At 35.2% G+C, this 72089-nt stretch overlaps 1 long non-coding RNA gene across 2 annotated transcripts; it reads right to left on the bottom strand.

The window, feature by feature from the left end:
• Positions 1 to 29598: 29598 nt before the first annotated feature.
• Positions 29599 to 50961, bottom strand: LOC141491373 (uncharacterized). Of its 2 annotated transcripts, none has more exons than XR_012469579.1 (3): positions 50260 to 50784; positions 38321 to 38444; positions 29599 to 32157 (listed from the first exon to the last, which is right to left on the bottom strand). It is a non-coding gene; the product is annotated as an uncharacterized LOC141491373 (long non-coding RNA). The 2 variants fall into 2 exon arrangements; XR_012469578.1 differs by lacking the exon at positions 50260 to 50784 and adding an exon at positions 50794 to 50961 and having other exon boundaries at positions 29600 to 32157.
• Positions 50962 to 72089: the final 21128 nt, after the last annotated feature.

Genomic DNA, 72089 nt, shown 5'->3' on the forward strand with positions numbered 1-72089 from the left:
GATTCCCATTTTACAGATGACAAAACAGAGGTTAAATGATTTTTCTAAGGTCATTCAATAGTAAATACTTTAGACTAGATTTGAACTTCACTTTCTCTGAATACAGACTAAATGCTCTAACCAATTCTATTCAATAAATTAAGGATTTCCTGTTCTAGAAATAAATATAGACACCTTCATCTAGCTTTCTAAAATCCTTCATAACTTGGCCCCAATCTGTCTTTTCAGCTTTTATTTTACATAGCTTTCTATTGTTCACAATATGGTCCAGCTAACCTGACCAGCTTACTGTTTTTCATACACAGTACTCCTTGTACTTGTTCTGTGCTTTGCAATGATTTTCTCCTAATCCTGGAATACAATTCATCCTCAACTCTACTCTTAGTCTCCTTTGAGAAAAATTTTAATGTGAAATTTTGTTACCTCCTAAATTATTTTTGATTCTATTCTGTATAAATTTATATATGTTTGTTGTTTTCCCTTAGCTAATTTGTAAGCCATCTGAAGGAACTTTTGTCTTCATATTCCCAATGCCCAGGATAGTGCTATAGCAGATGTTTAATAAATCCTTATTAGCCTCTCTGTATATCCTCCTCTAGGCTCTCTTGGTTCTTTTTCTATAAAGATTTCTTCTCAGTTAATTTTTTTTTTTTTGGATCACCCTTTTCCTGCTCAGTCACTATCACAAGTTCTTGAAATTCCTTAAATTGTTCATTTATTTTTCTTGATTTGTTTACTCCCTCTTTTATAATCTATTTTTTCCTGCCCAGTCAAATAAGTGACTCAAAATTTTATCCTTTTTTCCCCTCCTATCTCTTATTTTAAATAAATGTTCTTGCTTACAATTTTCTAGATGATTTCATCCTTATTATTTCTCTTTTATTCTAATTTATTTTCTGATTTCTAGTGTGCACATTTACAATCTACATATAGAGTATACTTTTACTTTTTCCTTCATCATTCTCTCCATTTTCCTCATGAAGGCAGTACTCATGCAAATTACCATTTTGATATTATCTTTACTACTATCCTTAATCCCTATTTCTTCTTGCCTCATTCTTAAAATATTGATTAATGAAGGAAGCAATAGTGAATTGTAAACATTGCTATAAAATAGGAATTGCAATTTTAAGAAGGCCTCATCCTACCTTCCTCCTCTTAACATAATTAGTATCAATTTCTAAGTACTGTGACTATCACTGTTTCTTTCTACAATTCTGGGTGTTAGTTGGGAACCCATATATACCTATTCCTGGATGCTAATTTATAGAGGTGTGCAACTCATTTATCAGAAGAGCTGGTTTCCTACATAGGATGCATGTGAAAGGCTGTTTTATTTGGGACATAGCCTATGTATGCCCATATAGGTCTGCCTAGATAATAGCTTAGAGGGAAGCAAGACTTGATAATTCTAGACTCCTACTTCTCACCTTTCTCCAAGGGAGACCTTGATTTCTGTCAGAATGGGTAGTAGGCGGTTAGAAACAGAGGCTTGCCACTGCTCTCTCAGAGAGAGGAGTTAGGATAAAAATATATTTTTCTGTTCCCTTTAAATATTATTAGCTTAGGGAATATAATTTTCAGATTCGTTTTCTGATTCAATCTAAATTCTTTATTGCTATTATTTAATGAGGAAGGAAGGTCCCAAGTTCTATAGCTAAGGCTTTGACTCCCCTCCCCACCAAATAGCAGTTCCAAAATGAATTGCACATAACAAATATCAGTCAAGCCTATTTAGCTAAGTTAATAGTAAAACAGCAATCAGAGAAAGTATAAATATAGGAATATATGTCAGATAATAAGAATGAATGAGCAAAAGCTCCAGTTCATTATGAATGAGATATTCTAGTTAAACTAATAAGAGGTTCAGATCTTATCAATAAGGTCAATTCCTTGAAGTGTCTAATTTAGGGATCTGATTGAGAATTCAAGCTCTCATCTCATGTCAGTTTCTTTCTCCAAGTTGAAAGCCAAAAGAACATAGAATAGAATCTTTCCTCTCATGCTCTCAGGTGAAAGGAAAAAAAAATTTGCAGGTAGTCAGAAAGAATTTAAAACCTAAGGAATATACAATTAGAATCATATGTTTATCAGTCAGTACTATAAAGTTGCAAAGAATTTGTAGTATGATATTCCATTTTGCAAAGACTATAGGTGTTTCAAACAAGAATAACTTTATAAGTAAAACTGAATATAATGCTATAAGGAAAAGATAGACCTTTAATGAAATATAGATGAATTCTAAGCATTCCTGATGAAAGAAGAGAACTGTGGAGAAACCTTAAAGTTCAAGCAAAGAATGAAGAAAAATATAAGAGGCTAAACATGAATGAATAGCAATAAAAGACTGAATTGTTTAAATTCAAGTATGGGGAGAAGATATACATGTCCCCTCTGGACATATCAACATAGAAGTAGTCTAATTAGACAAGATCTGAGAATGGTTGTGTTATGTCTTAATGATCTTAAGAAAAGAATGAAAAGAGAAGGGAAGAGAGGAGACAGAGACAGAGAGGAAAAGTAATATTAGGGGAAATTATCTCACATTATCAGGATACATAAGTAGACATCTATAAAAATGAAGAGGTACAAGGAAATGTCTGGCACTTAAACATCACTCTCATTTGAAATGAGCAAAAGAAAGAATAATGCACATACAGTTAGATACAGAAATAGAGTTCACTCAACAGAGAAGAGAAAGGGGAGAATAGAGTAGAGGAAAACTCTTTTAAAATATGCAAAAATATTTATAATTTTTTGAACCGGAAAAGAATGGGAATCTGAAGTATACTTAATAAATTGAGGAATGGATGAATAAGTTACAGCATATAAATATGATGGAATATATTGTACTCAATTCTAATCTGTGAAATGACCTAGGATTTCAGAGGACTAATGATGGAATATGCTAACCACCTTTTTTTTAATGGAGAGGTAAAGGACTGGTAATGAAGAATGAAACACATACTTATTTGGATAGGACCAATGTGGAAATTTGTTTTGATTGTATATATTTATAATAGTTTTTGTTTATCTTATGTTCTCAACTGAGGGTTGGGTGAGGGGAAGGTGAGAAGAGAGTGAGAAGGCAGATCTTGGCCAATAGGAGAAGAGGAGGAGGAGGAGGAAGAGGAAGAGGAAATGATGATGATGAGCTACAGGTCTGCAATTTTGCCTGTTTTCACTAGTGCTGGTTTTTGATTTGCTAGAGTATTGGGAAGTTCTCTGATACTTGATTGGATTTTTAACATACAAGGTTAATATTGGTTAACACCACCAATACAAGTGGTGTTTCTTTCTTATCTTGTAATCTAGTTATTCAACTGATATACAATTCCTCTTTCTGAGGTTTTAAATGTATCAATGCTTGCTGAAAACTATCATCTTGATGGTCTTCAGAAAAGGTAATTTTCAAAACCAAAAATATTTTTAATAATTACTTGAAAAAATTTAACTTCATTATTAAAGAGACATGAATGAAGACAACTTGGAAGCATTATCTTGGTATCAGTCAATTTGTGCCTTCTTATTTCAGAAACCGGAGTCTGTTTTTTTTTTCCAAAAGTAGATTACTGTAGTTATTTACTACTGTTTCTTTTATTTCTAATCTATTCCACTGATCCTTATCCTATTTCTTAGCCAGTATCAAATAATTTTGATGATTTCTGCATTAAAATCTAGTTTATAGTATCACTATAAAATATATATTACCATATAAAATAAAGTATGAACACAGGCTACCTTTCTTTGCATTTTTTCATTAATTCCCTTGAAATTCTTGATCTTTTGTTCTTCCAGATGAATTTTATTATTTAGTTTGTTCTATAAAATAATTTATTGGTAGTTTGATTGATATGGCACTGGATAAGTAGATTGGTTTAGGTAGAATTGTCATTTTTATTATATTAATTTGGTTTACCATGAGCAATTGATAATTTTTCCTATTGTTTAGATATGATTTTACTTGTATGAAAATTTTTTTGTAATTGTATTCATATAGTTTCTGAGTTTGTCTTGGCAGGTACTTTTTAATCATTTTCATAGCAGTATTATAATAATTGCCAAAAATTGAAACAAATTAAGTTTAATAATATGGGAATAATTGAATTCTGCTATATGATTGTAATAGAATGGTTTTTGCAATCCATTTAAGGCTCTCAGTTATGCAGAATACAAAGTTATCTAGAAAGTCCTTTAAGAAATAATATCAAAGAAGAAGAGTATATATACATGTGTATATATGTGTGTGTGTGTTTTGTGTGTGTGTGTGTGTGTGTGTGTGTGTATGTGAAAACATTAGCTATGATAAGTGAGAATGAATGGACAATTAAGGAATCTAAATAGGGACTTAGAAAAGTAATGGGTATTGAAAAGTTATGATACTTCATGTTGACATTAATTTAAGCATAGTTACCAAGCAAGTTTTGCTATTTGCAATGATGTTCAATTATTTAATAAAATATTTAAATAATTTTTATAAATGATTTGAACCTATTTATAGCTACACATTCTCTTCTTCCCCCTATAACCTTGACATCACACAAACTATATAGGAGATACACTTGCCATGAAGGAAACTGATGAAAGAATTGAAGCATTAGGATTTCACTCCTTGTGTCATTTTCTACATATTTTATTTTGAGCAAAAAAAAGATAAGTTATGCCTGAAAGATTCCCATTAGTTCTTTCAGATAAAACTAAAAACTTTTTTACATAATGCTTACCATGTGCCAAGTACTGGACTAAACACTTTGCAATTATCTCATTTTATGTTCAAAAGAACCTGGGGGAGGGGAGTAGGTATCTCCACCTTACATTTGAAGAAACTTAGGGAAACAGAGGTTTTCCCCAATATCTCCTATAAAATGTGAGGCTGAATTTGAACTCGTCTTACTCCAGGCTCAGCACTACTAAAAGAATCTTTAAAAACATCCCTTCCCCACCCTCCATCCATAATAGAGGGGAATATACATTATTATATTGTCTTTCATTCCTCTTGTACATGGGATAACTTAATCTCCTCCCCCCCCTCGACTTCTTTCAGTGCTCTTCCCTTTGGGTTTTTTTTGAGGATTTCATTCCATCAAAATCACCTTATATGACATCTCCTGTCTACATATGCTCCTTCTAATTGTTTTTATAGTAATCAAGGGCAAAGAATTACAAACATTATCTTTCCACTTAGAAATATTAACAATTTAACCTTAATGAATTTATGTTTTTTTCATCTTTATTTTCCCCTCCTATTTCCCTTGAGTCTTTTATTTGGAGGTCAACACATTTATTTGAGTCTGATTTCTTAATTAAACGTTTTTAAGTCCTTTATTTCCTTAAATTTCCGTTCCCCCCAGAAATATTTTATTCAGTTTTAGTGGGAAAGTGGTTCTTTATTGTAATCCTAACTCCTTTGCCTTCTGGTACATTATATTGTAAGCCCTGTTATTTAATATAGAAGCTTCCAAATCCTCTGTAATCCTGAACATCCCAATTGTTTCTTTTTTGCCTGCTTGAAATACTTTATCTTGAATCTATGAGCTCTGTAATTTGGTTATGATGTTTCTTGAAGTTTTCATTTGGGAATCTCAGGTGGTGATCAGTGGATTACTTCAATTTTTATTTCACCTCTTGATTTTAAAATTATAAGGCAGTTTTCTTTGAAAATTTCCCTATCACCAGAGTAACTTTAATAACTTTTTGGCTCTTGCTCATTTTTTCAGCCCCCCCCCCGCTATTATTTGTTTACTGTCTTTATATGAATTTTGGGCCCTGCATCTTCATTAACTCAAGCCTTTTATGCTGGGATCTTGGACTTACTGCTGGCCATCACTGGGTTTTGACATTTAATTACTTGCTTTTACCTGGTTTTTCCTTCTGGCTTGTACTGGGACAGGGTGGGGGGGGAGGGGGCTAGGGAATGGGATCTCCCTGTTGATCTTTCCTGGTATCTTCCCTGGGTATGAAGTTTAGCTAATGGCTGCTCCATAGGGAACTGCTTGATTGCTATGGTAACAGTCTTTCGGGTGTTGGGCCTTGGAGGAATAATTTTGCTTCTGATCTGTGGGAAGGTTGAGGTCCTGATGCTGGCTTGCTAAGGTACAGATTCTCTCTGCTGTTAGCCCTGGGGTAGGCTTTCACTATTGATCAGCAATGGGGGTCAAGGCCCTCCTGGTGACTTGTGCTGGGAGGAGGGTCATTGCTGTGGGGCCACACAAAGTGCTCGTTTGTTAGGGGGCTGCTGCGTTGGCAGGAGAGTGGGGCCTCACTGGTGAATTGGTCCAGTCTTGAATCCCAGCTCCAGATGCTCTTCTGCTCTATGACTGGCAATGATTTTGCCTTTCTCCCCTTCTACCCTAGTGAGATAACCTTTTTCTACTTTGCTGGTAAGTTTCTTAACTTCTCCTAGATCAATTCTGGAGTAGTTTTCTATTTGTTTGGAGGGGAAGTGGGGAGGGTTTCAGAGGGTTTCTTCCTCACTCCACTATCTTGGCACCAAAACTAATTCTATGCCTTTTCCTGGCTATCCTCTATGCCTGAAATACTCTGTCTTTTCAATTCTACCCCTGGGACTCACAAAATTATTTTGGTGATTCAAATCTTCTGCTAGATGATTTTCCTGCCACCTCTGTCCTAGTCTACCCAACTCATTGCCTTTTCTCTGATGCTAACTTCCATTGGTACTGCTTTTATCTCATATGTGTAATTATTCATATGTCTCCCATATTAAAATGTGAGATCTTTGAAGGTGAGGACAATATTTTTTTTCCTTCTTTGTATCCTCCAGATCTTAGTACAGTTTCTTGCACATGATAAGCAGTGTGAAAGAGACTTCACAAAATGAGGAGGGGGGGTCTCATTGACTTTTGACCTATTGGAAATATGTTAAGTTTTCCAGAGTTAGTTCTAATCAGGGACAAATATTACCAGAGGTTTGGTCTTAAGAAAGAGTAAAGCAGAGGAGATAGAGTCAAGTTGGTGGAGTAAAGAGGGACTTGTCCAAATTTTCTCTCAACCCTCTCCTTTAAATGTTGACTCTAAATCAATTCTAGAGTGGCAGAAGTCACAAAAAGATGAAATGAATGAATTTTCCAGACTAAGACAATTTAGAAGGTCAGCAGTAAAGGTCTGTTGCTCCAGGGTGAGAGAGGAACACAGACTAGTGCAGGTTGAGCCAGCTCAACCCTGGTCCTAGCAAACCTGGAGCAGACCTGGCGAGGCTGAATCAAGGTCAGTAGAGGTATTTTCCTAAACTTTCATCCCTAGAGGTATTTTCCTAAACTTTCATCCCATAGATGCTGAATACAACTTAGAAGGTCAGCAAGAAAGGCCTGTCACAACTGGGTGAAAGTGGAGTGAAGTTCAACACAGGGCCAACCAATGCAGAACCAGCTCCAGCAAACTAGGAGCAGACCTTGGGAGCCACTGAATCAGCAGAGGCAGCAGCTTTTTGCAGAATTCTTAGCCCACAGAAAGTAAGGGGGTTGAACAAATGGCCAGAAGGAGATTATAGGGGTCTCTTTGCTAGCACTGAGTCAAAACTCATACTCAGATCTGGGTCACATTCTCTGTGGCAGTCCCAGGTGAGGAGGAGCAAGAGCATACCAGAACTAGGGGTTGCAGGGGAGTAGGGATCCTCCTCACAGTTCCAGGGTAGAAAAGAATGCTTGTGGTCACCCACAGACCAGAGTACAGACCAAGAGAGAAGAAACTATCTCTCCTTATCAAGACAATAAATTTCAGTAGACTGATGACCAGAAGCCGAGGGAAAAGAGTGAAGGCTAAAATAACCTGGGAATCAAAACCAGCCAAGCAAGGAGGCTCAATGAGTGTTGCTCAAGGGATCCTTTTTGGTGTTCATGTGGTGAATCCAGAATATCTCTGCTGTTCTAGCAACTACGGGGCTGGTTCAAACTGATTCATACCAGCCCCAAATTGACAGAGTTTGCACAAACAGCCTTCTTCCCTTAGCTTCCTTATTGTAAAATTATATAAACTATTCTCTAAATATAAGACTATATAAACTCTAAATATAAAACTATATAAACTATTCTCTAAATCCCAAATCTTTAGAGTAACAGACTGTTCTCCGTATGTGTGCTGTACTTATCCAATAAAATGCTTCTGACCTTGCATTTGAACTGTACCTTCTTTCACTCTATTCAGGCAGATGCTGTGCCTCAATTAATCCAAAGTAAACTTGAGAAATACTGTGTAGGAACTTAAGGTGGTCCAGGAACATATCTCTAGGTTACTTTGTTGGATCTATATTCCAGTTTTCTTTGATCTCTAAGCTAGTCTCTCTACTGACCTCCAATCCTCCAATCTTTCATCTCCAACTGCTTTCAGATATCTCAAACTAGATATTCAGTGACATCACATGAACTCATTTCCCCCTAAACCCTCGACTTCCTGATTCCATAGAAGGAAACACTATTCTGCCAATTCCTCAAGATCACAATCTAGGTGTCATTCTAGTGTAAACATTGCTCTCTCCTATGAGAGAGCTACCATTCTAATGCAGTTTCTCCTTACTTCAGCTTCAAATCTCTTTTCTAGTTCAGTCTAACCTTCATTCACTCAATAAACTCCAGTGTCTTCCTATTGCCCTTAGGAGCAAATGGGGTAGCTAAGTGGCACAGGAGATAGTACACTGGTCTTGGTGACAGGAGGACTAGAGTTTTAATCTGGCCTCAGATACTTGACTCTTATTAGCTGTATGATCTTGGGCAAGTTACTTAACCTGGATTGCCTGTCATCCAGGGCCATCTCTAGTCATCCTGACTCAAATCTGGCCACTGGACCCAGATGGCTCTGGAGGAGGAAGAAAGGCTGGTGATTTAACACAGTACTACCTCACTCAAATTCAATTCATGAGCTTGTCATGGCATTACCTCCCTGATGTCATGGTCTTCTTTTGAAAAGTAAAGGACAAATATTATTATTAGGAGCAAATACAAAATGCTGTTTGCACTCAAAGCCCTTTATAACTTAGCCTTCTCCTATCTTAAACTTTTTATGGCCTTTTTATATATTCTTCTAAACAAGGACACTGGCCTTCTGCCTATTCCATCAATTGGACACCCCCATCTCTTGTCTCCAGCCATGTTCTCTGGCTGTCCCTTATTTTTGAAATTTTTTCACTTCTCTGCTCTAACTACTGGCCTCCCTGACTTTCTTTAGGTACCAAATATGACCTCAATTCCACTCTTTCTTAATTCCAGTGCCTTTCCTCTATTCCTGTTTATCCTGAATGCAGATTGATTTGTATATATTTGTTTGCATGTTGTCTCCCCCACTAAATTGTTTGGGAAGGTACTATATTTTTGCTTCTTTTTGTATACCAATGCTTAGCACAGTGCTGGCAAATGAAAAACCCACATTAAGCAATAAAGCTTTATCTTCTTTTTCTTATCTTCTCCTCTATACCTTGATATTTCATCCCAATTGGCTAATTGATTCCCAAAAGAACTAAACTCCAGGGCATTGGGAAAGGAATTCTTGTTACTGCCACCTAACCTTGACTGGTTCTTCCCCATGGCACACCTCTTCTTGTCCTCTCTTCCTCTTGAGGGCCTCATAGTTGTCTTGCCATAAGAAATTCAAACAATTTCTTATTCCTGGTTCAGGGATTTCCATCATCTAGAAGTTCACCAGATCTTGCTGCCTTAATGAGGCTCCCCAGTCTTACTTAACCTAGGTCTGTACACACAAACTTATGTGACTGTTCTCTTAGCAGAAGTGGCAGGGTAGCTGCTGTTCATTTGACTTGAAGCTCCAGAATTTTGTTTTTGTTCTCCAGTTTGTTCCTCTCTTTGGGCCTTTCTGGTTGAGGGATGGCGTCTCACCAAAAATGAGTCTCCAGTCACCAAGGAAAAAAGGGCTCTGTGGGCACCTGCCCTGTTACAGTGTTGTTTCTTCTTAAACAGAATAATCAGAAGACCTGGACCTGAGAACAAAAAGGAGTTTATTTGCTCTTCTCAAGAAGAGGGAACAAGCTTTGTAACATGAGTTATAGCTCTAGGAGTGCAGAGGCATGCAAGCCCCTTTTATTGTAGTCCCTAACACAGTCCCAATCCCCTGGCCTGCTACCTATTGGCTGGGCTCACAATCTTTTGTAAGTATCTAGCCAATTGGTGCAAAGCATTTTCAAGCCCTATTCACATAATTATTCAGATTCACTTTTACCTTATCAAAGAGAGATAATTTGTTTTACCTTATCAGTTCTGTATCCTTCCATATGTGGAAGCACAGTGCTGTGTAATCTTTACCATCTGACCTTAGGGAAGTGAAAACTGTAACTCTTGCTGAGGTGGCTTTTGGAAAAAAGGAAGACTCATTGAAACCACGAGGGAGGCTTCACTTAGCTATAGTCCTACCCATTACGAAAGAGGTAGTGTTCAAGTAGAGGTGAAGAGTGAGGTGAACTGCAGGTCTAGGGTCAACCTATTTCAAATTATGGAAAAGGATATAGAAGATAGGATAGTTGAAAGAGTTGTGAAAAATTGGAGGAGGTAAAGTTTGGCTGGATCATTGGGAATGCCAAGGCAAGTAACATGTAATAAACCTGCAAAATTTTTTAAATGTCAAGCAAAGAAGGTTGTTTTTAGTTGATTAACTTGGGGAATGATGTGATCAGATCATGCTAGAAAAATGACGTAGGTATATCTGCCTAGTTTTGATCTGAGCCAAGTGTAATAGGGACAAATTACTTTTAAGAACTATTCTCTAATCCAGTTTTAGAATCACAGAAGCCCAGGAAGCAATTGCTTACTGGAAATCACTCTAGGACATCATTAGACTCTCCTGGGGGTTGAACCTTGATGCAGGAATTTTATTAGGAAGTTCAGACATGTGAAAAAAAAGTAGGGGAGAGATGTTAGAGTGGAAAAAAACAGATGAGGAATGGAATGGAAAGGAAAGATAGCTGGGAGAGTAAGGAGAAATTAGTGCCCTGAAAACAGGACACTTTAAACTATTATTATTTTTCCATTACTCAATTCTAGAAAATCAACAAAACAAAAAATTAAGCCCTGATTTGTAGTGTTTGCCTATTTAAAAGGTCTAAGTGCTTACACTGAAAATTTAGTCATCAGCTTTCAGGAGCCACCAGCAGCCTTTTTTACCTCGGTGTAGATTCAAGAATACTTGGATGTTCCTGAGTTACATTCAGATTGACAACTGACATACAGTCTAAGAGACAGAAAAAAGGAGCATAGAGTATCCTGTCAGAGTGCCAATGATCCCAGAGCTAAGTTGAAAAGTTATCAGCAGATTTGAGTTTTGTTCAGAGAGGATGACAGAAGAGACAGGCTAGAGAAGGACTGACACTTCTTTATCCAATCTGCCTGTGCACTTAGAAACAGTTTCTCTATATCTTGGTAAGCTTGCTCTAGGAAATTTCCCTCCCATTCAGTACCTCAGGATGTGTAAGGAGTTTTACCTATTTGTGTATGAGAGGTAGAAAATGACTCTTATTACATGAACCCCTTTCAAAATTGAAATAAATCCATTATCAGTACAGGGTGGTTCTTGTATTAGATGGGAATGGGGGACATAATATACATAATTGATTACCCCTAGAAGCACACCAGGGAAAAGAGCAAGAGGCTTCAAGTTGGTGTCAGATGTGGTAAAAGAATGTGAAATTAGTGTCTCCAAAGATCAGATAGTTCCTCAAGATGGTATTGTTGGCATAGCCTGGAGGCAACGATCAAGAAGAAATGATTTTTAAAGATTCAGTCTATGTAATGTGACTTGAAAAACAAAAAAAAATTAAGTGATTGACAGAAATCAATCTAGTAAGTTTGACTTAAAACCCTTTTCATCATTTTAAAGTTAATGGTGGAGTAAATGGATATATCTGTACTGGGGGGACTTAAACTGAGGGGAAGAGAAAAGATAAGGTTAAAGGAAGGAATTGTGTTGATGAATATGGAATATGGAACCCAAAGCTTGATCTTCAAAAAAGGAAAGGGTTCTTTATTTAGGTTCTGACACAGGTAAATATATTGACATAGAAACATGATAACTAAACAGGACTAGCAGGGCAGAGATTATTTAGATTCTGTTAAAGGCTTTTCAAGAAGCTGCTTAAGAATTTCCACTACCAGATGACAAAAAGTATTTTGAAAGAATCAGTTTGATTCAAAAATATATCTCAATCCATACTAATCAATTTCATGCTAGTAATTACTTGATTTTACAAAATGATATTTCAAACAAGATATTAAAATGTTACTTCAGTATTTTCTTGGTAAAATCATGAATCTGTGAATTCACCCATATCTTCCAGATCCTAAGTCTAAAATAAAACTCTGTTTTCTATATCCTGCCAACTCTCTTCTAAGAAGTCACATTATATTTGATTTTCTGAGAATTTGAATTGGTCCCATTCTTGAGACCTTCAGTCTTAGTGAAAATGTATTTGTACTTGGATCTGTATTATTTTTTATAAATGACTTACTATCAAATATGAAATTCTATTTTTCTTGCCTACATGCTTTTGAAATTATCTACATTGCTAATAATGATGGAATATACTAGAGGATGATTTCATCTTTATGATGAAAACCAGAACTATTCCCCTAATAGAAACCTGAGTGAAGGAGAATTCTGGAAGATCTAAAGATCTCAAGAAATATCTTTCTTCCAGAGGAAATAGATGCATTCTAGTATGTATTTATCTAAAATGATGAATTTATTTGATTGGGCTGGTCCATCATAGAATAAGCAGAACTGCTTTCATTAGTGGCAGAGCTTAACCAAAGGTCAGTGCATTTACTTAGGTAGCAAAATTGAACATTATTCAAGCAGGTGATAATTGGAGAAAGTTTTTTTCAATACTGTGCAAATTTTTTTTTGCATGGTTAGGAAAGAGACAAAATAGAAATTAGCTAGCTGGTCCTATCTCTGCTCTCTTTTAATATGATTAAAAAAGCAGAGTGTTTATAAAATGGAAAAGGGAAATAACAATTTTGGGATATTAGATTCAAACAGCATCATTCAGCTTCCAGAACTACTAGATGAAATAGACTTTGCAAATCACAGATGCCAATAAGACTAATTTATGAGAACAGAAGTTTGTATGGGAATATAAAAATACTAATATCTTCTGATATCTTATTGTGCATATTGACATTTGCATGTAGGTTATTTTAATGATTATCTTTTTAAATAATCATATTTTTATGAATTTTAATTTTTTTCAATTAGTCTATATTTTTTTCCTATCTCCCCAACTAAAAAAAAATGCTTAAAATAAATATATAGAAACAATCAAAATAAATGCTCACACTGATCATATCCAAAAATATAGATCCCATTCTGGAATCCATCCAATGGGTAGCATCTCTTGGAATCCACCTCTGTAAAAGGCTTCATCCTATTTCTTCATGAGTCTTCTGGAATCTGAATTAATCACTGCATTGGCCTATGTTCTTAAGACACTTAAAGTTGGTATTTACAGTGTTATTCACATTTCATACATTTAATTTCTTGGTCATTCTCTCTTCACTTGTAATCAATTCATATATTTTCCAGGTTGTCTGAAACCAGCCCTTTCATCATTCCATATAGCACAATAATATTCTGTCATAGTTTATAATTTCCCCAATTGTTTCCAATTCTTTGTAACCACAGTTACTTAGAATAATTTGTACATATGGATTCTGCTTTTTTAAAAAATATATTTTTAGTCTATTGATCTTGTAGAAGCATTGAATGAAAGTAAATGCATCATTTAGTGAATTCAGTGAATTTTGGGCATAATTCCAAAATGTTTTCCAGAATAGCAGGACCAATTCATGACACAGTACATTAATGTACCTGTTTTCTCATAGCCTCTCCAGCATTTGCCATATTCCTTTTTTGGTCAGTTCAGAGGACTGTGAGTTAGAATCCCAAAGTAGCTTTAATTTTCTACTTTTCTAATTATTTGGAGCATTTTTAAAAATAAGGTCACTGATAGCTTAATTTTTCTTTTTACAAAACTGCATTTATTATCCCTTGGTCATTTATCTATGGGGAAATGTCTCTCATTTTTATAAATTTCAAGCAGTTCCATATTCATCTTAGATATATGGCCATTATTGGAGAAGCTTACTATGATTATTTTCTTATAATTTACTTGTCTTTTTCTAATTCTAAGTATATACTTATGAAAAATATTTTAAATTTTACATGTTCAAAAAGTGTCCATTTTGTTTTCTATAATCCTTTGTTATGGATTTAGTCATGAACCTTTTCCTTAGATCTGAAAGATCATTTCTTCCTTGCTTTACTAATTTGCTTATGATGTTAACTTTTATGACCACAGCATGCATTCACTTGGAATATATCTTAGTATATGGTATAAGAAGTTAGTCTATACTTATTTTCTGACAGATTGATTTATAGTTTTTATCAGTTACTGAATTCTAATTCTAGGAAATATAGTCTTTGGAGAATACTCTACTGTATTCATTTTTTCTGTATGTTGTATACCTAATTTGATAGACCTCTCAACTTTTTAACTAGTACCAAGTTATTCTGATGATTATTACTTTGTAGTACAGATTAAGATCTTGCACTAAAACAGTTCTCTTTCAATACTTCTCTCAAGTTTCTTGAGATGAATTTTGTTTTCACTAGTTATGGTTTTCTCCTAGATCTTTTTGTTAGATCAGTTGGTTTAGATATTCTATATTTTCAATGTTTTCTTCCATTTTTTCAATATTTGACTTTGTTTTAATTTTGCTGTTGTGGTCTTATGGAGTTATTAACTTGTGTATGACTACTTTTTAATTATACTTATTTGGCTAAAGTTTTGTACCTCTTGAACTAAGCTTTTAATTTTCCTTTCATATCTTTTCCCTAGTTCTTTCATTTCTTTTCTATTTCTTTCCTCAAAAATATATTAAAAAATTTTTAGGGGCAGCTAGGTGGCACAGTGGATAGAGTACTGGCCCTAGAGTCAGGAGTTCCTACCCAACCTCAGACACTTAATAATTACCTAGCTGTGTGACCTTGGGCAAGCCGCTTAACCCCTCACTGCCTTAAAAATAAAGAATATATTAAAAAAAATTTTAATCCTTTTTTTAAACTTTTGCTTCATTTCTTCAAGAATTCTAGTCAAGCTTGTGGTGAAGTTGTGGGGTTATGTAATTATTGTTTTTGAGACTTTGTTGATACTGATGGAGTTATTTTCTCCTAGATTCTCCTTATAATGAGAATCTTTTTTGTTTACTCATTTTTTTCCAACCTTAATTTTTGAATTGTGTTAGGACTGAGGTCTCTGCACTTCTGTAAAAAGGTTGTAGCCTTGTTTAGTCCTGATCTGTATTCTTCGGTATGAGGTTGCAATATTCTCTAGTTATTGAGTATAATGTTTTTTAAAGATCTTATTTACTTGCACACTTTGGCCATATCCATTAAAATTTTGTCTCAATCTCTGAGCCCATAACTTCTCTTTCAAGAAGTGGCTAGCATATTTAATTACAAGTCCTTGAAAAATTATAGCTTGTCATTATGTTAAGATTTCTTAAGACTCTTAAAATTGTTTGTCATTATAATATTGTTATCTTTAAAGTACAGCTCTGAGTTTTGAGCTCTGCTAGCTTTTATCCCTTGTTTGGGTATGAGTGACACAACTACAAATTTATCCATAGTTAAAGCTCTAATAGATATTTTCTCAGTCTTAGTCAGCTAGCTGGAAGGTTCTGCAGGTGCAGAACAGCAGAAATTTATCACTTTTTCTGCTTATTTTGTTGTAGTTGTTTTGTATGCAGCAGTGACTGGCTGACTCCCAACACCTAAGAGCCAGGTTTATTACATTTTATACCTTCCCTAGGGTTTTTGAGGAGTGTTTAATCTTTGCCGCTGGTTCATGATAATGGTATAAAGTATTAATCACATCAAGTTCCAAGTCCAAAGCCTCCCTGGGCTTTTGTTCTGATATCTTGGCTTCTTAGTATTTCCTTCTGTGCTGGCTGCAACATACAATTTGGAATCCTAATTTCAAAATCCCCATGGTTTGAGTTCTTCAGTCCAAGATTACATACCTTGCAACTAAAATTCAAAAGGGCAAATGAAACAAAGAAAAATTCCTAAGCGTTTTTTTTTCAGGGCCAGATAATCCAAAAGGGAAAGGGGAAAGTGTCCCTTCTCTCATGCAACCATACCTAGGCTTGGATATTTGCCCATACTGAAGTTGTAAGATCTTTATCCAGAGAACAACATCTGCTTTTAAATCCATCAATTTAAAGATTTAGCCTATTCTAAACATAAAGTTAGTAAAAAGAAAAAAAGAGGCTGCTTCCATCCACTAATTTAGATGAACAAGGGATGTCTTCTCTCAGAAGGTGCTTCATCTTTCCACATGTTGCCTCATCTTGGGTGATCTGGGTATGTGCTAAAGTTCTATTACACATAGTCATTACCTTGGTTCTGTTTACTCCACTCTCCAGTATCAAGTCTTCATTCATAGTGAATGAAGTCTTAAGCACAGTCTTAGCATTCATCTCAGAATTAATTCATATTCATTGTATTTTAACGCATAAATTCTGATATTCCATTGCATTAATGAACTATAATGTTTAACCATTCATTAGTTAAGACACTTTATTTCCATCTTTTTGTTACTATATTTAAAAACAAGGATTACAGAATCATTTTGTTTATTTCAAAGATTTGTTACCTTACCCTTAACAACAGAAGCTAGTATAGAAATGAATGAAGAAACTTTTTCTACCAGTACCTGTTGTGGCTTGCTTCCTTGGGACTCACAGCTGTGACCTCCCTCCCGGAGGGGAGCTGAGAATAAGGAGTCAAGCCACTACTGCCTTATGCCTCCAGCTCAATTTTATTACTGCTTAGCTATTACATATATACTGTTAGGTCTTCCGGGATAGAACAAAGGATAATGAGGGAATGGGGGTGCAAGTGGGGTATGTTCAGCATCTTGCATTACAAGATAAGGGGGTATGTTAGGGGGGAGGTGATAAAACAGCTGTGTCTAGTGCCCTTGGTCTGTGGGGTGGAATGTCCAGCTCCCAAGGACTCCGGCACACCTTATCTTAAAGGGCGGCATGCCAGCTCCTGAGACTGTCCAGGTGGTGGTTTACTTGGAAATGATTTGTGTCATGGCTATTAGAATAGCCTGTGTACCCACAAATACCAATTTCTGAAACTGATAAGTCTTGTAGAAGTGTTGAGTATGCTGAGAAATTAGATTTTTTTAACATTAATATTATTAACAAAAACATACCTCTCACTTCCCATACCCACCACCAGTTGAAAACTAATGGAAAATTAAACACTTTCAACAAATTGCTAAGCAAAACAAATCCCTTTTGTTGTTCAATTCTAGTAAAATTCTGTTTTAAACTGTACTCTGAATCTATAATTTTTCTGTCAGGAGGTAGGAGCATATTTAATTGCATGTCATAGCTTTTCATTGTTTTATTCAGATTTCTTAAGACTCAAGTTGCTTATATTTATAATACTATGGTTATTACATAAATTGATCTCCTGATTTAGCTCACACCCTTAATGATAATGATTAATAATAATAATAATGTAAAATTACATGGGTGGCGGAGCCAAGATGGAGGCATGAAGGCAGCATTTCCTGGGAACTCCTTCCCCCCAAAACTCCAAAAGCTGTCAAATTATGACTCTAGTCAAAATTTAGAGGGACAGAACCCACAGAAAGACTGAGTAATACATTTTGCCAGTCCAAGATAACTTAGAAGTTCCCATGGGAAAGGTGTGTTTCACCAGGACCAGGACTTGGGGGAAAAAACCCTGGCTGCAGCCCAGCCCAGCCCAGCCTAGAGATCACTGTGAACAGCTTGAAGGGGCGGTGAGAGAACTCTGCTACACCAGAATGAGTGAGGAATAAGAAGCGCTGGCCACAGAACCTGCAGTGAGAATCAGGAAACCAGCCTACACCTCCAGAACACAGCCCACAGATGGTAAAGGGGTCAGGGAGACTGCAGAAATCTCTCTGCTCTCCCTGGGGCAGGACTCTGCTGTTTACTGACACTCAGATCCAGTTTGCAGTTTGGCCTTCCAAAATAAGATAGCAGGGACTCTCCTCGAAGCTCCAGGGCAGAGGGGAATGCCTATGCTCATCTACATATCAAAGCACAGGCAAGAGAGCATAAAATTTTGGAGGAATAAAGGTCCCATTGGGGTGTCCCAAAAAAACCCCAAAGCCTTGGAAGTGTTGTAAATTAGTCTTGGGCTGAGGAAATGAGTAAACAACAGAAAAAGAATCTGACCATAGAAAATTACTTCAGTACCATGGAAGATCAAAACACATACTCAGATGACAACAAAATCGAAGCTTCCATATCCAAAAACCTCCAAGAAAAATAGAAAATGGGCTCATAGTATGGATGAGCTCAAAAAAGACTTCGAATAATAATTTATATAAGATCTGAGGGGATTTATATATCATCTTCTTACATTGGATTGTAAAGCATCTTATTTTAGTTTCTTATGATTGCTCTCTTTTATGTTTGGATTTTTAAGTTTCTGTGCATCTCTAGTTTTTTCATCAAGAAGTTTCTAAGGTTTCTATTTTACTAAAGATCCATTTTTTTTCCATGCGAGAGGATTATGCTGTTTTGCTGGGTAAGCTTTCTTGATTGTAAGATTATATATATATCTTTTGCTTTTCTACACTGGTCACTGCTAATATTTGTGTTATTCAGTGTCTTGCATAGTAAGAATTTAATAAATGTTGAATTTAATTAAATTATATTGAGGCAGACTGATTACCATAGTCTTATCACAGTTAAAATATATGCAGTCTTTTCAGATTCAACTTGAGTTGTGACAATATCTGCAATAAAGACAAACTGAGGTATAGAGCTCCAAGCATGGTCAATTTATTAGTCTTGCTAGCAGATACTAATAAATTGGATCCAAGACCTTACTGATCAAGGTTGCAGAGGACATTTGGAGCAACTCTTTTAGAGCATTTACAGAGTGACTATGTATTTCATTCTCAATTGGTTAGTGTTGCTTACATCAATTCCTCACCAGGTGGATAACATCCACTGACTAACATACTTTACTGTGGGCAAACATTCTAAGGCTAGAAGGATTCTTCTCCCACCATGGCCACAAAAGCTCATGAATCTCTGTGATGAGACTTTAACTCATAGGAAAAAAAAAAACTATTACAAACTTTATTGATAATAATGCCATCAAGCCTGAATTTGATTGACAATTCTCAATAGTTAATCTTGATATATCAATTTTCAAATTTCACAATAGGCAACTGAAGTTACCGGCTTGGGAGCTCAAACTCACATAATGAGGGACCAACTAATATTTAGTGAATCGATCCTTAATACATTTTAAGTTTACTAAACCTTATTAAAATAATACAAAATAAAGCAGGGAATAAATTTTCAATTCCCCAGGGTACATGTATACAATTGGTAGTGTATCTGTAATTTTATTATGTGGAAATTTTACATTGAGGCAGTTTGTAATTCAACTATAACTTGGAGTTTTGGTTGGCCATACAGAGAGATTGTGACTTACTCAAAGACAGCTATTAAGTATCATATGTGATAAGTGAATCCAAATAATTCTGATTCCAGGTCCAAGATTATACATTTCATCATGCTGCTTTCTTTTATGATGTATGCAAGTACCTATGGAATAGAAATAACATTCCACTCATTAGATCTTAGTTGTATGAATGTCATTTTGAATGTCATTTGCCCTGGAATTCAGTATTGATACCCTGAACAAATGCTGACATGTGAGTGATAACTTCTTCAACCTACTTTTGGTCTGATCATGACTATCATATCTGTTTGATTCTTGTTTTATGGAGAAGCTACTATTTGGGGGCCACAGTAGCAGCAGTTGAAGTTCTGGAGGCAGGAAGACTTGAGTTCTAGTCTGGTCCCAGACACTCACTAGCTGTGTGACTCTGAGTAAGTTACACTCTGCTTCAATTTCCTCAACTGTTAAAGGGATAATAATTGCATCTATATCACTTGGTTGTGGGAAGGATCAAGTGTCTATGATGCCTATAAAACACAAAACAGAGACTGACAGATGCTTAAAAATGCTGATTCCTTCCTTTCTTAGTGCTGTATCTAGGACCAACATAGGGCAAATGGGTCTATCTCTTGATAAATATATTTTTGTTACATTGAGACTCCCTAATAAAAGAGTAGCAGGGAGAAAAGAGGCTGTTTCTCAATCCTATCCATTTCTTTAAAAGATTAAATCCCTCTGAAACCCTACAACTAATGCTCTCCTCAAACTTAGCATCTGCTTCTTTCATATCTGGCTACTAGAAAGCAAAGCTTGTGTAGCAAGTTCCTCAATTTCCCTATACACTTGGGTATAGAAAGACTGAAAATTGTACATGGTGTCAGTGGATGAAAATGATGGTTAACAAAATTATAATTCTCTCTGAAAGGAGAGACTTAACTACTAATGACATTATCTCTATTGGGTGTTGGAGCAGGGCATTAGGTGACCCTGTTCAGTGAGGACTGTCACTTTCAGTGAATAGGGTTTGCTGCTCTCCTATCTCTTGGGTCCAGCTGTTCTCCAATTTCATCTGTGGCTCCTAGAAGTGGTAGCATGTACAGTGGTCATCCTCTGGTAAAACCCTCTGGGAAGACAGACTAAACTAGGTTGAGAGTAGCTAACATCTCAAACCCATCAATGGGTTAGGATGATACCTAGCACAAGTATGTGAAGACTTCCCTGGAAAGAATGGGTGAAGGAGAAAAATTTGTTCCAAGGATCATGAAAGCGACTGAAGGAGGTAATATAGGAGAGCTTACAGTGTGGTCTCACGTAGAAGACACCAAGGTCATATACCCTCATCCCTTGTCATCACCAGTCATCCTGATTTTTGTCTGGCCCCTGGACTTCAATGACTTTGGAAGAGAAAGTGAGGTTGCCAATACTGGCACAATTCTGTCTCACTTAAATTCAACTCATGGCTTATTAAGTCAAGACATCATTGATCATGATATCATTGAACAACAAGAAACCAACCCTGAAGATAGATGGATAGATGGAAACCACTGAGGCCAATATTGCAATTTGAATAAGGAGGTCTTTAAATTTGAGCTTTAAAATGATAAACAATTTCCCATCTATTTTGATCCCTACATTTGGTAACAAAGAACTCACCAAAAAATTATATGGTACCACACATCCATATGAGAAAGGATAGAGTATCTAAGACTGATATGTCCAAATAAGTTTTATGAAAGAATGGAGAACAGCTGATTTGAAGTTTCAGGAGGGTTGAGGATGGGAGAGAATAGGACTGCAGATCTGCTAAATGATGTGTCCAATTGGTGGTGGTGGTAGTATGTCAGGGTCAAGTTGGCTTCCCAGAATTTTATTTTTATATAGTAAGACACTTATCTCTTACATGGATTAGATATACCCTTTATTTGGGGGTTCTAGGTTGGTGATTTATGGGGACCATATATTATCTTTACTTCCACATCTACACTTTGTAATCTTTGCATAAAGAAATTGGTTCAAATAGATGAAAATATGGGATTTTACTGTTTTTCAGTCTATTCAAGGGTGTTTTATTTTTTAAATTTCTATTTAGGTGCTCACTTCGGCAGCACATATATTAAATTTCTATTTAGTTTTTTTATATTTTAATTCAACTAAATTGAATTATTTCAACTACACAAAAAGATAGTTTTCGATGGTATTTTTGTAAGATTATGAGTTCATTTTCCCTCCCTCTTTTCCTCCTCTCTCCCCTTGACAGTGAGTAAACCGATCTAGGTTAAACATATTTCCATTTCAGGTTGGGAAAGATGAATCAGAACAAAAGAACAAAAAACCAGGAGAGGGTAAAGCATAAAACAAATTTTTAAATGAAAAATAGTATGCTCTGGTCTGCATTCAGATTTCATTACTTTCTCCAGGTGTGGATGGTATTTTCCATCACAAGTTCTTTTAGAATTGTCTTGATTATTGTACTGCTGAGAGTTAAATCCATATTTCATCATTACAGAGTGTGCAACGTTAAAGGCATTGTGATCTCAAATGCTCTTAGATCATTTGGGAGATAGTTTTTTCACTGGCATTCAATATATGAATGCTAACTTACAATCTATAGGGGAGAAATGACAAATTCCAGTACACAGAGATCCTAACAAGAAAGAAAAGGCTTTGCAGTATATTTTATATATGTCTTTTTTTTTTTAGTCAGGATGTTGGTGGAAAATATTTCTCAGGTGCAGAAACCAAAAGATCAAGGAAGGCAGAAATTAGACCACATAGAAACTTCCTTTTCTCCTGTGAGAAGAGCACAGAGATATGTAACCAAATTAGCTTGCTATATTTGGTATCAATGAAGGTAAAAACAAAAATTCTCATGCAACCAAAGGGTGTATATAATTATGAGAAATTGTCACCTTGTCTAGCTTGTTGATCCATTTGAGGAGTGATCTGCCTCGGTAACGTTTTTCTATTTCCCAGACTTTTCCTGCCTTGATGTTTTTTCAAACAGGTGAATTTAATCACTCTCCATTTTTTCCCCTCTATTTCACTGGAATTGAGTTCTATTGCTTACTCTGGGGTGTTTCTAACTCTACAGACTTTGTTGACTTACTTAATATACTTTTCTAATTTTGTCTCCAAATAAAGTTTATTTTTATCGATTCTGAGTGTTTGCTTTAAAGGATTATAAAATATTGAAGCACATATTGGAATGAACAAAATGAAAATTGTGAGTTCAACTACCCTAATCATAACTGAGACTTTGTTAAGCTCTCTGGAAAAATAAGAAAGGTTTTTTTGTACATATACTCCAGTAAGCATTTCACTATACATTTCTCAGAGGAAGAATGGTGTTATAAAATTCTGAGATGTTAATATATTTGTACTCTTCATAAGAAAGGTCATAGAAACTATGAAAAGACACAATGAAGTGAAGCATTGTGATTTTTGTTTAAGGGATTCTTAAAAAGAGCAATAACAACCACAGCTTTGAAGTATGGGAAATATACATTACTCCAAATATGTATTCTGATGTTTCCTATGTATGTTTCTCTTAAATTGCACACTTCCTCACATGTATCTTCCCTAGTTTGGATTTTTATACAGCAATTCTTGGAATTAAATATATGCTTTTATTAAGATCAAATTTTATGCAAAGAATGGTCTTTTCAAATGCTGTTTAAATTCTTTTCCTTTAAACAAAGTATGCCATCTGCCTAATGGAATTAAAATAGTGGGGGAGTGTATAAAATATGAATTGGAAAGGATTCTGTTGGACAGCTATGTGGTACAGTGGAGTCAGGACCCAAGTTCAAATATGGCCTCAGACACTTGATACTAGCTGTGTGATTTTGGGTAAGTCAACCCCATTGCATTGCAAATAACAAAAAAAAAGTAAAGGATTCTGCCCCTCAAAATACCTAGAACCTGGGGAAAGCTAACTGGGAGCTATTTTAACATTTCAGGGTTAATCTATTTATTTTATTAGCTATACCTAAATCTTGAATAGCCATTTTCCAAAAAATATATTAAAATAAAGAAGATAGTGGAGAATCTGATACTTTGGCAAAGTAGAAAGGAGGTGCTTGTCAAAGAGAAAGGTTAACTGTCTTAAGAAATCACTTTCTGGGGTTTGGTTAAGGCTCATGTAGGAAAAAGATTACTTTCATTAAGAACTCATCATTCCTGATCTGAAGAAAGGAAGAGAATCTGAAAGCCCTTCTCAGTCTGGGGAACTCTCAAATCTCTACACATTTTGGAGGTTCTTTTTCTTTCAATTTGGTGCCCAGTGAATAGTGTTGGGCCTAAAGTTAGGAAAATGAGTTCAAATCTAGCCTTGGATACTTCCTGTGTAATACTAGGCAAATCATTTAACCTCTTTATGTCTCATCCTCAACTATAAAATGAAGCTAATAATAGCACCTACCTTGCACAGTGATTGTGAGGATCAAATAATTTTTAAAAATGTTTAGCATAATTCCTGGCCCATTGTAGGCACTATGCTTATTCCCTTGCCGTCTTTTCTACCTTTGGCAAGTCTTATAGCTTAGACACCTCAGTAAAGATTTGGATTGAATTTTTATCTGGCACCCATTAACAGATCATTAAGGAGGTAGCTAGGCAGCACAGTGGATAGAGGACTGGCCCTGGAGTCAGGAGTACTTGAGTTCAAAACTGGCCTCAGACACTTAATTACCTAGCTGTGTAGCCTTGGGCAACACCCCCCCCCCAAAAAAATCATTAAGCCTTTATTATTAGGCACCATGCTAAGTATTGGGACTACAAAAACAAAAGTTTATTCCTACTAATATAGTAGATCTGAATAGATTAGAAAGAATGCAGCACTGTTTACAAAAGAAACACCCCCCAACACCCTTTAAACATAATATTCACATATATGAAGGACTCAAAATTTGATTCAGAAAAACTATAAAGGGTAGGAATAGCAATCATAATTTCAGATAAGTTACTATATATATGTATATACCTACTGAAAGTTTGAGCTTTTTTAAAGGCTCATAGAATGTAGGAATAAATGAAGTCCAAGTTAGATGATATTTAAATGGCATCCCCTCTGCTTTCCAGTTGAGTTTCAGTGTTTTAGTTAGATCATCAGTGGAGCTGGTAATACTACTGGCAATAAGTACTAAATACTAAATACGAAGTACTAAAGTATTAAAGGCATGGCACTAGCAGACAGTCAGTGAACAGATTTTGGATGCAGAGAAGTCAAGGAGTGTCAGGCAATCCAGGCAATAGTACTGGGGAAAAAAGAATGAAATTAAGAACTTTTTATTAAATAATCATTGGTTTTCAGAAGGGATTCTACATCCAGTCTTCATGGATGCAAGATAACGAAAGTTCTTCAAGGTTTAGTTGAAGAAAAATATTTGGAATCACAGGGATTCCTGCAGATCTATAGTTGTTTGCCTTCTTCAATGACAAAATTGTTTGAAAGACCCAAATAAACTTAGTTATTTAATACCTTCCACATATAAACCAAATGGCATTCAAACTTACATCACAATATTCTTATAGAGCTTTTCTGAACACCTCAGATCAATATGGGGATGATTTTTAACACAAGATCAGATTCCTCCTAGCATTCTTTCCATCCTATTTCTAGAGGGCACCCTATGCTGCACCATCAAGGCATGAAGACTCTCAAGGCTTCCATTTCCCTCCATTCCACCCCACCTCCCATTCCTGGCCAATTCTTATCTTCTCAATTTTAGCCTTCCAATATCTTAAATTTACCCCTCTTTCACTTACCCTGCAGAAGACTAATGTAATTAACCTTTTAATGGATTGCCTCTATCCAGTCCAAGCAGCAACAAGTTCCAAATTACTTTCAAAGGGAAATAAACATTTATTTTTTTGTCTTGTTGCCTCTGTCGCATTTAATCTTTTCTCCCTACTTCACCCTAGAAAACTGAAACCATTATTCCTACATTCGATGAGCCTTCAACTGTTACTCTATTTGCTTCAGCATAAAAGGGCTGGTCCTTGATCTCATTCCCTAGTCTTTTCTAGGAGCTGGCCCATTGGCTCAACTTACCTCCCTGATTTTCTTCTCTTTATCCATCTTCTTTATTGCCTTATAAACACATTCAGATTTCCTTTCTCTTTAAAAAATTCCTTAGTTTCATAATCAAACTTGCAGAAAAACACTATCTTCCTTGCTTCTTTCTCACTTTAAATCTGGTGGTCATTTTCCTATTCTCATCCTCTTTCAATGTGACATTCTTGAGCTTTTTTGGGTTCTATTTATTTTTTTTATTTTTATTAAAGATATTATTTGAGTTTTACAATTTTCCCCCAATCTTGCCTCCCTCCCCCCACCCCCACCCCACAGATAGCACTCCATCAGTCTTTACTTTGTTTCCATGTTGTACCTTGATCCAAATTGGGTGTGATGAGAGAGAAATCATATCCTTAAAGAGAACAGAATTCTCAGAGGTAACAAGGTCAGACAAGTTGTCTGTTTTTTTTTTTTCCAAATTAAAGGGAATAGTCCTTGTACTTTGTTCAAACTCCAGAGCTCCTTATCTGGATACAGATGGTACTCTCCTTTGCTGACAGTCCAAAATTGTTCCCAATTGCACTGATGGAATGAGCAAGTACTTCAAGGCTGAACATCACTCCCATGTTGCTGTTAGGGTGTACAGTGTTTTTCTGGTTCTGCTCATCTCACTGAGCATCAGATCATGCAAATCCCCCCTTTCCATAGATCTGACAGGTAGACTAGTCCTTGATCTTCTAATTTGCTTATAGTATTGTTTTTTATGTCTAAGTCCTGTAACCATTTGGATCTTATCTTGGTAAAGGGTGTGAGGTTTTGGTTTAATCTAAGTTTCTTCCATACTAACTTCCAATTATCACAGCAGTTTTTATCAAAGAGGGAATTTTTATCCCAATGGCCAGACTCTTTGGGTTTATCAAACAGCAGATTACTATAATCCTCTACTGCTTTTACAACTAGTTTATTCCACTGGTCCACCACTCTATTTCTTAGCCAATACCACACAGTGTTGATGACTGATGCTTTATAATATAATTTTAGATCGGGTAGTGCTAAGCCACCTTTGTTTGCATTTTTTTTCATTAAGCTCCTGGCAATTCTTGACTTTTTATTTCTCCATATGAATTTACTTACAATTTTTTCTAACTCATTAAAGTAATTTTTTGGAATTTTGATTGGTAGGGCACTAAACAGATAGCTTAGTTTTGGTAGAATTGTCATTTTTATTATATTAGCTCTCCCTATCCATGAGCAGTTGATATTTGCCCAATTATTTAAATCTGATTTAATTTGTGTGAGAAATATTTTATAATTATTTTCAAAAAGATTCTATGTCTGTCTTGGCAAATAGACTCCCAAATATTTTACACTGTCTGAGGTTACTTTGAATGGGATTTCTCTTTCTACCTCTTCCTGTTGTTTCTTGCTAGACATATATAGAAAAGTTGAGGATTTATGAGGGTTTATTTTATAACCTGCAACTTTGCTAAAATTGCTCAGTTTCCAGTAGTTTTTTAGATGATTTCTTGGGATTCTCTAGGCAAACCATCATGTCATCTGTGAAGAGTGAGAGTTTTGTCTCTTCCTTACCAATTCTAATTCCTTCAATTTCTTTTTCTTCTCTAATTGCTGATGTTAACATTTCTAATACAATATTGAATAGTAGTGGTGATAATTGGCACCCTTGTTTGACCCCTGATCTTACTGGGAATGCCTCTAGACTCTCCCCATTGAATATAATGCTTGTTGATGGTTTCAGATAGATACTGCTAATTATTTTAAGGAACAGTCCATTTATTCCTACACTCTCTAGTGTTTTTAATAGGAATGGATGCTGTATTTTGTCAAAAGCTTTTACAGCATCTATTGATATGGTCATATGATTTCTGATAGGTTTGTTGTTGATATAATTGAGTATACTAACAGTTTTCCTAATATTGAACCATCCCTGCATTCCTGGAATAAATCCTACTTGATCATAATGTATTATCCTAGTGATGACTTGTTGTAGTTGTTTTGCTAAGATTTTATTTAGGATTTTTGCATCTATATTCATCAGGGAAATAGGTCTATAATTTTCTTTCTCTGTTTTAACTCTTCCTGGTTTAGGTAACAGTACCATATTGGTTTCATAGAAAGAGTTAGGCAGAGTTCCATCTTTCCCTATTTTTCCAAAGAGTTTATATGGGATTGGAACCAATTGTTCCTTAAGTGTTTGGTAGAATTCGCTTGTGAATCCATCAGGCCCTGGAGATTTTTTTAGGGAGTTCAATAATGGCTTGTTGAATTTCTTTTTCTGAGATAGGGTTGTTTAGGTATTTAATCTCCTCTTCATTTAACCTGGGCAACTTATATTTTTGTAAATATTCATTCATTTCACTTAGATTATCAAATTTATTGGCATACAGTTGGGCAAAATAATTTCGAATTATTACTTTAATTTCCTCCTCATTGGTGGTGAGTTTACCTTTTTCATTTATAATACTAGCAATTTGGTTTTCTTCTCTTTTTTTAAATCAAATTGACCAGAGGTTTAGCAATTTTATTGGTTTTTTTCATAATACCAACTTTTGGTTTTATTTATTAATTCAATAGTTTTTTTGCTTTTGATTTTTTTAATTTCTCCTTTGATTTTTAGAATTTCTGATTTGGTATTTGATTGGGGATTTTTGACATATTCTTTCTCTAATTTTTTTAGTTGCATGTTTAGTTCACTGATTTCCTCTTTCTCCAATTTATTCATATAAGCATTTAGAGCTATCCCGTGAGAGTTGCTTTGAATGAATCCCATAGGTTTGGCTTCTATTTATTCTACTTGACTTCAGCCTTTTAAAAGAATTACCATGCATGTCCTATTACCTTTGTGTACATTAAGCTGTCTTGGGCTCTTCTCTTTATAGGCAGTAATATTGTCGGCTCATATATTATCTCTATATAAATTTAGATAGACCCAAGTTTATCTATATATCCAGAATAACCCCATAGTTCATTTTTCAAAGAAAAAACTTCTAAATTCCTGTTTCACATTTAAAACTGTTCAGCCTCCAATCTTTCTTTCCAATATAAATATTATTCTTTCTCACATTTCTCAATCACAGATAGGCCTACTTGCTGTTCCCCAAAATATCCCATCTCTGTCTTTATATATGCCTCATGCCCAGGACACTCCCATCTCACCTCTAGAGCTATTTCAGATTTCAGTTTTAGTGACTTTTTTGGATTCCTCTAGTTCTTTAGGGATCTTAGACCTCTTCCCCACATAAACACATATGCAACTTTTGTTTTGTGCAGCAGCTGGGTCTTAGTCTATATACATGTGGCTTCCTTTAAGTAAACTATAAACATTCTGTGGCTATTTTCTGTGAGGTCTTAGGGATTAGTACAATGTCTGGTACACTGTAGACATTTAATAAATGTTTGAGTTGAAATGGAAAATCCTCTAGATCTCTAAAAATTGTCCCATATTTCTGCAGCTCTGACACTATTTTTAATTACCCCCCTTCATTTCTATTCTCTGCTCTCCCAAAAACCTATCCCATACAACAAAGAAAACAAAAAAATTAGCATGCTCAATGGGCAAACCCTCTGCATCTGGCAACTTATGCTACCCTTAATAGTGTTTTACCAAGAGCAGAAACAAGCTGAAATGCAATTAGTTTGTACTTCAGATGTTTTCATAATTGAAGTCAATGTTATCTTTATTCCCTTCTAACATCACTCATAGCATTCATATACAATCCATTCCATCATCCCCTAATTGATGATTATCACAAAAACTGTTGCTTTATTATGACCTTTCTTTGCTACTGACCTCCTAAGGCCATAGGGTTAGAAGTGGGATTTTTGCATCAAAGGATTTGAACACTTAGTGACTTCTCTCATTTCAAATCATTTTACAAAATGAATGGCTCAAATACTCGGTCTCTCTACATAATCCCTCCAGCAATCTTTTTAATTTCTCTTTTCCAATTTGGCAGGAAGTGAAACCTCAGTGTTTCAATTTGCAGACTGTTCCACTCTCCCTGACCTCCCCCCTCCCCCACCCCATTATATTCTCATTTCCTAGAATTCCTGGATTTCAAGGCTCAGTCATATGCATACCTGCAGGAGATGAAGTCTACCCCAATACTTTCAGTTGCTGATACATTCCACGACCTGCTTTCCTCCCTACCCCACCTCATCCCTCAAAAATAAAAATTATTCTGCACATACTTGGTCCATAGATTTATATTTACTTATCTTTGTACAAATTATTTCCTTCTTCCTCCACCCTCAATTGAATATTGCTTCCTTGAAAAGAGGGACTATCTTGTTTTTGTCTTTGTATCTCCAATGTCTGGTACAAAGTAGGTACTTAAAAGTCCTATCCTGGGCATTCCAGTATGGCAGTCTTGCCTTAGTAGGTAGGACTGGATAAATTTGTGGCCCACTAGCTAGGGCTGAGTTGAGGTAATAGAAGTGAGAAATCCAGGAAAATGCCCTGCAACTGGATAGTTTATTGCAATTTGACAGGAATGTAACCTTTTGGCTTGTTCAGTAGTGACACAGGGTCACCTCTGTAAGTATGATTAAAAGGAAGTGTGGCCTTGGCTAGTGGATAGTGATCCAGGGCTCTCAGAGGCTTGCCTCAAGAGATCCAGATCTAGTGATACTGTTTACCAATCATACAGATGTGGCGGAGTTGTGGTCCTCAAAATTTTGGAGATGGTGATGTCTACCAGCCTAGTCTCATAAATGATGGGTCCAAAATATTTAGGCCCAAATGGCACTGCTGCCTTTGGTTGTAGGATCTAGTAAAATCACAATCCAGTAATGTAGATTTATCAAAGGAATTTATTTCTGGCTCATGCCCAATTGGACTTTGGGCTGGAGATGTAGGACAAGTTCAACATCTTGACAGGCCCTTCTGGAGAATTCTAGTTGGGTAGTTTGGGAAGAATCGAAGTATGGCCTGAAGTTCAGAATGCCACATAGCTTAACTCTATTGGTATACAGTTTAACTCTATTGGTCTACACCTAGTGAAGCTGTGGTCTAGGGTTTCAGAACCAATAAAACAAGTTTGATCTAGGCCTAGAAAGTAGGGTCTAGTTTTTTCCTCTGATAGATAAAAGTACCTGGATTTTAGAACCCATTGCAGTTTCTGTTTTGTGGCTTTTGCTGAATCAAGGTATATTGGCAAAGATCCATAGTACAACCTCTGGCTTGTTCTAGAGAGGCAGTTTACATATGGCTTTTAGTTTTTGTTTTGTGATTGTTTAGAGGATCTTTGTCCTGGAAGGGAGAAGTGCAGGCTTAGTGTGACTTTTATCTTTCTGACAGTCCAGAAGTATCCAGAGTTTTATCAATAGTTCCTGCCATCTGGTCAGGGCACATGAAGGGTTTAGAACAAGCTTTGACCCAGTGCCCCAAGATAGGTGAAGGAAAATTTTATTCTGGCGAAGAGTTTGAAGTCTAGTGATGGTTGAACTATTGTCCCAACCTGGTCTTTCAATACAAAATAATGGTATAACTGTGGCTGTAAAATAGTGTTTGGGGCATGGTGAAAATACAATTATGGCCTTGGTGCTGTGATTAGGATGTGATGAAAATACAGTCAAGTAACTTTACTGGTGATCAGGACATTCTAACAGTGAAACTGCTGCCTTAGGATAGAGGTCAGAATTTGTTCTTCAGGTTTGAAGGTCAACCCCATTAGTCCATGTCAATTATTCTCAAAGCAAGGACTCTGAATAGCAGTCAAGGTACAACTGTAGTCCTGTTCCAGATAGTTAAAGACACAGAAAGACAAAGGAAGTATCACATAAACTGCATACATGGGAGAGACAAGTGAGACAAAAGGCAACTATGGGGTACTAAAGACAAAGGAAGTATCACATAAACTGCATACATGGGAGAGACAAGTGAGACAAAAGGCAACTATGGGGTACTGGGGATGCTGGACTTGGAGTCAGGAAGACCTGAGTTCCATGCCTCCTCATGACTTGTTATTTGCGTGTCCTTGAGAAAGTCACTTAATCTTTCTCAGTCTCAAATGAGATGTTTTGTGTAAAGTGACTGACAAGGCTTAAAGCACTATATAAATGCTAGCTATTACTATTAAATAAGGATGTACAAAGGGGGGTTTAGAAGGGATTGTAAATAATAATGAAGTACATTTTTACAGCACTTAATTTCAAAATGCTTCAAGTGTGTTACTTGTTTATTATTATTCCCATACAAGAGTTATTATCCTCATTTGACAGATGAGGATTGAAACTTTACCAAAAGCTTCTCGACAACAACCTTGTAAGGCAAGCAGAACAAATATTACAAATAGAGAAGGTTCAAAATGGTTAACTGACTCACCTAAAGTCATACCCATGACTAGTAAGTGTAGAAGGCAGGCAGAACTCAGATCTATAAAAATGAGATTCAAAAAAAAGCAAAGTCAAGGGTTTTCCCATGGGCCCCAGAGATAGGAAGGACAAAGTCTTAGACCATTCTTTCTACTCATCACTAGTTTTGAGGGTCAGGTGGTTGAAAATCCACAAAATTGGTGGGTTCACAAAGCGAGATGTGATAGAGGCCTATGAAAACAGAAGTTCCCACCTCCTGGAAATATGTTTTTTCTTCTCATTCCCCGACCTGAAGAATATGTCTAAGGAGGAAAAAAAACACATATGAATACATATTATTCATGCAATCACATATACAAACAGATAAACAGACATATCAATAGATATTAATAAAGACATGTGAAGATCTTTTGCAAAAATGATTCTCCCCAAACCTTGCTTTTCTCAAAGGAAGTCCTCTTCTGAGATCCAACTGCCACTGCCTATGCTACTCTGCCTAAGGTACCTCCTCTTTTGGATTTCTCCTTCCTATTCTCCCTATACTATGTCAGTGCAAATATATCTTTGTCTTATATATACCTCCACACAATGGGGAAAAAATAAGTAAAGTGGGCCACTGATCTTTAAAGATAATAAGGATAAGAATTAGCATTCATATAGTGCAAAAGGTTTACAAAGCACTCTACAATTAAAATAGATAAACAGATGATTGTACAGAATAATTTTACATATATACCTATACATATATACATGCATACATATCTGTGTCTAATGGTAGCCTTCTCCGTGGTAGGAGGCAGGGGAGGGGGAAGAAATAAAAAATTACATAATGACTTTGCTGTATATATTGGAAAGGAATAGTAAACTATACACTGTCTCATCTGATCCTCACAAACACTCTGGGAGGCAGGTACTATTCTTATCTCCATTTTACAGGTGAGGAAACTGAGCCTGGGAGAGGTTAACTGATTCTTCCAGGATTGCACAGCTAGTAAGTGTATGAGACCACATTTGAACTGGAAACCTCAAGACTCTATTCACTTGGCCACCAACTGCCTCAGTTTCAGTTATGATTTTCTACATTCCACCTCTTCTGGTGGAATTAAAACTTACTCCAAAACAGAAAAGAAAATAAACTTACTTACATTACTCATAAGCAAATGAGAAAAGAATAGCATTGTCCTTCCAGAAGTGTTATAGCAGAAATTAAAGGCTTAAATGAAAGGAATGGAGATCTAAACTGGAATTGCAAATATTATTCAATAATTTGAAATGGGGTGGCTAGGTGGCATAGTGGATAGAGCACCGGCCCTGGAGTCAGGAGTATCTGAGTTCAAATCCAGCCTCAGACACTTAATAATTGCCTAGCTGTGTGATCTTGGGCAAGTCACTTAACCTTATTGCCCTGCCAAAAAAAAAATAATTTGAAATGAAGTTTTCTTAGACAAGGCTGTCTTTTCTGACTCCTTAAATCACAAATTGCCGAAGACTAAAAGACTGTTCAAGTCCTAGAAATCTCTTCCTGTACCAAGTGTTTTTCACATATATTCATGATTTTAACTCAGATGACCAGTTTTAAGATCCACTATTTTATGAAATGGGAATTGGATTAAACTGGGAACATTCTGACATTCCAGGATAAGAATTATCTATCCTGGGGCTGATTATAAAGGTGGGGGAAAGGGTGGGGCTTTATTAGAAAACTGAATACAAACAGGTTGAACTTGTAGATATTCAATTCCCTGGACTTCTAATCAACTGTGTCCCCCTTTATGTACATTAACACAAAGAGTGTTTATATTTTTCTCCATAAACACAAAATGAATTTATGTCATATTTGAGGTTCTACCTACTATACAGTAAACCTTACGAAGATAACTACTGTGTACTTCATTATTATATCTGTTATAGCACCTGGCACAGTATAATACACACAAGTGTGTAAGCCAAGGGTTATTTTTGGATCAGTGAGTGAACTAAATAAATATAGAAATGTTTCTCTTAACCAAATCACTAGTATCAAAAATGAAAAAGGTGAACTCACCACCAATGAGGGGAAATTAAAGTAGTAATTTGTAACTATTTTGCCCAATTGATGCCAATAAATTTGATAATCTAAGTGAAATGGATGAATATTTACAAAAATGTAAATTGCCCAGGTTAAAGGAAGAGGAAATAAAAAAACTAAATAACCCTACCTCAGAAAAAGAAATTCAACAAGCCATCAATGAACTCCTTAAGAAAAAAATCTCCAGGGCCAGATGGATTCACAAGTGAATTCTTTTTTAAAAGTTTTTTTTATTTATTTAAGGCAATGGAGGAGTTTAGTGACTTGCCCAAGGTCACACAGCTAGGTAATTATTAAGTGTCTGAGGCTGGATTTGAACTCCTCCTGGCTCCAGGGCCAGTGCTCTATCCACTGTGCTACCTAGCTACCCCCTCACAAGTGAATTCTATCAAACATTCAAGGAAAAATTGTTTCCAATTCTATAAAAACTTTTTAGAAAAATACGTGAAGATGGAACTCTGCCTAATTCCTTCTATTGACACCAATATGTTGCTGATCTAAACCAGGAAGAGTCAAAACAGAGAGAGAAAATTATAGCCTGATATCCCCAATGAATAAGGATGCAAAAATCTTAAATAAAATATTAACAAAATGATTACAGCAGGTTATCATTACAATAATACACAATGACCAAGCAGGATTTATTCCAGGAATGCAGGGTTGGTTCAATAATAGAAAAACTGTCAGCATAATTGACTATAACATAATTGACTATAAATAACCCTTGGCTTACACACTTGTGTGTAGTATACTGTGCCAGGTGCTATAACAGATATAATAATGAAGTACACAGTAGTGATCTTCGTAAAGTTTACTGTATAGTAGGTAGAACCTCAAATATGACATAAATTCATTTTGTGTTTATGGAGAAAAATATAAACACTCTTTGTATGCTTATCTCAATAGATGCTGAAAAAGCCTTTGACAAAATACAGCACCGATTCCTACTAAAAACACTAGAGAATGTATGAATAAATGGATTGTTTTTTAGAATGATTAGCAGTATCTATCTGAAATCATCAACAAGCATTATATGCAATGGAGAAAAGATAGAGGCATTCCCAATAAGATCAGGGGTGAAACAAGGATGTCTATTATCACCACTATTATTCAACACTGTATTAGAAATGTTAATTTCAGCAATAAGGAAAGAAAAAGAAATTAAAGGAATTGGAAATGGGAAGGAAGAAACAAAACTCTCACACTTTGCAGATGACCTGATGGTATACCTCTTACCTAAGAGAACCTCCAAAAATCATCTAAAAAAACTACTGTTTTTTAGAAACAAAAGCAACTTTAGCAAAGTTGCAGGATATAAAATAAACCCACATATATCCCAGCATTTCTATATTACTAACAAGATAAAGCAGCAAAAGTTAAAAAGAGAAATCCCATTTAAAATAACTTCAGACAACATAAAATACTTGGGAGTCTACCAGCCAAAGCAGACTCAGAAACTCCATGAAAACAACTATAAAACACTTTTCAACACAAATAAAATCAGATTTAAATAACTGGGTAAATATTAATTGCTCATGGATGGGCTGAGCTAATACAATAAAAATGACAATTCAACCTAAATTAAACTACTTATTTAATGCCCCACCAATCAAAATTACAAAAAATTACTTTAATGAGTTAGAAAAAAATTAAGTAAATTCATATGGAGAAATAAAAAGTTGAAAATATTTAGGGATTTAATGAAAAAAAAATTCAAAAGATGGTGGCTTAGCCTTACCGGATCTAAAATTATATTATGAAGCATCAGTCATCAAAACTGTCTGGTATTGGTTAAGAAATAGAATGGTGGATCAGTGGAATAGACTAGGTGCAAAAGAGACAGCAGGAAATGATTATAGTAATCTGCTGTTTGACAACCTCAAAGAGTCCAGTCTCTGATAAAAACTGTTGGGAAAATTGGCAGTTAGTATGGCAGAAACTTGGATTAGACCAATACCTCATACCCTATACCAAGATAGGATCAAAACTGGTGCTGGATTTAGACATAAAAGACAATATTATAAGCAAATTAGGAGAACAAGGAACAGTTAACCTGTCAGATCTATGGAAAGGGGAGTAGTTTATGACCAAGGAAGAGATAGAGAACATTATGAAAAACAAACTGGATAATTTTGATTACATTAAATTAAAAAGCTTTTGTACAAACAAAACCACTCTAAACAAGAACAAAAGAAATGCAGTAAATTGGGAAACAATTTTTATAACTAGTGACAAATTATAGTCTTGACAAAGGACTCATTTCTAAAATATATAGGGAACTGAGTCAAATGGTCAAAGGATTTACAAAAGTAATTTTCAGATGAAGAAATCAAAGTTCTCCATGGTCATATGACTCCTTTTCAGTCTCCTCTGCTGGACCTTCATCTAGGTCACATCTCCTAATTATGGGTATACCATAAGCCTCTCTCTTGAGCCCTCTTTTTTTCTTCTATACTATTTTACTTGGAGATCTCATGAATTCAATTATCATCACAATTGTGGTTATTCTTAAATCTACTTATCTAACCTCTCTTCTGACATCTAGACTGACATTTCTTTTTTAAATTTGTTTTATTTTTGGCAAAGAAATGGGGTTGAGTGACTAGTCCAAGCTTGGTTTTTATTGTCTGAGTCAGGATTTGAACTTAGGTACTCCTGAATTTAGATTTGGTGCCACCTAGCTGCTCCAAGACTGATATTTCTAAATGCCTATTAGACATACTGAACTGGATGTCACACAGACATCTTAGACTCAATATGTCAAAATAGAATTCTCATTTCCCCCAAACTCTCTACTTCTTAACTTCCCTATTACTTTTTTAAAAATTTTCATTTCTTTCTTTCTTTTTCAATTATATATGTTTTCAATAATCCTTTTTTTAACATTTTCTCTCTCACTTCCTTCCCTCCCCTACAGAAAGCAATGTAATATGGACTCTACATCTATAATCATGCTAAAACATAGATCCATGTTAATCATTTAGCTTCCCTGTTACTACTAAGGGCATCACTATCATTCTAGTCACCGAGACTTGCAACTAAATGTCATCCTTTATTCCTAACTCTCTCACCTCTCTGTTACCAAAACCAGTGGAATTGTATGTTCATAATATCTCTTGAAAACACTCTTTCTTCTGACACTTCTAATGTCACTATGCTGGTGCAGACCTCCACTACTTGAACTAATTGCTGATCTAATGCAATAACCTTTTGGTTGTCATTATGACTTAAATCTCTTCCTACTCTGGTCCATTTTCCATTTAAGTGTCCAAATGATTTTCCTCCTTGGGTTTTTGTAACTTCCTTTATCTGTCTGTTCATTCCTTAGCTTCTCTTATCAGATCTTTGTCCATGCCATGACATCCAACTGAGACTGTATCCTCAAGGCTGTCTAAGGTTTTCTTTTCTTTTCTCTATATACCTCTCACTTTATTGATTTCAACAGCTCTCATGAAATTTATTATTTTCATGCAGATAATGTAAAAGATCTATATATATATATATATATATATCTCCCTTATCTCTCTTGCACTTCAGTTCTAGTACTTAGTGAGCATCTAATTAATATTTACTGATTTTACTGATTCCCTTGGGTTCAGTTATCAACTCTATGATTCTCAAATCTAGAAATGTAGCCCTCCAACTCTCTTCTCAAAAACTAGCCCATCTTTTCTCTTGAATCTATTTCTCTTAACTTTTCTATGTCACCACCATTCTTCTAATCTCCGAAGTTCACATCTATAATAGGATCCCTGCCAGTGGCATAATGACTTAGAAAATGAAATATTAACATAATCTGTATTTCTGTACTTTTGTTTATTTAGTTAAATATTTTCAAATTATACTTTAATCTGGTTCAGGGGGAGTGTGGTAAACTACAGGTCTGTCTCAGTGATAAAGGAAGAATGTCAAAAAAAAATAGATCAAGACAAATTTTGGCTTATGTATAATTTTACCCTGGTTGTTATCGGAGATCATTCATTTTGAGATGTAAAGGATGACAGATAGCCTAGTCCATTGACCTCCTTGTACAGAAGAGGAAATCAAGGATAGGAGAAATGAAGTCACTTTTCTGAGATAGTTAAGTAGAATTTCACCGAGAATAAATTAAAATAAACAGTGAAACTCTTTTCCCAGACTTATATTTGGGATGTTGAATGGTCTGCCTTGGATTCGAATGGATATGAATCATTTTTTCAGATTATATCTCAGTAGTACTGCTTTTTTATTGACTATAAGGGCTATTTTATTTCTTTTAAAGCATTATTGCCCAAAATAAGATATGCAATGATCATCTGAATTAAATCCATCCATTCTTATGTATTGATGTCCACTACTGATATTCAACATATTGATGTTTAAACTTTGTATGTCTTGTTTAAACACATCCAGCTTACCAGAGATCTTACAATCCAGGTTCCTATGCATTATTGATCTTTGCAGCATAGGACTTTCCTTTCATCACCAGACATATCTAAAGATGAAGTCAAAGTAGCTCAGTTCTATGAAGATCTACAGCATCTAGAAATAACAACAAAAAGAGATGTCACATTCATCTTAAGGGGCTGAAATGTCAAAAAAGTAATATAACACAAGTTTGTCCTTGGGGTACAAAATCAAGCAAGGAAGAGACTAATAAATTTAGTCAAGATAGCTTGCTGGTCATAACAAACACTCTTTTTCAGTAACTGTAAAGGTGATATTACACATGGGCTTCATCAAATATAGAAATCACATTGACTATATTTTGCAGTCGAAAGTGGAGAAGTTTTATATAGTCAATTAAAATAAGCCCTGGACTTGACATTGCAAAATTCAGACTTTAATTTAAGAAAGTAAGAAAAACCATCAGACCACACAGGTATGATCTAAATAATATTCTTTATAATATGAAGTGGAGGTGATGAATAGATTTAAGGGATTAGATCTGATAGATAAGAGTACCTGAAAAACTACGTACAGAGACTTGCATTATTGTACAAGTGGTAACAAAAAATATCCAAAAGAAAAAGAAGAGGAACAAAGCAAAATGGTTGATTAATGATGTTTTACAAAAAGCTAAGGAAAGAAGAAGAGTAAAAAGAAAAACCCAACTGCATGAAGAATTGAGAGAAGATTAAAAAAAGCTTCTTAAATAAGCAAAGAAATAGAAGAAAAACCAGAGTGGAGAGTACAAGGGAACATTTTATGCAAGAAACATCATTATAAAAGACAAAAATGGTAGGGACTTAAAAGAAGTAGAAGAGATTAAGAAGTAGCAAGAATACATAGAACTATACAAGAAAAATCTTAGTATCAATGACAACCACAATGGTGTGGTTTGTTGATCTAAAATCATACATCCAAAAGGATGATGCTATTAAAGTGTTGCAATCAATATGCCAGTGAATTTGGAAAATTCAACAGAGGCCACTAAAAAGATCAATTTAGGTCCCAATCCTTAAAAGAAGGGCAATGCCAAAAATGTTCAAATTTACAGAACAACTGGAATTCATTTCACATTAAACTAGGTTTCAACAATATGTAAAAATAGAATTAGCAGAAGTGCAAGAGGGTTTTAAATTACTTTTTCAACATTTTTTTTTAAAGTTTTGAGTTCCAAATTCTAGTCCTCCTTCCCTTTCCCCTCTATTAGGTAGTAAATACTCAGATAATACATTAGGTTACATAAGTTCAATTATGTAAAACATTTCCATATTAGTCATTTTGCACAAGAAGTAGAGATATCATCTTGCTGACAAAGATTCATAAAGTGAAAGCTATGGTCAATTAAAATAAGCCCTGGACTTGACTATGACTCAGATCAACAGCTTCTTGTTGCAAAATAAGATTTTTGAGAGTCCTTTGGGGAACTTAGTAGGATAAAACAAAGGACCTAGAGTCACAAAGATTCATCTTCCTGAGTTCAAATTTGATTCTTTATAGGTCTGTGACCTTGTGCAAGTCACTTAACATTGTTTGCCTCAGTTTCAACTGTAAAATGAGCTAGAGAAAAAACTGGCAAACTAGTCCAGTACCTTTGCCAAGAAAACCCCCAATGGACCATGAAAAGTTGGCTACAAATTGAACAACTGGATAGCAATAAAAGAAAAAAATATATAGCATGCTTCAGTCGGTATTCAATTATGAGTTCTTTCCCTAGTGACTGATCATGATTCATCATTACACCTCTGGGATTGTTGGCCTTTAGAGCTATCTCTCTATTGCTAAAAATAGCCAAGCCATTCATAATTCATCAGACAATATTGTTGTTACTGTGTAAAAGAGCCTGGTTCCTGTTCACTATGCATCTGTTCATGAGTCTTTACAGGTTTTTCTGAAATCATGAAGCCTGTAATTTCTTGTAGCACAATAATATCCTATTCCCTTATCCATGTATCTGACAGATAAACTATTCCATGCTCTCTTAATTTGCTAAGGTTATTATCCTTTATATGTATATCATGTACCCATTTTCACCTTATCTTGGTATACAGTGTGAGATGGCTATACCTAGTTACTGCCATACTGTTTTCTAGTTTCCTCAGCATTTTTTGTCAAATAAGTTTTTGTTCCTAAAGTTTGAATCTTTGGGTTTATCATATAATAGATTACTATGGTCATTTATTAAAATTTAATTTGTACCTAATCTACTTCACTGACCCACCATTCTGTTTCTTAGCCAGTACCAGATTGTTTTGATAATACATTCTGAAATCTTATACTGCTAAATAACCTTCTTTCCCATTTTCTCCCCTTGATTTCCTTTATATCCTTGAGTTTTTGATCCTTCAGATGAATTTTATGATTATTTTTCTAGCTATAAAATATTTTTTGGAAAATTTGGTATGGTATTGAATAGATTAGGTAGAATTGTCATGTTCATTATATTGGTTTGACTTAATATTATTAATATTTTCCCAATTGTTTAGATCTGAGTTTGTGTGAAAAGGATTTGTCTTGGCAAGTAGATTCCCACAGTCATTTTTATTTTTTTTAATATTTTATCTTTTCCCCAATTCTACATCATGAAGATTTTAATATTCATTTTTATAATCCTGTGTTCCAAGTTTTTCTTCCTCACTCCTTTATCTCTCCCATGGATGGGTATCACATCAATTTCCAATATTTTATGGCAATGAAAAGGGCTGTTACAAGTACTTCTGCACATGTAGTTCCTCTTTCTTTTTTTCTATCTCTGTGGGATACATAATTAGTAGTAGGTTATGCACAATTTGGCAGAGTTCCAATCCACTCTCCAGAATGGTTGGATCAGTTCAGTTTCACCAACAGTGTGTGTGTGTGTGTGTGTGTCCAATTTTCCCACATCTTCAACAATTATCATTTTTTTTTGTCGTATTAGCCACTGTGATAAGACTGAAGTGTTATTTCAGAGTTGCTTTAATTTTCATTTCCCTAACCAAAAGTGATTTGGATGTTTCATATGACTACAGATAGCTTTGATTTCATTATTTGAAAACTGTCTTTTGACCAGCTGAAGAATGGCCTGTGTTCTTATAAATTTGACTCAGACCTATATAATATATATTTGATAAATGAGGCCTTTCTCAAAGATACTTGCTGTAAAGATGAAAAGTTTTCTGCTTTCCTTTTATCTTAGTTGTGTTAGTTTTGTTTGTACAAAACCTTTTAAATTAAAAATAATCAAAATTTTCTTTTTTACATTTCACTCTATCTCATTCGGTCATGTATTCCTTGATCTGCTAATCTGCTTATGGTGTCACCTAAATCATGTATCTATTTCGATCTTATTTTGGTACAAGATTTGAGATGTGATCTTTACCAAGTTTGTGTCTTATTGTTTTCCCAGCAGTTTTTGTTCCAAAAGATCAAAGACTAAGTTAAGAATAGATAATTACTATTGTATCTTAAGTTCCTAATCTATTCCACTGATACCCCGTCCCCCCCATTTCTTGGCCAGTATCAGATAGTTTGGGTGATTACAGCTTTATAATCTTCAGATCTGGTATGGCTAGGTCACCTTATTCCTTTGATAATCTTGACTTTTTGTTATTTCTAGATGACTTTTGTGACAATACTTTTCTAACTATCAGAGTTTGATTGGTATAGCTTTAAATAATTTGGGCAGATCTGTATCCTGAAAAAGAATTGTGGAGTTTGAACAAAATTCAAGGACTATTACCTTTAATTAAAAAAAAATGTCTTATGTAATTCTGCTATATCTCATACTATATGTTTCTTCCTTAAGGATATGATTTCTCTCTCATCACATTCAACTTGGATCAATGTATACTATGGGAATTATGTAAAGACTTAGCAAACTGCCTTCTGCAAGATTGGGGGAAATAAAACCTTTCTAAAAAAAAAGATGACCTCTAATAAACAACCGAATTCATTTTCAAAAAATAAATAAAAGTTATTATGAGAAGAGAAAAAAATAATTTGGGCAGAACTGTTATTTTTATTATATTGGCTTGGCTTAAGCATGAGCAACTGATATTTTTCTAATCATTTAGACCTTTATTTGTGTGAAGAGTGTTTTGTAATTGTGTTCATATAGTTCCTACGATGAATTCACCTGCAATGAAGAGGAAATTAAGACAACTGTTAGAAATTATTTTGCCCAATTACTGGTCAATAAATTTGACAATGAAAAGGATGAATATCTGCAAAAATACAAATTATCTAAAGTATCATAAGTATACAATATTTCATCTGCAAAAAAAGGTTTGTTTCCTCATCGTCTATTCTAATTCCTCTAATTTCTTTTTCTTTTCTTACTACTACAGATAATATACCTAGTACAATTATTAAATAATAGAGGTGATAATGATGATCTTTGCTTTACCCCTGCTTGCTTTGGGAAATCTTCTGGCTTATTTCCATTATAAAAAAATGCTTGATGATAGTTTGAGATAATACTTATTATTTAAAAAGCTCCACTTTTCCTAACTTCTCTAGTCTTTGTAATAGGAATGAGATATTAGTATTTTTTCAAAGGTTTTTCTGCATCTATTGAGATAACAATATGATTTGTTATTTTTATTATAGATATGGTCAGTTAAGGTGATAGTTTTTTAATACCTGAAATTCCTGAAATAAATTCTATCTGGTCATTAGATACTTATGATATATTGATGTAATCTCTTTGCTAATATTTAAATTTTTTGCACTGATAGTCATTAAGGAAATAGGACTATAATTTTATTTCCCTGTTTGGGTATCATTTAAGTTGTCTGAGAGGATGCCAACTTTTTTGCCAAATAGTTTAAATAGTATTGGAATTTAAATGTTGGACCTTTAAATATTTGGTAGGATTTGGTTGTATATCTATTTGGTACTGAGGATTTTTTCTTAGGAAGTTCACTGATAGCTTCATCAATTTCCTTTTTCTAAGACTGGGTTATTTATTTTATTTATTTCTTCTGGTAGTCTGGGTAAATTATATTTTTTTCATTTTGGCATTGAAATTGCAAAATTTATTGGCACATAGCTGGGCAAAATAACTCAATTGTCATCTTGGCTGTGGAAGTCAGAAGGGTTTTCAAAGAGGCAGAGAAATCAGAAACCAAATTGCCAACATTTTCTGAATTATGGAAAAAAGCAAGGGAATTCCAAAAAAGCCATATACCTCTGCTTTACTGTCTGTAAGAGAGTGTGTGTGTGTGTGTGTGTGTGTGTGTGTGTGTGTGTGCATGCATGTGTCCACATTTGGTTTTTGCAAGGCAGTGGGGGGTTAAGTGATTTGCCCAAGGTCACTAGCTAGGTAATTATTAAGTATCTGTGGCCGCATTTGAACTCAGATCCTCCTGATTCCAGGGCTGGTGTGCTATCTAGCTGCCCTACTTCTGCTTTACTTACAACACTAGAGACTTTAACTGCGTGGATCATAACAAAACAAGACAGTCCTCAAAGTGACAGAAGTACCAGATCATCTTTGACTCTTAAGGAACTTGTATGCAGGTCATGAACATGGAACAACTGATTGGTTCAAGATTGTGGAAAAAAAATCCTGGACAATATGTGAAAAGAGTAGACAGGCTGTATGTTGTTACCTTGTTTAAGTTATATTGGGAGTATATCATATGAAATGACAGGTTAGATAAATCAAAAACTGGAATTAAAGTTGCCCCCCCCCCAATATCAACACTCAGAAATGCAGACTATACCATTCTCATGGCAAAAAAGTAAAGAATTAAGAAGAGAGTTAATGATGCCCAAGGGACAATAAAAATGTGCATACCATTTGATCCAGCAATACCACTACTGGGTCTATACCCTGAGATCATGAAAAAGGGTAAAAACATCACTTGTACAAAAATGTTCACAGCAGGTCTGTTTCTGGCGGCAAAGAATTGGAAATTGAGTGAATGTCCATCAATTAGGGAATGGCTGAACAAATTGTGGTATATGTGTATATGAAACACATTTCTATTAGAAACCAGGAGGGGTGGGAATTCAGAGAAGCATGAACTGATGTTGAGTGAGATGAGCAGAACTAGAAGAACATTGTACACCCTAATAGCAACATGTGAGTGATGATCAACCTTAACAGACTTGCTCATTTCATCAGTGCAATAATCTGGGACCATTTTAGGGTCTCTGCAATGGAGAATACCATGTGTATCCAAAAAAGGAATTGTGGAGTTTAAACAAAGACAAAAGACTATTAACTTTAGTAAAATTACATAATAAGATACTTTTTTAAAAAAAATTAATGTTAATTAACTTAAACAAAGACAAAAGACTATTAACGTTAATTTTTTTTAAAAAAAGTATCTTATGTAATTTTACTATCGCTTATATTTTATTTTTTCCTTAAGGATGTGCTTTCTCTCTCAACATATTCAATTTTGATCAGTGTATAGTATGGAAACAATGCAAAGACTATCAGAGTGCCTTCTGTGGGGGATGGAGGGAGAGAAGCAAGATTGGGGGGGAAAAATTGTAAAATTCTGAAGATAATTTAAAAAAGAGAGTAGGGAAGGCCAGGTCTGAGAGACAAGCCTTTGGGACTAAGCAGAGGCCAGGAGATGGAATTCTCAATACAGAAACTCAATGATGGGAAAAGGCCACTAGAATTGCTAAAAATCTATATTTTGTTGCTAACATTGCCAAGCATTTATTAAACATGATTCTGGACCAAAAATAAATAAAAAGAAGAGGGTGAAGGAGGAGAGGGTAAAAACTGGCTTGTAGTTTAACCCTAAAAAAAACTAATATTATGGAAACTGGTCCCATGTCACTTTCCAGCAAATAGAAAGAGAAGCAATATATGGTAACTACATAAAAATCGACTACATAGTACATAAAAACTTTACACTAATATATAGATAATCAAATGTAGAAAGGCAGAAATATTAAATGCATCCTTTTCAGATCATGATGCAATAAAAATATTATGTAATGAGCCATGGAAGGAAAGATCTAAAATTAATTGGAAACTAAATAACCTAATTTTAAAGAATGAGGGGGTAAAATAAAATCAAAGAAATAATTAATAATTTCATCCAAGAGAATGACAATAAGGAGACAACACACCAAAAAAATTGTATGTAGGATACAGTCAAAGTAGTTATTAGGGGAAACACTATTTCTCTAAACGCTTACAAAAATAAAATACAGAAAGAGTAGATCAATGAATTGTGCATGCAACTAAAAAAGCTAGAGAGAGAACGAATTAAAAATCACCAATTAAAGACCAATTTAGAAATTCTGAAAATCAAAGGAGAAATTAATAAAAATTGAAAGTAAGAAAACTATTGAACTAATAAAAGTTAAGATTCGGTTTATTAAAAATTGATAAAAATAAACTTCTGGTTAATTTGATTTTAAAAAAGAAGAAAACCAAATTACCAGTATCAAAAATGAAAAAGGTGAATTTACCAACAAAGAGGAAGAAATTAAAAGTAATAATTAGGAGCCATTTTGTCCAACTGTATAACAATTAATTTTAATTCTAAGTGAAATGGATGAAATTTACAAAACTATAAACTGTTCAGGTTAAAAGAGGAAATTAAATACTTAAATAACCCCATCTCATAAAAAAGAAACTGAACAAGCCATCAATGAACTCCCTAAGGAAAAATTTCCGGAACCAAATGGATTCACAAGTGAATTCTATCAAACATACAAGGAACAATTAATTCCAATTCTATACAAACTATCTGAAAAAATAGGTGAAGTTGTTCTGCCAAATTCCTTCTATGACACTGATGTGGTGCTGATACCAAACCAGGAAGAGTCATGAATAAGGATGCAAAATTTTAAATTAGGCATCATCATCATCTTTTGAGAAAGTAGGAATATGTAGAGTGTTTCTTAAAAGGATAAACTGTATTTCTATGTAAAGGAGATGAGATAGAGAAATTCCATTTAAAATAACTATAGACAATATAAAATACTTGAGAGTCTACCTGCCAAGGCAGACTCAGAAACTATAAAAAATAGCTTTAAAATACTTTTCATACAAATAAGATCAAATCTAAATAATTAGGCAAATGTCAATTATTCATGAGTAGGCCAAGCTAATAGAATAAAAATGATAATTCTACCTAAATTAAGTTACTTTCAGTGCCATAACAATCAAACTTCCTCAAAATTACTTTGTTGAGCTAGGAAAAACTAACTAAATTCATAGGAAGGAACCAAAGATTTCAGCTTCTGGGATGAGAACTCACTCTTTGATAAAAACTGTTGGGAAAATTGGAAGATAGCATTGGCTGAAACTAGGCATAGATCAACATCTCACACCCTATACCAAGAAAAGGTCAAAATGGGTACAGGATTTAGACATTAAAAGATGATATACTAAGTTAATTAGGAGAACAGGTAACAGTTTATCTGTCAGATCTATGGGAAGGGGAGCATTTATGACCAAAGAGGAGATAAAGAATATTATAAAAAACAAAAATGGCTAATTTTGATCACAATAAATTTAAAAGATTTTGCACAAAGAAAATTAATGCAATCAAGATTAAAAGGAATGCAGTAAGTTGGGAAACAATTTTTGTAGTTATTGTTTCTGACAAAGGACTCATTTCAGAAATATAAAGAGAACTGAATCAAATTTATAAAAATACAAGTCATTCCCCAATTTACAAATAGTCTAAGAATATGAAAAGGCAATTCTCAGATGAAGAAATTAAAGTTATCTAATAGTCATATAAAAAATGCTCAATTCATTATTGAATAAGAGAAATGCTAGTTAAAACAGCTCTGAGATATCACCTCAAACCTCTCAGATTGGCCAATATGACTAAAAGTAAATTGATCAATGTTGGAGGGGATGTGGGAAATCTGGGACACTAATGCATTGTTGGTGGAGTTGTGAAGTGATCCAGCTTTTCTGGGGAGTAACTTGGAATTATGCCCAAAGGGTAAAAAAAAACTGCATACCATTTGATCCAGCAATACCACTACTTGGCCTAGATATTTTAGAGATCAGGAAAAAAAGTTTAAAACCCACATGAACAAAAATGTTCTTAGCAACTCTTTTCACAGTGGCATAGAATTGGAAATCTAGGGGATGCCCATCAAATGGGGAATGGTTGAACAAATTATGGTAAATGAATGTAATAGAATACTATTGTTCCATAAGAAATCATGAGGGATAGTGTGTGAGATAAAACGATGCTCATAGGAATCAAGAGTCTGGTAGTCTGAGTCAGGGAGCAGGAAAGATTTTTTTTTAACTTTCCTTGAGGAAGGACACATTCCATTGCAAAATGAGCAAATGTGTCTAAAATAATAATTTGCAGGTCATTTTTATAGTAATTAATAATTCTACCTCTAATCCTGTCATATCCTATAACTGGCTAGTCTAGTATGTCAGGCTCACAATCTTTTCATTAATATTATCCAACTAGTGCAGAGCAAATTCAATCCTCATTATCCTAATTAACTAATCTTTATCTTACAGGAAAGTTACAGTTTTCAATCCCTTATTACCATTAATTATTCATAGCTTAATTTATACCCTATAAAAAGAGAGGTTCTACAAATCTCATCATGCATTTCCTCTGACCAAATTTGGAGATAGCCAAATCAAAAAAAAAAAAAGAGTAGATTTAATTCCTTTTAAATTTACTTCATTTCCAATACGAAAACCAGACGGTTTTTACTTCTAAATAAAGAATAAAGTGAAAACAGAAGTATTTTCATAATAAGATTGTACTGAAAGTCATTCTCACCACCTGCGCATAAGAACATTTTCTTTCTATATATGAACAACAAAGCCCAAGGCAAACCCAGAAACTATATGAATAAGGTTTCTATGAGGAAAACTTTACTAAAAGGCCATCTCTCACAATGGGACTTCAGAAAAGACTGCAAGGACTTGTATGAAACTGAAGCTGAGTGAAGTAAGCAGAACCAGAACACAAACAGCAACACTGGGTGATGATCTACTGTGGGGGACTTGTTCACTTCAGCAGAAGAATAATCAAAGACAATTAAAAAAAAACTTGTAATGGAAAATATCCATATCCAGAGAAGGAACTGTGAAGTTTAAATGTGGACCAAAGCTAACTATCTTCAATTTTTAAAAGTTCACTTATGTATTATGTCATTTTCCTCTAATGTTCTTTTCTTCTATGTGGATCTGATTGTTCTTTCAAAACATGATTAACATTTTGTGATTATCAAAGTTATATATGTAAAGCCTCTATTAGATTGCTTTCTGGGAGAGGGAAGGGAGAAAAATGAAAAACAAAAAACCTTGGAAAAAAAAAGACTGTTGACAACTACTATTGCATGTGGTTGGAAAAATAAAATATTAAAAAAAAAGAAACGGTAGTAATGTTAGAATTTATATTCTTGGGCTCAAAGACAGTGATTGGAGTAATAAAAATAGGTATATGCTTCTTGGAAGAAAAGCTATGATAAATATGGTCAGCATACAGAAAAGCAGGGACATCACCTTGCTGACAAAGATCCATAAAGTGAAAGCTGTGGCCTCTGCAACAGTCAAGACTTTTGAGGGTTTCCTGGGGCAGCTGGGTACCAGAGTGTGATAATGTAAAGGGTCTGGAGTCATGAAGACTCATCTTCCTGGGTTCAAATTTAATTCTTTATTGCTTTGCCTCAGTTTCCTCATCTGTAAAATGAGTGGGAGAATACCCAGAAGACTGGGTACCTTTTACTAAGAAAAACCCCATATAGGGTCAGGAAAAGATGGACCCAATTAAACAACTGGATAGCAAGGAGATCAAATCAGTCATAACTTAAAGAAATTACTCAATAGAAGGATATATATTAAAGCTGAGACTTCATCCAAAGCTATTTGGAATTATGCCCAAAGGGAAACAAAAATGTGCATACCCTTTGATCCAGCAATATCACTATTGGGTCTATACCCTGAAGAGATTATGAAAAAGGGTAAAAACATCACTTGTATTCAAAAAATATTCATCACAGCCCTGTTTGTGGTGGCAAAGAATTGGAAAGTAAATGAATGTCCTTCAATTGGGGAATAGCCGATCAAACTGTGGTATATGTATGTGATGGAACACTATTGTTCTATTAGAAATCAGGAGGGACGGGAATTCAGGGAAGCATGGAAGGATTTGCATGAACTGATGCTGAGTGAGATGACCAGAAGAATACTGTACACTGTAACAGCAACATGAGGGTGATGATCAACCTTGATGGACTCGCTCATTCCATCAGTGCAACAATCAGGGACAATTTTCGGCTATCTGATACCATCTGTATCCAAAGAAAGTACTGTGGAGTTTGAACAAAGACCAAGGACTATTACCTTTAATAATTTAAAAAAAACCCTATCTTATTGTGTAGTTTTGCTATCTTTTATACTTTAAACTTTCTTCCTTAGGGATATGATTTCTCTCTCATCACATTCAAATTAGAGCAATGTATACAATGGAAACAATGGTGGGGGAGCAAGATTAGGGGAAAAATTGTAAAATTCAAAATAAATCTTTCTTTAAAAAAATATGCTTAAGCATGTGGATGAATGTTGAAAAACTTTCTTAATATTGGAAAAATAAAATATCAATTTAAAAGAGAGAAAGGGGGTTCACCTTTGGCCCCCTAGATGAAAGGAAAGACATAAAAACCTGAGTTGGACTCCTGTTCAGGGGCTGCAGTCTTCTCTTGGCTATTCTTTTATCTCTCTCTCTCTCCCTATCTCTTTCTGTGTTGTAACTTCTTTTAATAAACTTTTATTTCCAAAAAAAAAAGCTTAGACTTAAATATTGTGGTCACATAATGAGAAGACAGGACTCAGAAAAAAAAATCCTGATACAAGATTGAAGGCAAAAGGGAAAGTGGACAAGGAAGGATGAGACAGATAGCCATGGAAGCAATGGATATGAACTTGAACAGACTTTGGGAAGTGGTGGAGGATACAAACCGAGTCCAAGACTGAAAAATCAACAAATTCTTCCCATTTTGCTCGGACACAGACAAATCCAGGGAATGTGAGAGGGCTAAGAGATAAATCCCTGGTCTCCTGGAGCAGGGGCAGCAGGAACTTCTCAACTCCTTCTGCAAAGGTGGCACCTTGTTTGCAATTTATAGCCTGAGAGTGCCGTTGGCGGTCACAAGATTAATTAAGCTCCTTGCCGGGGGCAGTTGGCCAGGCTGTCTCCTCCCAGGTTGTGCGGCCCCAATGCTCTTCCACACCATTCCCGGGACGTGTTCCAGGAGAAACAAAGGCCAGACAACTCCCTGGGACCAGGCGGGCACGTGGCCCCACAGACACAACCGGAAGCTTTTTTTTTTTTTTTTTTAGATTTTTCTTTTTTTGGCAAGACAAATGGGGTGAAGTGGATCGCCCAAGGCCACACAGCTAGGTAATTATTAAGTGTCTGAGGTCGGCTTTGAACTCAGGTCCTCCTGACTCCAGGGCCGGTGCTCTATCCACTGCGCCACTTAGCTGCCCTACCTGAAGCTCTTCTGAGGAAAGCAAAGATGGGGGAGAAAAAACGCCTGCAGCCGCGGATAAGCCCTTCAAGTCTGCCAGAGAAGCGGGTGAGGGTGGCGGGCGCCAGCGGCCTGAGGCAGCGGGGCGCACCCCACCCCCATCACGGTCCTCACGGTGCCCAGGCCGGAGGGGCCACAGGAAGCTGGTTCTGACCACTTGTACTTCAGGTGGGGGGAGCACTCAACGCGGTCGTCCAGTTTCTGAGAAATGGGCCCGCCCGTGAGCTCTCTGGAGCGTGAAAACCGCCTGAAAAATTGCCATTTTCTTTGGCCTTCCCCTCTTTTTCGGTGCACGGTGCCTTCTTACTGCCCTATGGAAATGGAGTGGTCCCGGGCCATCCCTCCCACTCCCCCTCCCGCGTACAATGGTACGACTCCGAGCGCCTTTCCTCTTAGGTCTTCCGGGTCTTTCCGGATTTAAAGCGGAACTTGACGCGACTTGCTTCATTCGTAAGCAAAGGCGCGTGCTCTGCCATCAGAGCCCGGATGGAGTGGAGGGGTCGCCTGTGAGGTAGCTAAAACCCCACTGAGCGGGATGCCCGGTGATGGGCATGGGAGCCCGGCCCTTGTGCATGCACTGAACCTTTACTTATTTATGTATCATGCTTCCATGTGCCAGGGACTGTGCCAAGGAGGAAAGAAGGAAACATCCCCCTCCTGCCCCCCCCCCAGCGTCCCCCCTCAAACAAAACCCGGAGGGGCGCGGTCTTATGTGCCGGGGAGGGGGGCAGGAAGAGATAACAAATCTTGGAAGCAATTTTATGCAAACGAGAGATTGAGAGGATGCATTTGGCTATGATCCATGGAGGGAGGGGATCAAACTTGGGGAGGCCTGGGAAAGACTTCTCACAAGGTGCAACTTGCGCTGAGAATTGAAGGACCATGGAAAGAAGTGGAGGTTTATAGTCTTGGGGGAAAGGAAAAGTACTTTGGAAAATTAAAACGAATTTGCCTTTCTACTCAGTTTCAAAAAATTTTGATTTTACCTTCTTTGGGATTTTCATATTTTGAGTTGCGTTATACATTTTTTCGTGGATCTTTGTTATCTCACTACTCTCGGAATTAATTTTAATATAGCTCTTGACAGCAATGGAAAAATAAAAATTTTTAAATTTTATTTAAGTTTTGGAGTTGTTGATGTCTTGTTTTTTGGTTAACAAAATACTCCCTTCCACCTCCCTCTTAGATGGAAAAAGAAAAAAAATATGCAAAGCCAAGCAAAAGCAAATTCCTAGCATTGGCAATGCCCTAAAACATTTTCATCTTGAGTCTTAACACCTGTCACAAGTGAGTAGCATGTTTCATGATCTAGTCATTGCCTAGGGATCAGCTAAGTTTTAAAAATTATTAATATTGATAGTATTGGCATATTCTTTTGTGAAGCTTCCTCTCCTGCCCTCCAAGTCAAGTTGTACTTGAAACAAAAAATTTTAATAAAAAAGCTAAGTAAAATTAACTCATCAACTGTGTCTGAATGCATGTAATATTTTACATGCATAATTCTGCAGTGAAAAGAAGTATATTTTCCCACTTCTTAATTTGAACCTGTTTTAGTCATTATAAGCAGTCAGTTCGTATGCAACCCTTCAAAGAGCCTATTACCTGTCAGGTACTGTGGTAGGTGTTCGGAACACAAAACCAAAATTATATGGTGTCTTACCTCAAAGAACTTATTTTCTAATAAGGAGACATGTACTTGTATAAATGTAAACAAAATAAATAAAGGAAGGCACTCGAAGCTGGTGGGGGGTGAAGGGGTCAGACTTGGAGCAGGAAGATGGTTGAGGGCCTGCCTCAAGTTTTAGGAACTGTAATCAGACCAACACTTTCTGGAAATAGCAAGTCAATTTTCCTGTGGTTCTACTTACCATCCCTGTGACTTTTCAAGAGATAAGTTTTGTAAAGGACTTAGCACAATTTTCTAGCACATAGTAATAGCTCCTTAATCAATGTTTGTTGACTGATAGAGGCTTCCTAAACTTCTGTGGTTTCTTATATTCATTGTTTCTTATGGAACAGTAATTTTCCATTACATTCATGCATCCAAATTACTTTTTATTAATTTCTAACTGTAATATTTGTTTGCCCAGATGCAGAATTAAAATTTGTATGATATAAATAAAACCAAAGAAAACAAAGAGAATGGGACAAAGGTGTATGTAACTGGGCTAAGAAGGTAAGTCATGAAAGGAAAATAAAATTCTTGAAATGTTATGCAATTCACAATAGAAAGGAGAATAGAGATCTCCCAAGTGAGTAACTTTCATTGCTCCAAGTTCCCCATTTAGGCTCCAAGCTTTAGCTTTTCAGAATCATTTTATAAAAAAAACTTAACTGAAGACCTGAATGCTGATAGAGCATCTGAAAACTGATGCTCTAGACTATTACACATTTTTCTTCTGTTGTATCCTTCCCACCTCCACAGTCTAGCTGCTATGTGAGCTCTAACTGCAATTTCTTTTATTCCCATTTGCTATTCTACCAAAATTAGTGTGTCCCATACTATAAAAGATATGCTGTGATAACTTATAGGAGAGAATAACTTCCTACAAAAGATTTTTCTTATTCAGTAGCATTTAATCATAACCAGTGAATATATTTTACTTTTTAAATATCTGAACATAATTTCAATTCTGAATTTTGTACTTTTGTCTCTTAGGAGGGGAAGAGAGTGCTTTATGAGGAAGTTACTGTATAAATTGTTCATTATTTCTGCTCCCTTGTCTTCAGTTCATACTAATCTCAAGTTTCTCCAAATCCATCCCACTTTCCATTTTTTTTAATGGTTAAGTAGTATTCCTTTACATTTATATGCCACAGTTTGTTTAACCTAGGCATTGTCTTATTACTTTTTTTTTTGCAGGAGAATTTGAATAGTAGGAGGATAACTGAATTTGAGCACCTGTGCCTCATCTTTGCTGACCTTAACATAACTGGGTCTCAGAGAGACCAATTATTATCAGATCATGTTAATGGCTAAAGTTTCATTCATTCATATTTAATAGATTTTGTAGGTATTTTATCAACTGAATAATTTCTGATTGTGAAGAAGGGGCTAAAGGCATGTGATTATAAATTTAGAACTGGAAGTGATTTAAGTGATCCACCCTCTTCATTTTACAAAAGGAAACTCAAACCCAGAGAAGTACAGGCACTAGAACACACTCAAACCCAGAGAAGTACAGGCACAAGAACACACAAGAAGGAAATAAAGGAAAATGAGTAATAAACTAGGCTTAGTAGAGGGGAATGGGACACAATTAAGGAGATAGGATCAGGTTAGAGAAAGTAAAAATAAGTGGGAGGGTGTATTTTCCTATCTGTGTGTTTGACTCAGTATGAAATAATATAAAGTACTTGTCAAGTCTTCTACAGCAGGGAATGAAAGAAGGAAATGAGGGAGAAAGGGGTAATGTGACCTGTAGAGCTAGACTGGGTCCCTTGTCTAGGGAGAGTTCATCTGCCTATAGTAGCTTGTATGTTGACTTGAGTCAGATCCAGCCCTGTCCAGAGATCAGGTCATATAAGCCAAATACATTGGGATCTAGACATTAATAAGAAAACCATGTTTCAAATCCATAAATCCATCCACAGCATGTCCTTCAGGATAGAGACCATTTCTTATTTATTTTTATTTCAATCCCAGCTCCTAACATAGTTCTCCAGACCTAGCACATATTAATAAATGTTTAGGTAGCCAGAAGACTCAGAGGAGAGATCACTGGGTCTGGAATTGGTAAGCCCTGATTTCAAATCCAGTTGTGTGACTCTGGGCAAATCACATAACCTCTGTTTGCCTTAATCCTCTGGAAAAGGAAATAAACCATTCTGATATCTTTGCCAAGAAAACCCCATGGATGGTATTGGCATACTATGATGAAGAATTGTTTTGTCAAGTTAATAAGTCAATCACAAAACCTCAAAGTCACAAAGCTACAAAGATTTTTCAGAGTATGAAATCAATCTGGTCCCTGTCAACAGCCCTGACTGAAAACCCCAGTTTTCTAATATCACACCCCTGTTTTCTCATATTTAAAACAAGTGTCAATCAAACCCAAGGCATAGTATTCTCATAAATCTTTCTTGGACTTTCAGTTGATGTGGAGGTGATTCATAACAGATCAGAATCAGATTCTTTTTCCATTTCTTCCCTATTTGGAGTATTCTTTTATAGTTAAACATTATGCAAGTGAACTTAACCATTTCATTTACAACAGAAGTAGAGGTAACAGTTTCATTTTTAGTTTTAATTAAAATTAATTATGAATGATTTGAACATTCATAAAGATCAATAACTATCCAAATAGGAAGGTAGGTAAGGAAGATTTTAGCCTATAAAACTTTGGGAAATAGTACCTAGAATTTAGTTTCTGGCAAAAACCTTTCTTTTCCATCTTAAAGCCTACTACTTTCATTTTGATCTCTGATGCCTCTGACATTTTGTTTTTTCATAATTGCCCATTCAAATATTTTATACCCCTATATAAATACAGCAAGCTAAAAAGTCAAAATCAGCTTAAAAATAACATTTTATTTAAAAAAACATTTCTTAAAGTCATAGCAAACATACAAAACAAATTCAAAGTGTAAGGTCACCTTTTAAATTTACATTTATCATTTATATTTACATTTATCTATGATTTCCCTCCCAAAATTTTAAAAAAAGAATTTAGAAATTTGAAGCAGATCAGACATCAGTTAAATTATTTCCTTTCTAAACCAGATTGAAAAATGAAATCAGGATGAAAAGTGTTTTATGTTCTTTGTCTTTTATCTGCCTGTATTAAATTACTTCCCTAAAACACCTACTCATTTTATAATAGGTAAATTTGTTTTGAATTTCACCTATTTTGATAAAGGAAGACCCAGATAGTGAACTGCTATATGCTTCATGCAGCAGCCTTCCAGATTATGACTTCTTTGACTGTATTTCTTTTGTCTTTTTTTTTTTTTTTTTTTGCAAGGCAGTGGGGTTAAGTGACTTGCCCAAGGTTACACAGGTAATTATATGTCTGAGGTCAAATTTGAACTCAGGTCCTCCTGACTCCAGTGCTGGTGCTGTATCCACTGACCACCTAGCCATCCCTTGACTGTATTTCTACCAGTGACATCTTTCTGGTTTAATCAGAGAACTCTTTCACCCTGTCAGTAATGCAGATGGGCATTCTTTAGGCATTCTAACTAGGAAACTTTTTATGTATCCAAATGAGTTGCTCACTTTAACTTGTTCATGCTATTTAAAGTTGAATTGGACTATAAGGGAAATTTTGTTTAAGTTCTCCAAAGAAAGGTAAGAGGGAGGACTTCATGAAGTAGATGAGTTTTCTATATATAATGAGATTTATGGCACCAAAGATGGTTGACACCAACAAAACTATTCTTGTAAAGAAGTTACTTTGTTTTCTAGATTCCATAGAGCGATGCCTTCATCAAAGTCCTACTTTGATGCCTTATAATAGAGTAAAGGGGAATGCAGATTCTCTAAGACTGAGGGATTTGGCAGGTTCTACCAAAATGGAAAGGCTTCACCTGTTCACTTAAAGATGTAAATAAATACAAATAATTTGCAGCAGAAGAAATACTAGCATCTAGGGAGGTTGGGAATGATTTCCTGTGGGAAATACCTGAGACTACATTCCAGATGAGTTCTACCTTTTGCAAAAGAATAGAGTTGTATAAAATGCCAAGTTTGGAAGCATGAATAAAGTAGTTTGATAGGAATATAAAATGCTTAAAGTGGAGTAATGTAAAATATGTATTCCTTGAGATATAGATGAGCTAGAATGTGGAAAGCTTTTAAATAGCCAGCTGGCAGGTTTTTATTTTTTTCCTGTAAGTAATAGAAAACCATGGAAAGATGGGTGCAGAGGAGTGCTGCTCATCTGACTACTGTCTGGAGGTTAGATTAACATGAGGAGATGACTGGAAGCCATCTGGTGACCATGCTCACACTAAAGAAATCACGAGTCTTCAAATATTATAATGCTGAATTATTGAACTCTGATCATGTATTTGATATTAGAAAGAAGTTAATAGTAAAGAGGTCTATGGATAAACAATTATCTTTTACCTAGTGGAAAGAAGAAATTCATTTAATTAGTAAATTTTAGGCTGTTGAAAGAAAAAGAAAATAAGGCCATTTAGTCTAGGACATAGGTGACAAACAGCATTGTAGATTGCAAGTCAGATTAAAATGTTTTGGGGAAATATTTAACAAAATAAAAATATGATATAGATGATTATATATGGTTTTCTAATAAGTCAGTATGCCAACCATAGAGAACCTTATATATTATTTAATGGCCCCATTTCTATTTGACATCTCTGGTCTAGGTGATCATTGCAAGTTATACAGTCAAGTTGGTTGGTATAAGAAACAACAAACAGGATGATTTCAGAAAACTCTGGAAAGACTCAACATTAACAGTTAAAAAGTGAAATGAACAGAAGACACAGTGGGGCAGGAGTCTTAAGTGAGGAGATATATTTGGAATTCTTTTTTTTAATATACTTTTTTCCAACTACATGCAATGAGAGTTATTAACAATCATTTTTTTGCAAGGTTTTGAGCTTTACAATTTTTCTTCCTCCTCTCCCCCTCCCCCTGACAGAAAGCAATCTGATATAGGCTCTTTATTTATAATCATGCTAAACATAGATTCATATTGATCATATTGTGAGAAAAGAATCAGATCCAAATGGAAAAAAGAAAACATTAGAGAAAAAATGACATAATACATAAGACAACTTTTAAAAATTAAAGATGACAAACTTTGGTCTTCATTTAAACTCCACAGTTCCTTCTCTGGGAATGAATGGTATTTTCTATCACAAGTCTTTTAAAATTATCTTTGATTATTATACTGCTGAAATGAGTAAATCCATCATGGTTGATCATCAGCCTTTGTTGTTGTTAACATATATAATATTCTTCTGGTTCTACTCATTTGACTCAGCATCAATTCATGCAGGTCTTTCCAGTCTTTTCTGAAATGTGCCTCATGATTTCTTATGTAACAGTAGTGTTCCATCACATACCATAATTTGTTCAGCCATTCTCCAATTGATGGACATCCCCTCAATTTCCAATTCTTTGCAACTACAAAAATGCTGCTATGAATATTTTTTCTACATGTGGGATTTTTACCCTTTTTCATTGTCTCTTCAGGATACACAGACCCAGTTGTGGCATTGCTAGATCAAAGGCTATGTACATTTTTACTGTCCTTTGGACATGATTCCAACTTGCCCTTCAGAAAGATTGGATCAATTCACAGCTCCACCAACATGCATTTGGGATTCTTGAAATGAAAAATTTCACAGTTATCTACTCAAAACTGGGCATAGGTGTGGATAAGGCCTTTTGCCTAACGACTATTTTATTTCTAGAATTTGATGACAAAACAACCCTTTGGGATTGAGGAAACCTAAACTAAACCAGCCAAATAATTAGATGATATGGTTAATAGTAGGACATTTAATTAGTCATCAAGTACCTGTTAAATGTTTATTAGGCATCATTCTTTGTACTAAGTAAATACTAGGGGATACAAAAAGAAAGCAATGACAAGGCTTTTCAAGAATTTACATTCTTTTAAAAGTATTTTATATTTTCCCCAATTATATGTAAAAACAATTTTCAGCATTTGTGGTTAAGTTTTGAATTCCAAATTCTGTTTCTTTAACACTCCCCACAAATTGAGAAGGCACTCTGATATAGGTTATAACTCTGCAATCAAGTAAAACATTTCCATGTTAGTCATTTTGTAGAAGAAAACTCAAAAGAAGAAGGAAAGGAAGTGAAAAATAGTATCCTTTGATCCATATTCAGACCATCAGTTCTTTCTCTGAAGTTGGATGGCATTTGTTTTTTATCATGAGTCCTTTTGGATTGCCATAGATCATTGTATTGCTGAGATTACGTAAATCACTCGCTAAAGTTCATCATACGTTATTCCTGTTTCTGTGTGCAATGTTCTCCTGGTTCTGTTCATTTTACTTTTTAACTGTTAATGTTGAGTCTTTCCAGAGTTTTCTGAAATCATCCTGTTTGTTGTTTCTTATAGCATAATAGTATTCCATCACAATTATATACTAACAGCCATTCCCCAGTTGACGGGCATTGCTTCAATTTCCAATTCTTAACCACTATAAAAAGTTGTATACATATTTTTGTACAAATAGGTGTTTCCTCTTTTTTTTTTTAGATTTCTTTAAGAAGGGGAAGCTAGGTGGTAAAGTGGATAAAGAACTAGCCCTGAAGTTAGGGGGACCTGAGTTCAAATCTAGCCGAAGACACCTAATACTTAGCAGCTATGTGACCTGGAGCAAGTCACTTAACCTCATTGCCTTGCCAAAAAAAAATTTCTTTGGGATACAGACCTAGTAGTATTATTGCTGGATCAAAGAGTATGCACAGTTTGATAACCCCTGGGGCTTATATTTGAATGGGAGGGACAACAAATCAGTACCTACAAAATAAAAATAGTAGATAGGAAGTTGTAAGTGCATATTTTTTTCTTCTGAGTGTTACAAGTTTTAGGTGAGACAGTAGTTCATTCACTACTCCCTCCACAAATCATCAAATGATCCTTAAATTATCTGTCCTTGACTTGATTTTTTTTTTCGTTTCAGTTTCTAATAGCAGATATCTTCCCTTGGGGGCAAGGAGGGTGACATTTTTAAAGATACTTTTGATAGTTCTAAAATTTCTTGCAGTCTCATTGGAGTAAAGCAATCAACTGTTTAATCTGTAGTAATTTTCAAGAGATCTGTTATTTGAGTAACTTTATTACTTTTTGTTCTTTGTGATTTTCAATTCCTTCTTCCAGTTTTTAATTTCATTTTAAATCTCTTCATATTTTTCTAGGTATTCAAGGAGTCCTAGAGAAATCCATTTTTTCCCTTTGAATCTCCATTATGGAGTTAACTCTTCTTTCATTTTTTGGATATTGACTTTTTTTGGATGTCTCTGGACAATTTAATTCTTTACAGTGACCAGTGTCTTCTTAAGTTTATTCATCTCTAGCCTTAGTTCTTGAATTGGGGCTTTTGCCCAGTCCAGTTCAGGCTTTATTCCCTGCTGTGTGATAGTCCTTGCTTGTTCTTAACTTGAGTAACCTGGGTTTCTGTATAGATCTCCACCTGTGGGGTTATCCATTCTACCCTTCCTGGATCTTTGAGAAAGAGCAGTGGCTCTTCAGAGACCTTGTTGGTGCTTTTGGAGAGAGTGTTAGGGATCTGGATTTGGGTTTTCCTGGTCTGCGCACTTTGGAATCTAGACTTCTGGCTACTGGTAGCAGTTGTTTCCAGGGTCGACGGTTTCAGTTTCTTTCCACCCTGGACATTTCTTGTGGGAGCCTTCTGCTTTTGCTACCTCTCCATATGAAGACTTGTGGCCTGTTTCTCTGGTCAGCCAGTCCATGCTGGACCTCCTTTTCCTGGTGGATTTTCTTTACTATTGTTGTTGGGCTTCTGGTTGACTTGTATAGTTCTGAGGTGGAATAAACCATTTACTGTAGTTTCTCATTGGGGTTCTTGATCATTATTTAGGCAAGTTTTAGGTTTTTGCTGCAGCAGGGATGAAGTACCTGCATCTGGTCGGGAAGCCAACTTGGATGTCCAGGTTCTGTAGCCTTTCATCCCCTGTGGTTTATGGTTTTATGGTATTGAACTGTATGGACATTCTTTTTTTGAAGCCTTTCTGTTAGTTGTGTTGTGACAGGCTTTGTCTTACTTGATGGTTAGCATTGAGGCCTTTGTTTGCAAGAGTGGGGATACAGTAATGACATTATTGTCCAGTGTTCTATTCCAAATTTAGTGTAGTGAGTTAACCCTGATATTAATGTTTTCCAGTCATATAGGCCTGGTAGAGATGTTGTCTGGTCATTAGAGTAGTGGTCAGAAGAGGATGGGGATGAGATCTGGTTGTTGGGGTTGAGAAAAATATTGTCAGATATTCTGTTGATGGGCCAGACCCATTGAAGGTATGTAATTGTGGGTTGCCTAGTGCAGCTTCAACTTAATGTTTGAGATTCATTGAATGTGCTCTTCAGTGGTCCAGTACATAAATGGACCTCAGGTAGTTTCTGCTTGCTGATTGAGACTATGAAAGACTCTAAATCATCTCCAAAGTCACAGTGAAAATATTTTCTTGCAGTCCAAGCCTGGTCCAGGATCAAAATCTGGGGCAACATCATCTTAATGCTAAAGTTTACTAGAAATATTAGAAGGAATCTTTGCTCCATTGCTCAGATCTAGAATATGTATTGGTGCAACCCCCATCTTTTGATCCAGATCCACTAGAACTGAGGATTGATGCTCAGAATTCTCACCTAGTTTAGATTTGGTCAGATATTGGGGACTCAGTTGATCTTTGTTTTAGTAGTAAGGGCTTACTGCAGATTTTGCTATATCATTGGAACCTACTGGGTCTAGGACTACCCCAACCTGATCTGGTCACAGTAATAGGCAAGCCAATGATTGTAGTGATTTAGAGCCATCAACCTAATGCTCAAAATTTAGTGGTTCTTGGCCTTATAATATGGACTCAATGAGCTATAGGTTGGTAGTTGGTACGAGGTGGTACTCTCAGGCAAAAATTCCAAAACCATTGGAATTTTGACTTAGTGGGCAATAAATACCCAGTCAAAATTTCAGCCTAATGGTGTTAGTCTAACTGGATTCTGGTCATGACCCAGCAAATCGCTTTGTATAATGATTGGGATCATAAGTATGCTTTCAGTTAAGATGTAGTGTAGTGTTCAACCCCCCAGTAGGGACTTGGCTCTGTCATTTGCACCAAATGCAGATGTAAGTGATTATTTAAGCCTGTTGGAAGTAGGTCTCTGGTAGAACACTAATCAGGTGGTGGGATTTAGAGATATGATCCAACAGGACAAATGGTTCTTAAGACCAGATGAAACCTCAGGCTTGAGTTCAGATGCTAATATAACGTTGGCATGGTCATAGTCTGGTAGATTATTGATCTAATGATTGAGACCTGATAGAACTGTGGTCCAAAAGATAAGGTTAGATAATACTGTTGACTATTGGTAGGTAACTGATAAAACTGTAGCCTGAAGTTTTTCAAAGGAAGGAACTTCAAATCTTTGGTGAGTCTGGTTGAAGTACTATTTGGTTATCAGGATATAGTGATGCCTAGAGGAGTCCATGGGGTGTCAGGAAACAAGAGACAACTGTGAAATTGTCTTTACTCAGTGTTCTAGGTTTTGTGATCATTTTGTCAAATACTCTTTCAGCCCAGTGTTTCAAGTGTGGCCATGAAAGATGAATATAAAAGTTGGGAATGTAACCAGTGTTTGAAGCCTGGTGAGTATGTAAACTGTGGCCTTAATACTGTGATTGTGATGTGATACAGGTGCTGTTGAGGTCCTGGGGTGGTGATCCAGGCATTATAACAGTGAAGCTGTTGCCTTGAGTCAAGGCCTTGACACCTAATCTAGATGTGATATTTTCAAAACTGTGTCTCTCTATCAATAGTTGGAACACGATGACGATTCTGTCAGCCCCTAAAGTTGAAGCATCCTAGCAGAGCAATAGTAATCATGTCAGACTTTTAGACAGTTGTTATTGACACAGAAATGTGGCCCTTATGGTAAATTTATACCTGAATTCTTGTTGTTCATACATGGAAACTAGTCATCCAGGTTTTTGGGGAATAGTGCAAATGGGAGCTCATCAGGATAGTAATTAGGACCCAAGTATGGTTAGGGACTTTATATATAGTGTTGCCTCAGTCTGATGCTTTTGCCACTTTACCTTTGACTGCAAAGTATATAATAAATCTGATTTTGTTATTTATCATCTAGTGATGTCCATATATAGAGTCATCTTTCAGGTTGTTGATAAAGACAATTTGCTGTGACCAACTAGTTATCTTGATAAAATTCTATTAGTTTCTTAAGATCATACTTGCCTGTTATTTCTAAATAGCTTTTGACTACCTATTTTATCATTCTAATTCCCTATGATGAATATAACATAATTTTTTATTTTTTTTAGAAGGCATTGTAGGTCTTCATAGAACTGAGCAAATTTGGCCTTTTAATCATCAGTTGTTAGAGCATAAAATTTTATTACGGTGATGCTAAATGTTTTACCTTGGATTTGAACAGATATTTTTGAGATTGAACTCCAGTACTGCTTTTCTCATCCTTTTATTGACTATGAGGGTTAATCCATTTCTTATAAGGGTGTTTTTCCCATAATAATAGATATAATGATCACCCATTACCATCCATTTAAGATCCCTGACACCCAAAATGTCAATATTTAATCTTTTTTTTCTAACTCCTGTTTAACCATTTCCAGCTTAACTTGGTTCATAGATCTTATGTTTCAGGTTTCTATGCAATACTCATCTTTCTTTTTTATTTAATTTTTAAAGATTTTGTTTGAGTTTTGAGTTTTACAATTTTTTTCCCAATCTTACTTCCCTCCCCGCCCCCCATGGAAAGCAATCTGTCAGTCTTTATTTTGTTTCCATGTTGTACACTGATCTAAGCTGAGTGTGATGAGAGAGAAATCACATCCTTAAGGAAGAAATAAAAAGTATAAGAGACAACAAGATCAGACAATAAGATATCTGTTTTATTCTAAATTAAAGAGAATAGTCCTTGAAATTTGTTCAAACTCCACAGTTCCTTATCTGGATACAGATGGTATTCTCCATTGCAGACAGTCCAAAATTGTCCCTGGTTGTTGCACTGATAGAATGAGCAAGTCCATCAAGGTTGAACATCACACCCATGTTGCTGATAGGGTATACAGTATTTTTCTGGTTCTTCTCATCTCACTCAGCATCAGTTCATGCAAATCCCTCCAGGCTTCCCTGAATTCCCATCCCTCCTGTTTTCTAATAGAAAAATAGTCTTCCATGACATAATAGCATAGTTTGCTAAGCCATTCCCCAATTGAAGGACATTTACTTGATTTCCAATTCTTTGCCAGCACAAACAGGGCTGCTATGAATATTTTTGTACAAGTGATATTTTTACCCTTTTTCATCATCTCTTCAGGGTATAGACCCAGTAGTGGTATTGCTGGATCAAAGGGCATGCTCATTTTTGTTGCCCTTTGGGCGTAGTTCCAAATTTCTCTCCAGAAAGTTTGGATGAGTTCACAGCTCCACCAACAGTGTAATAGTGTCCCAGATTTCCTACAACCCTTCCAACAATGATCATTATCCTTTCTGGTCATGTTGGCCAGTCTGAGAGGTGTGAGGTGGTACCTCAGAGAAGTTTTGATTTGCATTTCTCTAATAATTAGTGATTTAGGGCATTTTTTCATATGGCTATGGATTGCTTTGATCTCCTCATCTGTAAATTGTCTTTGCATATCCTTTGACCATTTGTCAATTGGGGAATGACTTTTTCTTTTAAAAATATGACTCAGTTCTCTGTATATTTTAGAAATGAGTCCTTTGTCAGAATTATTAATTGTAAAGATTATTTCTCAATTTACTATATTTCTTTTGATCTTGGTTACAGTGATTTTATCTGTGCAAAAGATTTTTAATTTAATGTCATCGAAATCATCTAGTTTGTTTTTGGTGATGTTCTCCATCTCTTCCTTAGTCAAAAACTGCTCCCCTTTCAATAGATCTCATAGGTAAACTAGTCCTTGATCTTCTAATTTGCTTAAAGTATTGTTTTTTATGTCTATGTCCTGTAACCATTTAGATACTATCTTGGTAAAGGGTGTGAGGTTTTGGTCTAATCTAAGTTTCTTCCATACTAACTTCCAATTATCCCAGCAGTTTTTATCAAAGAGGGAGTTTTTATCCCAATTGCCGGACTCTTTGGGTTTATCAAACAGCAGATTACTATAATCCTCTCCTGCTTTTACACCTAGTCTATTCCACTGGTCCACCACTCTATTTCTTGGCCAATACCAAACAGTTTTGATGACTGATGGTTTATAATATATTTTTAGATCAGGTAGGGCTAACCACCCCCTTCTTTTGCATTTTTTTATTTAAATTCCTGGAAATTCTTGACTTTTTATTTCTCCATATAAATTTGCTTATAATTTTTTTTTCTAACTCATTAAAGTAATTTTTTGGAATTTTGATTGGAAGGGCACTAAACAGGTAGTTTAGTTTTGGTAAAATTATCATTTTTATTATGTTAGCTCTACGTATCCGTGAGCAGTTGATATTTGCCCAGTTATTTAAATCTGATTTAATTTGCGTGAGAAGTGTTTTATAATTGTTTTCAAAAAGATTCTGGGTCTGTCTTGGCAAATAGACTCCCAAATATTTTACACTGTCTGAGGTTACTTTGAATGGGATTTCTCTTTCTAACTCTTCCTGCTGTATCTTGCTAGACATGTATAGAAATGTTGAGGATTTATGAAGGTTTATTTTATATCCTGCAACTTTGATAAAATTGCTAATTGTTTTGAGTAGTTTTTTGGATGACTTCTTGGGTTCTCTAGGTAGACCATCATGTCATCTGCGAAGAGTGAGAGTTTTGTCTCTTCCTTCCCAATTCTAATTCCTTCAATTTCTTTTTCTTCTCTAATTGCTGAAGCTAACATTTCTAATACAATATTGAATAGTAGTGGTGATAATGGGCACCCTTGTTTCATCCCTGATCTTATTGGGAATGCCTCTAGCCTCTCCCTATTGAATATAATGCTTGTTGATGGTTTCAAATAGATACTGCTAATTATCCTAATGAACAGTCCGTTTATTCCCACAGTCTCTAGTGTTTTTAGTAGGAATGGATGCTGTATTTTGTCAAAAGCTTTTTCAGCATCTATTGATATGGTTTTCCTAATATTGAACCAATCCTGCATTCCTGGGAGAAATTCTACTTGATCATAATGTATTATCCTAGTGATAACTTGTTGTAATCATTTTGTTAAGATTTTATTTAAGATTTTTGCATCTATATTCATCAGGGAAATAGGTCTATAATTTTCTTTCTCTGTTTTAACCCTTCCTGGTTTAGGTATCAGCACCATATTGGTTTCATAGAAAGAGTTAGGCAGAGCTCCATCTTTCCCTGTTTTTCCAAAGAGTTTATATAGAATTGAAACCAATTGTTCCTTAAATGTTTGGTAGAATTCCCTTGTGAATCCATCAGGCCCTGGAGATTTTTTCTTAGGAAATTCAATGATGGCTTGTTGAATTTCTTTTTCTGAGATAGGGTTGTTTAGGTATTTAATCTCTTCTTCATTTAACCTGGGCAACTTATATTTTTGTAAATATTCATCCATTTCACTTAGATTATCAAATTTATTGGCATAGAGTTGGGCAAAATAATTTCAAATTATTACTTTAGTTTCCTCCTCATTGGTGGTGAGTTCACCTTTTTCATTTATGATACTAGCTATTTGGTTTTCTTCTTTCTTTTTTTTAATCAAATTGACCAGAGGTTTATCAATTTTATGGGTTTTTCATAAAACCAACTTTTGGTTTTATTTATTAATTCAATAGAGTTTTTTGCTTTCTATTTTTATTAATTTCTACTTTAATTTAATTTAATTTCTACTTTAATTTTTAGAATTGGAAATTTTTAATTCATTATTTCTCTAACTTTTTTACTTGCATGTTTAGTTCCTTGATTTCCTCTTTCTCCAATTTATTTATGTAAGCATTTAAACCTATAATATATCCCCCGAGAGCCACTTTGAGTGAATCCTATAGGTTTTGGTATGTTGTTTCATTATTGTCGTTATCTAGGATAAAATGGTTAATTCTTTCTATATTTTGTTTTTTGGTCCACTCATTCTTTAAAATGAGGTTATTCAGTTTCCAATTGGTTCTGGTTCGATATCTCCTTGGCCCACCATTGCACATGACTTTTATTACTTTGTGATCTGAAAAAGATGTATTCACTATTTCTGCCTTTCTGCAGTTGATCATTAGGTTTTTATGTCCTAGTACATGGTCAATTTTTGTATAAATTTCATGTACTACAGAGAAAAAGGTATATTCCTTTCTATCCCCATTCAATTTCCTCCATAAGTCTACCATATCTAGTTTTTCTAACAATCTACCTTCTTAACTTATTTCTAGTTTATTTTGTAATTCAATTCATCTAGATCGGACAGCTGGAGGTTGAGGTCTCCCACTAGTAGAGTTTTACTGTCTATGTCTTCGTGTAGTTCTTTCATCTTTCCCCTCTAAGAATATGGATGCTATTCCATGGGGTGCATATATATTCAGTATTGAGATAGCTTTCTTGTCTATGGTACCTTTTAGGAGGATAAAGTTTCTTTCCTTATCTCTTTTAACATTATCTATTTTTTGCAGCTGCTTTGTCTGAAATAAGGATTGCTACCCCTGCTTTATTCACTTCAGGTGAAGCAAAATATATTTTGCTCCAACCTTTTACCTTTACACTATGTGTATCTCTCTGCTTCAAATGAGTTTCTTGTAAGCAGCATATTGTAGGATTCTGGTTTTTAATCCACTCTGCTATTCACTTATGTTTTAAGGGAAAGTTCAACCCATTCACATTCAAAGGTATGATTGCTAATTCTTTATTGCCCTCCTTTCTATCTTCCCTATGTTTGCATTTTCCCCCTTTCACCCCCCTTTATCTGTATTCCCTAATATTTTGTTTCTGAATTTCACCCCCTTCAATGTGCTTGCCCTCCTATATCAGCCCTCCCCTTTCTTTCCCCTTTCCCTTCTCTTCCTTTTATTAGTTTCCCTTACCCCCCACTCTCCCTACCTTTCTCCATCCCCCCTTCCCCTTTCCCCTTTTAATACTTGAAAAGTTAGATGTTTTTTAAGGTAACTAAGTATGTATAAGTTGACTTTAAGCCAAGTATGATGGGAAGATGATTCAGGTGTTTCTCATCTCCTCCCTTCTTCCCTTCTATTACCATAGGTATTTTGTACCTCTTAGCGTAATGAGATTTGCCCCATTCAATCCCCTCCCTCCTCCTCCTGTCTCCTTCCTATCCCCTTTTTTAAGGAGGTAGTGGTTTTAAAATTATTCTGTCTGGGTCATAGAAAATTCTGAGTATCTGTCACTTCTAGGTGTGTACATTCTATCTAATAGAGTTAAAATTCTTGAGAGTTATTAGAGTCTTTCTCCCAAGTGGGGTTAAAGCCAGTTACATCCCATTGGATAGCACTCTGGCTAGGTATATTCTCTCTATTAGAGTTACAATTCTCAAGATTTTTGGAGAATCTTTTCCCCCATGCTGGGATATAGCCAGTTTTAACTTATTAGATAGTAGCTTTTTTTTTACTTTTACCACCCCCTCCCTTTTTTTTAACCTTTTCATGTGTCTCTTGAACCTGTTTGATGTCCAAATTTTTTATTCAGCTCTGGTATTTTCATCAGGATTTTTGGAATTCTTCCATTTCATTAAATGTCCATTTTTTCCCCCTGGAAGAGAAGGCTCAGCTTTGCAGGATAGTGGATTCTTGGCTTCATTCCAAGCTCCCTTGCTCTTCAAAATATGTCGTTCCAGGCCCTTCAATCCCTTAATGTTGATGCAGCCAGGTCCTGCATATTCTTTACTGTGGCTCCTTGATGTTTAAATTGTTTCTTTCAGGCTGCTTGTAGGATTTTCTCTTTTCTCTGATAGTTCTGGAATTTGGCCTCAACATTTCTTGTTGTTTTCATTTCAGGATCTTTTTCTGGAGGGGATCAATGTATTCTTTCAATGACTACTTGCCAGTCTCCAGTCCAGAAAGACTTCCTTGAAGAAATAAGGAAGGAGTTTAAAAATCAATTGGAAAAATTGGGGAAAGAAACTTGAGAAAATTAACACCTTGCAAGAGAAAAATTAGTATCTTATAACAAGGAAAAAATTCCTTGGAAAATACAATTGGATAAATACAAAATGAGAAAAATTCTCTCAGATCCTCAATTGAGCAAATGCAAAAAGAAAATAATTCTCTCAAATCTTCAATTGGGCAAATGCCAAAAGAAAATAATTATCTCAAAACTACACTTGGGCTAATGAAAAACTCCTTCAAAAATTGAATTGACCAAGTTGCAAATGGTAAATGAAGAAAATTCTTCTTAAAAAAAAAAAGAATGGAATTCATAGAAACTAATGATGTCATAAGACAACAAGATTCTGTTAAACAAAACCAAGAGATTGAATAAATAGAAGAAAATGTAAAATACCTCATCAACAAAACCACTGACCTAGAGGATAGTTAGAGGAGAGACAGTCCAAGAGTTATTGGTCTTCCTTAAAACATTGAAGAGAAAAAAAGCCTGAACTTAATATTACTGGATTTAGTGATGGAAAACGGTCCTGATACCATGGACCCAGAGGGCAAAATAGTTATTGAAAGAATACATCGATACCCTCCAGAAAGAGATCCAGAAATGAAAACACCAAGGAATGTTGTGGCCAAATTCCAGAACTATCAGATAAAAGAGAAAATCCTGAAAGCAGACAGAAAGAAACAATTTAAATATCAAGGAGCCACAGTTGAGGATTACGCAGGACCTAGCTGCATCAACATTAAAGAATTGAAGGGCCTGGAATGAGATATTCTGAAGAGCAAGGGTGCTTGGAATGCAACCAAAAATCTACTATCCAGCAAAACTGTTCTCTTCCAGTTCTCTTTCAGGTCAAAAGATGGATATTTAATGAAATGGGAGACTTCCAATTTTTCCTGTTGAAAAGACCAGCACTTTATAGAAAATTTAGACATGGATAAAGAGAAAAAAGGGGAAATATATAGAGGGAAGATAGCATGGAGGGCAATAGTTAGTAATTATAACTTTAAATGTGAATGGGATGAATTCTCCCTTAAAACATAAGTGAATATCAGAGTGGATTAAAAACCAGAATCCTACAATATGCTGTATACAAGAAACTCATTTGAAGCAGAGAGATACATATAGGGTAAAGGTAAAAGGCTGGAGCAAAATATATTTTGCTTCAGCTGAAGTGAAAAAAACAGGGGTAGCAATCCTTAACTCAGACAAAGCAACTGCAAAAATACATATCATTAAAAGAGAAAAGGAAGGAAACTATATGCTCCTCAAAGGTACCGTAGGCAATAATGTAATTTCAGTACTAAGTATGTATGCACCCAATGGTATGACATCCAGATTATTAGTGGAGAAGTTGAAGGATTTACAGGAAGACATAGACAGCAAAATTCTACTAGTGGGAGACCTCAACCTCCAGCTCTTAGATTTAGATAAATATAACCATAAAATAAACAAGCAGGAACCTAAGGAGGTAAATAGATTGTTAGAAAACCTAGACATGATAGACTTATGGAGGAAAATGAATGGGGATTGAAAGGAGTATACTTTTTTTTTCTGAAGGACATAGCACTTATACAAAAATTGACCATGGACTAGGGTATAAAAACCTAATAATCAATTGCAGAAAGGCAGAAATAGTGAATACATCTTTCTCAGATCAGAATGCAATAAAAATCACATGCAATATTGGACCATGGAGATATAGACCCAAAATTTAATGGAAACTAAATAGCCTTACTTTAAAGAATGAGTGGCTCAAACAACAAGTTATAGAAAATTAATTATTTCATCCTAGAAAATGACAATAATGAAAAAACATATCAAAACCTAGGGAATAAAGCCAAGCAACTGTCAGGGGATATATTATAACTTTAAATGCTTACATGAATAAAATAAAGAGGAAATCAATGAACTAAGCATGCAAATGAAAAAAAAAATTAGAGAAAGAAAAAATCAAAAATTCCTAAATAATCAAATTAGAAATTCTAAAAATTAAAGGAGAAATTAATAAAATTGAAGGCAGGAAAACTATTGAATTAATTAATAAAAGCAAGAGTTTGTTTTATGAAAAACCATTAAAATTGGTAAACCCTTGGTGAATTTGCTTTAAAAAAAGAAGGTGCAGCCAGATGGTGCAGTGGGTAGAGCACTGGCCCTGGAGTCAGGAGTACTTGAGTTCAAATCTGGCCTCAGACCTAGCTGTGTGGCCTTGCATAAGCCACTTAACCCCATTGCCTTGCAAAAAAAAAAGATAAAGAAGAAAACTAATCTACTAGTATCATAAGTGAAAAAAGGTGAACTCACCACCATTGAGGATGAAATTAAAATAATAATTTGGAATAATTTTGCCCAACTATATGGCACTAAATTTGATAATCTTAGTGAAATGTATGAATATTTATGAAACTATAAATTGCCTAGATTAAATGAAAATTAAGTACCTAAGTACTTAATTAGTACTAATTTAGTACTAATTAAGTACTAAAATTAAGTACCCTAACTCAGAAAAAAGAAATTCAACAAGCTATTATTGAATACCCTAGGGAAAATAATCTCTAGGGTCAGATGGATTCCCAAGTGAATTCTATCAAGCATTTAAGGAAAAATTGGTTCCAATTCTATATAAACTCTTTGGAAAAACAGGTAAAGATGGAACTTTGCCTAACTCTTTCTATGACACCATTATGGTGTCTATGACACCAGAAAGAGTCAAAACAGAGAAAGAAAAGTATAGACCTATCTCCCTGATGAATGTAGATTCAAAAATCTTAATTAAAATATTAGCAAAATGATTACAACAAGTTATCACTAGGATAGTACATTATGACCAAGTAGGATTTATCCCCGGAAAGTAGGATTGCTTCAATATTAGGAAAATTGTTAGTTTTAATTATATCAATAGCAAACCTATCAGAGATCATCTGATTATATTAATAGATGCTGAACAATCTTTAGACAAAATATTGCATGCATTCCTACTAAAAACACTAGAGAATTTAGGAATAAATGGATTGTTCCTAAGAATAATAAACAGTATCTATCTGAAATCATCAACAAGCATTCTATGCAATGGGGATAGGCTAGAGGCTTTCCCAATAAGATAAAGGGTGAAACAAGGATGCCCATATAACCACTACTATTCAATATTGTATTAGAAATGTTAGCTTCAGCAATAAGAGAAGAAAAAGAAATTGAAGGAATTAGAATTGGGAAGGAAGAGACAAAACGCTCACTCTTTGCAGATGACATGATATTCCTAAATACCAAGTTAGAAATTCTAAAAATTAAAGGAGAAATGAATAAAATTGAAAACAGGAAATCTATTGAACTAATTAATAAAGCCAAGAGTTGGTTTTCTGAAAAAAAAAATAAAATCAGTAAACCTTTGGTGAATTTGATTTAAAAAAAAGAAAAAAGGGTTGGCTAGGTGGTGAAGTGCATAAAGCATACCTAGAGTATACTTAGAGAATCCCAAGAAATCATCTAAAAACTACTAGAAATTATTAGCAACTTTAGCAAAGTTGCAGGA

Source organism: Macrotis lagotis, chromosome 6 (genome assembly GCF_037893015.1).
Source record: "Macrotis lagotis isolate mMagLag1 chromosome 6, bilby.v1.9.chrom.fasta, whole genome shotgun sequence".
Lineage (NCBI taxonomy): Eukaryota > Metazoa > Chordata > Mammalia > Peramelemorphia > Peramelidae > Macrotis > Macrotis lagotis.